Source organism: Anguilla rostrata, chromosome 7 (genome assembly GCF_018555375.3).
Source record: "Anguilla rostrata isolate EN2019 chromosome 7, ASM1855537v3, whole genome shotgun sequence".
Lineage (NCBI taxonomy): Eukaryota > Metazoa > Chordata > Actinopteri > Anguilliformes > Anguillidae > Anguilla > Anguilla rostrata.
The window spans coordinates 34,941,986-35,014,074 of NC_057939.1; positions in this window are offsets into that span (position 1 = coordinate 34,941,986).

The window sequence follows — 72,089 nt, forward strand, 5'->3', positions numbered from 1 at the left end:
CCTTTTTTATTTATTATTTCACTGTCATTTTTAAATGGTGCACTGTACAAGATCCATTGCAACAGTCATACTGCAGAGGGAAACTTACTGTGAAGAACACTTATGTCTAACTCGGCCAAGGTCTGATTAGGACAGATTATATATTGCGATACACTTTTTGTCATATATATATGTGTATCGCAACTCCACAAAAAGGATCATATACATCCCATATATGTGTCACACATTAAATAGTAAATACAGCATCACAGTGATTTGACTGCATGCAACCTACTCTTATGTATGCGCTATGGAAATTCTGCATATTACACAAACTCCTGCTTGCATACTCACATGTATGTGCCTGTGTATCTCTGATGTCTCTTAGTCTTTTCAGTGACCTATAACCAATGTAATAAGTTCGAAGGCTATTTCTCAGTACCATGCATTTGTTTATTTGACACTGTTTCATTGTTTGCTGTTATAGTTTCAGCTGTTATAGTTTCAACATGGAGACAAAACAAACAATTCAGTTGGAGGAGAAAATCCATAAGCTTCAATAATAAGCCACTATCTACAATTCAGAACCATCAAGCTAGGAGAAACATTACCATTTAACATGGCGTGTCTCAATAAACAAATTTTAGGGTCTTCATATTGCATTAAGTTTGAGTCTGGCCTAATGTAACCTAAGCGAAGATGGGACGGGGGCCAGGGGAGGGTAGCTAATGGTGGGGAGTCAGAGGAGCCCCAGTCAATTGACCCCAGGCCAAATCACTTGACCTAGCTCTCTCACGCTTTGTCTCATATGGGCTCTGTGTGCCAGTGACGCACACACACATTACACAAATGCACTCATGAACGCGTGGACAGACACAAACACATGCAGAAACATGCATGTAAGCACACACACAAGAACACACACACACTGTGGTTGAACATGGATCAAAATCTGTTAAATATTGTTGTAATGGTTTGTTTTTAGCACTGAAAGAATAAAATACACTTTTACAAAACAGTGGTCTAGTCATGCTGGTAGATGAGAGTGCAGCATCACAAATTAGAGTCCGAAATTAAAGCCGGAAAATAATGGATTAAAATGAAAGCACTGTGGACAAAAACAGGGAGGGAGGAGAGAAAGAATGTAAAAAAGTAACTAAAGGCAGTAACAGAAATGAGATTAACTGTATAACAATGCAACTGCATAATGCACTTACACTTTGTGTAGCTTGAGTGCCACAGGCCAGTGATCCTCAAATGCTTCAACCAAGAGACTGTACTGCTATTACAGAGAAGCACTGGAATAGATTAGTGTTTGAGAAAAATATTCTTTGTGTAAACAAGTAAAGTGTATACACACATACACACACACACACACAAGCAGAAGCTCTGGAATAAAATTTGAAAAGAAAAATCAGGGTTACTCAACTAAGTGTTAATTGTATTTTAGTATTTTGACCAGTTCTCATCTGCAAATAAATGTTCTGAATGACAATATTTTTATTTGGAATTTAAATCAAATGTGGCCAATAGTCCATGGAATAATATCAAACGTTAGATTTACATAGACTCATACACACACACACACACACACACACACATGTATATATATATATACATGCATACGTACATACATACATACAGACGGGTGACAAATTAAAGGAAAAACCAACAAAAAGTGGCTTAGTAAGGTGTTGGGCCACCACGAGCCACCCGAACCGCTTCAGTGTACAACCCCAATTCCAAAAAAGTTGGGACGGTAAATGAAATGCAAATAAAAACAGAAATCATTCATTTGTTAATTTACTTTGACTTGTATTCAAACAAAAACAGTATAAAGACAAGATATTTCATGTTTTACCTAATCAACTTCATTGTTTTTTGAAGATATACATTTATTATGAAATTTATGCCTGCAACACGTTCTAAAAAAGTTTGGACAGTCTAGTATTTACCACTATGTAACGTCACCATTTCTTTTAATAACACTTATTAAGCGTTTGGGCACTGAAGACACCAGTTGGTTAAGTTTAGCAAGCGGAATTTTCCCCCATTCTTCCATTATGCAGGTCTTCAGCTGCGCAATTGTACGGGGCCTTCGTTGCCATATTTTGTGCTTCATAATGCGCCACACATTCTCAATCGGAGACAGGTCAAAACTGCAGGCAGGTCAATCTTGCACCCAGACTCTCTGCATACGTAGAAATGCACTTGTAATCCGGGCAGAATGTGGTTTGGCGTTGTCCTGCTGGAAAATGCAGGGATGTCCCGGGAGAAGACGCCGTCTAGATGGCAGCAAATGTTGCTCCAAAATTTTTGTACATATCTTTCTGCATTAATGGACCTGATGCTGATAACAGCTTGGATGGTCCTTTTCCTCTTCTGCAGGAGAACACAACGGCTGTTTCGTCCAAAAACTATTTGAAATGATGACTCGTCAGACCACAAAACACACTTCCACTGTGCTAATGTCCATCTCAGATGAGACCGAGCCCAGAGAAGTCGGCGGCGCTTCTGGACAGTGTTGATGTATGGCTTCTGCTTTGCATAGAAAAGCCTTAACTTGCATCTGTGGATGTAGCGGCGAATGGTGTTGTCTGACAAAGGTTTACTGAAGTATTTCCGAGCCCATGTCATGATATCCATTACAGACATGACGACTTTTAAGACAGTGGCGTCTGAGGGATCAGAGATCACATGCATTCAGAAGTGGTTTTTGGCCTGCCCTTTACGGACTGAGATTTGACCGGATTCCTTGAATATTTTAATTATATTGTGCACTGTAGATGGTGAAATGCTCAAAATCCTACCAATTTGTTTTTAGGGAACGTTGTTCTCAAGGGTGCTGGATTATTCGCTGACGCATCTGTTGCCAAATTGGTGAGCCTCGACCCATTCTTGCTCTTAAAGGACTAGGCCTTTCTTGGATGCTCCGTATAGGCTATACTATAACACGATTGCCTCACCTGTTTAACATCACCTGTTTCATATTACCTTGTTCTTTCAACTTGTCACATCATTATTAGTCCTAAATTGCCTCTGTCCAAACGTTTTTGGAATGTGTTGCAGGCATAAATTTCATAATAAACGTATATCTTCAAAAAACAATTACGTTGATTAGGTAAAACATGAAATGCCTTGTCTTTATACTGTTTTTGTTTGAACACAAGTCAAAGTAAATTTACAAATTACTGCTTTCTGTTTTTATTTGCATTTTATTTACTGTTCCAACTTTTTTGGAATTATGGTTGTACTCATATCCCTCTCTGTGTAGTTGTCGAGGGACTGTTCTTGCTGACACAGTCTGATCATGTCCTGCATTGACATTCTCAGTCACCTGAGGACGAGTTGCTCTTCTGTTTTTTTATATATTACACTAATCACACTAATGCATAAGCATCAAGTCGTCGAATGTGCGACCATATTTACTGATGTCTTTCCCATAGCTCTAAATGCAGATGTCACTTGAGTCACTGTTCCTATTGAAACACTAGCCAGTTGAACAGTCTTTGTGACTAAAGCTACTGCCAGCCGTGCCCCAATAATGAACCCTCTTTCAAAGTCACTTAGATCTTTTCCTCTTGCCATCTTGATCCTAAATTGAAGTCAGCTGGGCCTGCTCAGCATTTTTTTTTACATGCCACAGAGCATGATATGATGCTTAATTGTATCTTGCAGTACACCTGTATGGAAGCATCTGCATTCATTATGTTCCTCCACGCATTTATTCTGGTTTTTCCTTTAATTTGTCACACATCTGTATATGAATTGCTAAAATATAATAAGGTCAGAGCAGTTCAAAATCTTATTTCTTTCGCCATACTTAGTTGCAGGCACCAATAGATTCTTAAATTATTAATGAATCTATTTGAAATTAAATGAAAACGTGCCAAGTTCTATTTGGACAATTCGTAATCAGTTTTATGTATACATTTCCGTAATATTTTACTGGGTCTTGATCTCTCGGTAAGGATTATGTACTAATTTTAGTGGTCCTTCAATCAATATTAGTGTGCATTTTGCACTGTCCATGCCCACTTGATGACACTAATGCGGCAAAAACCACTGACCAATTATAGTAACCTCTAGAATGTATGGTTGAAATAGGCGCACATACACCTGTCTTTGTAAACTCCACTTTCCTGGTGTTTCTGTTTCCTCTTCTGATCTGGGAGGGGGGGGGGGGGGTTCTGGAGGGTTGGGGGGTTTAATGAAATGAAATGACCAACTGTAAAAATGAATACCATGTTCCACATTCCCCATTGAAAGGATGAGTGCTGATATCAGGATGTGTTACACTGTATTTTTAATAGATGGTCCCTGGAGTCCGGCTAGATTAATGTGGCCCTGTTTCTCTGCTGAAGGGCTGTGGGGGGTTGAGGTGCTGTTGATTCACTGCATCTGTGAATCTCGGATTGTTTCTGGAAACACGTTGCTCCAACACTGCATTTGCATTGCCAGAATGAGTTTGAGTTTTGAAAAACCACACAGCTTCTGGTCAGGGCCAGTTGCATCCAGCGGTTCTCTGTCATGTGCCCCTGCCAAATGTTGCCATGGAGACCAATGAGGCTCAGGTATCTGGAAAAGCTAGCCTGAAGCATAGTACAAGCCTTTCTCTCTTCACGTAGCTGATGAGTGAATAAGGGTGTGTTCCATAGATGCCCCAGAACCTGCAAAACTATCGCTCCCAATTCTCACAGTGAAAGGGGCTTTCCTGCAAGTATCAACAGGTTAAAAATCAATTGCACAGGTGTTTCTTTTTAGAAAACGCTTTAATATATTCCCAGCTACAATTAATTATCACTGCAACTTTTTACAATGTTACAGCATGGATGCATATGGCTGAGCTGGATGACAATTTTGCTGCACATTTAGTTTTTTAGGCTGTAGAATGTTATGGAAGCACTGTGTTCTTGTAATTTTGTTCAGGTTTTTCCAGATGAAAAAAGTGCCATCTAGACTGTAGCTGGAAAGTAGTGGCTTTTGTGTAACAATGCTACACATTTCGTTTTATGTGGCAATTATGGGAGAAGGGTATGTTAACTAAGTAAATAAAATGGCTTGAAACTGTGGAAAATCTGTGGCATGTGCTTCTCATATTTCAGCCCTCTAGTGGTCAGCTGGTGTACTACTCCTATCATTCACTTATCAGTGAGTGATATTTGGGTTTGAAGATTGATTGTGGAACCTCCTTTAACTGAACTGTCTTAGAATGCTTCACTTGGTTCATTTATTCACATGGGCTTTTGAGTTTCCAAAAAAAATATTTCAGAACGTACAGCTACAGCAAAACCATACCAATAGTACTGACAGATGTATGGACAGGTGACAAATGAAAGGAAAAACCAACATAAAGATGGTGGGTCACCACAAGCCACCAGAATAGCTTCAATGCACCTTGGCATAGATTCTACAAGTCTCTGGAACTCTCTGGGGGACACCCATGACATCCTGGTGCAGGGTCTAGCACTTCAACATTGGTGGACTAGAACCACAGCATGCTGCATTAATGTGGTGTCATGCATTTTACATGCATTTACAAGTCTGACCAGTAAACTATGTTGGCTGGGAGATGATGACTGATGATGAGGGTTGGTTTGAACTGTCAATCAGTAGCTGAGCATGCAGGTGTGAGAGCGAGTGCTTACTAATTACATCGGGGGAGCACTGCCCAGACCCCAATAGTCAGGACAGTGTTCAGTGACATATGTAGACTAGTTACAGTACAACTTCCATTAGATTCAAGTCTCTTTCAATCATGCATATAAAAAAAAAAAAATGCAAATAAACTCCAGTGTCCAATAACAATACATCACCCTGGTAACAGGAAAGTATTTTGTTTTCAACAAACCAAATTTTGCACCCACTACAATTTGGATTTCACCATAAACAACTGAGAATGCAACTTGCTTCCTTTTGGAAAAACTAAAAGACTTTATAGACAAAGGTGATCTGGTGGGGGCAGTTTTTCTGGACCTTAAAAAAGCTTTTGATACCGTAAATCATAGAATTCTAATGTCTAAATTATCCAAATTAATTTTTTCTGGAAAAGCATTGTCTTGGTTTGAGTCTTATCTCCAGGACCGTCAACAGTGCGTCATGGTTAATAATAATAAATCTTAATTTTTGGATAATAAATTGGGTGTCCCACAGGGATCTGTACTCGGACCCCTTCTCTTTAGTTTATATATAGGCTAAATGATCTTCCGGACTCATGTAATGGAGCTGGTCTCCAGATGTACGCTGATGACACTGTCATAAAAGTGTCTGGTAAGACTACCAATGCACTTACTCTACAGTTGACAGAACATCTAAAATCAATAGCAACATGGCTGGATAATTCCTGTTTGACACTTAATGTTGAAAAAACTGTGTCCATATGCTTTTCATCCAGGAGACGGCCCACGCCAGATGAACTACATATTAACGTAAAATATTTAGGTCTTATACTGGATCGCCAACTGAAATTTGACAAGCATGTTAAAAAATTGAGTAGAACTGTAAAAGTCAATTTGTACTCATTTAGACTAATCAGAAACTGTTTGCCATTTGACACTGCAAAGTTGTACATGCACTCTATGATTTTTTCGCATTTTAGTTATTGTGTTGCCTCTTGGTCGCAAGCATGCCCCTCGGTTATCAAACGATTACAAAGGCTCTATAATCGTGCAATAAAAATATTAGACAAAAAGCCAATAAGATTTCACCATTGTCACGTTCTAAAAAAACTGCATGTTTTAAGTTTTGATAACTTTGTTAAGTTTGCCAATGCCAAACTTACTTTTAAATGCCTACATGATATGGCTCCAACATGTCTTAGTGACATGGTGAAATCTTTGCAGGATTCTGGTCTCACCACTAGGGGCGCAACTGTGGGGAATTGTAGAGTTCCATATCAAAAAACTTATTTTGGCCAGACAGCCTTTTCTATTAAGGGAGTAAGCATCTGGAATACTTTACATGTGCACTTTAAAACCGACCATAACTTTGACATTTTAAATATAAACTGAAGCAATTTTTTAAATACACCCAGTCGTGTAATCATATGTGATTATGAATTGCTAGGTTTTTATTAAATTTGATGATATCTTTATTGAATGTTAATGTATTTAATAATGCTTTAGTAGTTTATTGTAAGTGTTTTATGATTATATGATTTTGTGCTGTATGTGTATGTGTTTGAAAGGCCCAGCTAGGGACAAGCATCGGAAATTAGCATATGCTATAAATGCTGTGATACATTGCATTGGTTATTGTTTGTCAATACGCTATGTTAAATGTATCTGTTCCTATCAAATAAACCTTTAAATTTATTTCAAAACCATGTGTGCTACTGCCACACTGTTAAAGTCTGTCAGCTAGCTAGCTATACTGCATGTTAAGTATGCAGCTGTGGGATGATTTATTATTATTATTTATTTAATGAGACACTACTAGTAACTTCTTATTTGGAAAATTAGAGTTGAGCAGCACTTTGGAACAGACCCGAAGTGATATGGACGGATAAATATGGTACACATAGGATAGTAATGTAGCATACTTTAATAAATAGATTTACAGATCTCCTAATCTTTTATCATATTAATCTTCCAATTTAAAAAGCTGTCTTGCACAACTGTGAAAAACATAGGCATGTAGCCAAGTTTTTTAATGAGGTGTAGCATGCCTAAATAAGAGAAGAACACCAGTAGATGGGACTTAGACCTACTTGCCTTCATGTGTAAGAAATTAAATCATGGGATATTCATTGAAGTTTTACTATATTTATGTTAATGTAACAACATGTTACATTGCACTAAATAATTGATAGTGATGGTTCAGCAGTTTAACACTTTAATGAAATTAATTGTTATTGTTATTAGTAAGTGAAATTATGTAAAACATACTTTAATGAAGAAATAATTGAAATTATAAGAAATAATAAAATGTTTTGTGGTGATTTTTCATTTGCCATAGCTTCTTACAGTACAACCAAAAAAGAGTGATTTCTCATTTGCCATAGCTTATTACAACCAAAAAGACTGAGCGATTAAATTTTAATTTTAAAAAGTATTTAGTGTTAGAATAACATACATTTTGACCAATACAGTCGATTTGACTGTATTGGTCAAAAAAAAAAACTAAACATTTTAAGCATATAAATTAGATGGAAATTGGAGGACGTCCACTGGGAGGCTGCTTGTCCCAGGTGGGCGGCATCTTTCCCCAGCTGTTGGGCTACCCATGATTTTTATTTTATTTTTTTGTGTATAACTACTACAGTTTATTTCTCCAAAAATTATAATGGCTTAAGCATATACATAATGTAAATAGTAAACTGTTATCCAAAATACTGCATGTTCTAATATACCTGTAAATTGGCGTTGTTCTTAAGTCAATATCAGATCTTCAGCGATATAATTAGCTGGCATGGTTCTAACTCTACAGTAGAAAATTAGCAAAATGAGCTGGCTTGGTTCTAGCTCTAATGTATAATGTCAGCTGCTTTAATCAGCAGTCAAGCAATAATGTCCATGCTGGAATTTTCATAGCCAGCTATCCAAGAGACATCTCTAAACTTGCTTGTCCTTGGTATTATGCTAATATAGGACTAATCATCCAGTAATTATCACTATGAGTTGAGGGAATTCCTGCCTATTAGCCAAAGTCCCTTGAGACTGCAGTGGGGCAGCAGATCGATATGACTGCACCCACAGCACTGGACATGTGACCAGCGTGATGGGCAGGCCATGGACATCTTTTATCATCTTTTAATTTTAAATTCCTTGTACACTCATTTAAAAAGGTAGTGAGGTGAGAAAGTATTTGCCCCCTTCCTGATTTCCTCTATTATTGCATATTTGTCACGCTGAATGGTTTCAGATATTTAGACAAAATGTAATATTAGACAAAGGGAAACCGAGTAAACAAAAAACACATTTTAAGTCATTATTTTATTTATTTAATGAAAAAAGTTATCAAACACCCATATCTCCCATGTGAAAAAGTAGTCACCCCCCTAGTAACTCAACCAATTAACCAAATTTAATTGATACTTAGAATCAGCTGATTGGACACACCCAGGCTTGAATGCAGTCAGCCCTATTGAATCTAAACCTCACTCATATTGAACATGACCATCATAGTGAAGTAGGTCCACAAAGTCCCTACAAGCACACTATGCCACGATCAAAGAAATTCTAGAAGAGATTTGAATTAGTTAAAATATAGCTGCATGGCCATGCCATGGCAACTTGATCCGATCATTTTGAAAGTGTGGCTGTAAGCACTGATAGCAAGTTTTATGTCAATTGACCAAAGATTAGGTGTAACTGAGATATGAGCTCACGTCCTGTTTGGGTCGTTTTCCTTTGATTTGGCTGTATTACTTGCACCCTAACTACATCATTTCCACTGTCTCAATGGTAACACATATTAGTGGTAACACTTTGATAACATATAACACAAAAATGCTGTGTAAAGTTTCTGTTTCTATCATATATATCGTATATATCACCCAACAATGTAAAACCAGCAGTCAAACATGGTGGTGGTAGCGTAATGGTGTGGGATGTTTTACTGCCTCTGGACCTGGACAATTTGCCATTATTGAAGGAATCATGAATTCTGCTCTATACCAGGAAATTCTTAAGGAGAATGTCCAGTCATGTGTCAGTCAGTAAGCTGAAGCTTAATTGATCCAAAACCAGACCTGGGTCATACATATTTATAGTATTTTAATTACGTTTAAATACTTATTTAGAAATGATTTGAGGAATACATTAGAAATACATTTAAGGAGCATTTGCACGTATTTGCAATTACTTTCAAATATGTCTTTAAAAAGCATTAACAATACTGAATTTTCAAATACAAAGTGTTTGATTTAATGGAATTATTTGAAAATATTTTCACAACATAAGGCCAGTGGTGCAACATGCACAATTGTACCAAACTGTTGAAAGCACTGGATATTTGAGAACCTATCAGCTCTGAAAGTTGAGCATTTTGTCTAATTAAAGGACAAATTAGATTTTGATGAGAACACGTCAAGTGACTGCTGACGGCCCCAGTCCAATTGTACCAATTTGCATTGTTAATTGATAGTGAATATGCACAGCAAAATTCTATTTTATCAGTGTCTCACCTTACAATATGTAAAAGATAGAACTGTACATATGGCTGTTGAACACTGACAACAGAAAAAAAGAGGGAATACAGTACAAGGCCACTAACTTTAAAAAGATTGCATGGATACAAATAAACTGCCATCCCCCCCATGCAAAGACATGTATGGGCATTTAGGCTACTGTCTGTTAGAGGCAGTGCATGGGTTGTTTAAAATTGCCAGGGAAGGCTACCACTGCCCATAATTCAAATTCAACCCCTAGCCTCTATTAGTTCCCTTGGAATGCCCTAGTATTATAACTCGCTGACATCACACCAAGAGCCACTCACAAAGATTGTACCAAGAACTCTGGGATACCCCGTTCAGTATGAAGCCTACATTGTTGCATTTCTGTCATTTCTGTTCTCTATCATCAACACATTCTCATCCCGGCTCGTCAAATATTGCAGCTTGGGCAAGGGCTTTTCTCGTCACTATTCGACACGTTGGCTAGACTTGGGCATCTTCGTTTGACAAGTTTGGTAGCCCATTGAATTGAATTACCACTTCGGCGGATTTTGACGCTATGGACAGACAGTAGCCTGAACCTCAGTGCAAATTCGGAGCATGTATTTGTAGGTAATCAATACTATTGTGACCTATTCGAATGTAATGACTTAATTTCTGGTATATGTGTATGTGATTTTATGTCATTTTAATACTATAGGCTACACGGTTAATTTTATTAAAAAATCAACATAAACCTAGGCTAATGCATGCTGGGTGGCATAGTTTATTTCAGTAGCCTAGTAGTCAATGGGCTACTGAACTCATCAACCGAAGACGCCCAAGTCTAACCAACGCGTCGAAGAGTGACTAAAGCCCTTGCCCAAGCTGCAATATTTGATGAGTTGGGGTGAGAATGTGTTCCTATCATAGAAATATTTGTAAATATTTAAAAATTGTATTTGTATTTTAATTTATTTTTAAAAGGCTCTAAATACTATTTGAAAAAGTATTTGGTTTCCCAGGAAAGTATTTATATAAGGGAATTTACTTTTTTAAATACTATTTGGGAAAGTATATGGTTTTCCATGAAAATAATTTAAATAAATCAAATACAAACTATTAACTATTTCATGTGTAAATGTATTTGAAAATACTTCAAATATGTAATTAACTATATTCAAACAAATTCATATTTGTATTTGACTCAGGTCTGTCCAAAACAAAACAAAACTAAAGTAAGTCTACATCTGAATGGTTGAAAAAAAAGTTTTAGAGTGGCCTAGTCAAAGTCCTAACTTAAACCTAATAGAGACGCGGTAACAGACTGAAAAGAGCAGTTCAAAAACATACCAATTTGTCTAAATAAAAGCAGTTCTGCAAAAAAGAGTGGGCAAAAATTCCTTCACAGCAAGATGAAAGACGTGATATCAAATTATAGGAGGTACAGTAGTTATTGCTGCTAAAGGTGGTGCAACCAATTTATAAGTTTAAGGGGTATTTACTTTTTCACATGAGTGATATGGGTATTCAAATATATTTTTGTTTTGTGCTTACTCACGTTCCCTGTCTAATATTACATTTTTTCTAAAGATCTGAAACCATTCAGTGTGACAAATATGCAATTATAGAGGAATTCAGTAAGGGGGCAAATATTGTTTCATGGCACTGTAACTGAAACTCTGGTATTTGGTTGGCAATATCACACTGTTTATTGAGGGTGACGTTTTTCATTAAATCCAGGGAAATACTTTTCCACAGTTTTATTTCTATGTTTTTAATAGACTTTTGTATATATATATATTGCTTGATTATATTTATATTTTATATTGTGTAAAGGACAGATAACCTGTTTTCTACACCCATGTACAGTATATGTAATTTAAATGACGAATCATAAAGTTTTGATCCCTTTATTAATTTTTTTAGAAAACATCACTTGGATACTTTAACCAGAAATGAATCAGTTGGTTTGACCTACAGCAGGTGACTTCTGGCTGTGTTTAACTCAACTGAACTGTCCCATGTGGAAATCAGTCGTGGTTTCCATAAATCCAGAACATTCCAGTGAACTTCATTAACCCTTTCAAGTGAAGGCATTGCCCGCGTCGGCCTGCGGTCAGAGGTCCAAAAGGAGACCTGCTCCCCCAGAGGCCATTTGGTCCGCTAAAGTAAGCAGCACCTGGACCCCACAGCCCGCTGTTTTAATAAGCAGAAATATCGCTCTGTGAGAAAAACTCAAACACACATTGATGTTTCTGTGAATGTATATGGACATAAATACACACATTTTCACATTGAAACATGAAACATGCATTCACACACTTTTACAAGAACATAAACACGAATGCACACATATCCTCATTTCCTTGAATGTGCACACACTCATTTGCACGCATACACCATCGCTCTGTCATACACACTAAACACACAGACACACACATACAGCCAACAGCATGTGCAATCTTTCATTCATGGCGGCAGCTCTTTCTTGAATCACTGATTCCTGTGGCCTCTGTCTCTCAGTGGCCCAGGACACCCAGTCTCACGGGCAGTAGATACAGGCTATTTAAATGCTCCATTGGAGAGAGATTAAAGTTTATGCAAGGTCACTGGGGATGTGATAATTATAATCACAGGTTTTTGGCTCTGCAATGACAGCCATTTGTTATTTTCACTTGAGTAATTCCTGTGGCCCGAGGATGTTGACAAGCGTGCACTGATTTAGTGGCCTACCCCCCCCCCCCCAACCCCCGCCAGCCAGCCAGCCAGCCAGTCGACCAGCCCACAGCCCCCCTCTTCCCACCCACCCCCTCCACACTCTCTGCTTTCCTCTGACACCCCCTTTGGGGCTTCTCTGCTGCTCAGCCCAGGAGCTTTGAGGAGAGAGGGCGGAGGTCAGAGAAAACTGTGGGTGTATTCATCCTCTCCATCCCTTCATCTTTTACCTCTCGTCTGCTCCATCTCCATGCTCTACTCCTCCATTATCACCTTGTCTTGATCATCCCTTCCTCACCATTTCTCTGCTACAGGTAGCAAAGAAACTGGAAACACCCATGTAATAGCACTTAATAGGTATTGGACCACTAAGCTTGTCCAGTACTGCCTGTATGCACTCTGATATCATTTTCTTGAATTCTTCTGGAATGATAGGATACCACTTTCCAAAAAAAGGCAATCAATTCACTGTTAGTTAATGGGAGTAGAAAATACATTCTCAGCTGAGCAATTGCAGGTGTGAGATCAAAGGTGTCATTTTCCTAAATTTAGTTTTGGTTCAGATGTTTTGTTCTGTGGATTCTTCTTCCTCACCATCTCTCTACTCTTCTGACTCCATCCCCTTCATTGTTTCTGCTCTCTCTTCCCACCAAATTCTGGTCCAAAAAAGTAATTGTGCTGAGGAAACACTATGAAGAAGTGTTGGTGACCAAAATAAAGTTGCTTTGATTCTTTAGTTTATTCAAGCCTTTTCTTTTCCTATGTTTCTATGGGATGCTTTAATTTTGTGTATTTTTAGTCTTGAATTGTGTATTGTTTTTGACTCATACTGAGTGATATAAAAGAGAATTTATCATTGAAAATTTCCCCAATGAACCCCAATGATTATTAAATAACATATTAAAATATCATAATAATATTGACTCAGCTGAGAAAAGGGGAAATTACATTATAGCCAGAATGTAATTCTGACAGCCAGAAGATGGCTGTCCCACATAGACCAGATACAGCTTATTTGCTAGGATGTCTTATTTATCTCTGTCTGCTAGACAACATACTTATAGTATTACTGCAGCTGGTGGTGATACCATGACTGCAAGCCGTGAGGATATTAAATATCATTGCTCTACAAAATACTTGCATACTAAACAAATAAAGCACAGAATACATCACAGACACAACAAGGATACAGCACAGACACAGCAAGGATGCAGCACAGACACAACAGGTGTACAGCACAGACACAACATGGATACAGCGGAGACACAACAGGGGTACAGCACAGGCACAACAAGGATACAGCACAGACACAACAAGAACACAGCACAGACACAAGAATACAGCACAGACACAGCAAGGATACAGCACAGACACAACATTGATACAGCACAGACACTGCAGGGGTGCAGCGAGGACACAAGTAATGCCCAATATACAAATTTGAATGATTGAATGAATGAATCTGTTTAGCTGTGAGAGGGCATGCTGGGATGCTATCTAGAAAATACCTCAAAATAATCCACCATTATATCACATTGTAAATATACAACTGAAAAGGAAATTTGTTTTTTTCTATTTTATTCATTTTCATTTATAAAATAATACATATCATACTGTAAGTATACTTTACCACTTAGCAAAATCATAGCTACAAGGATAATTTTTCCTAAATTTGTATGTAGAATTTGTAATCTGCACATACCTACGTGGTGGCCATCAAGGTGTAGGGAACACACTGGAAAGTCATTGTAAATTGTCTGAAAAAAATTTAATTGAACACCTGGGATATGTTTAGCTAGACGTACTGTACCAAACGTAAAGCCAGTGGGCTGCATTTGCTCAGTTAAATTCTCAGTATTGGGTACAACCAAAACCTTAAATGGTGTTCAGATTCATGTCCTGTCGAAGTCTTGTAGACCTTTCAATAATAGATATTTCTAGTTGTTTATTTAATGTTCCAATACCTGTCTACACTTCCCAGCAAACTTATAGTACATTTTCATATACCCCTTGGACAAATTAAAATAATATCTAATGAAATTACTCTCTTCTTTTTTGTAGAAATTGTGTTATTCTTGCATTCCTAAAGTTGCTTTCATTACAGAAATTCCTCCACACAGTAACATGTCCACAGCTGTATATACACAAACACACACACACATTCTTGCAGAATACACCTATATATACATGCACACAGACAAACACACAGAGAGCAGTGTCAAGGTTAGAGTTTGTAGCTTATTTTTCCAGTTAATTTTTGAGCAGTTGTAGCATAACTCTGTCAGTCAGCACATGAAGGACAACCACTTCTCATGCAAGAAAGAGAGTAAAAACATTCATTAGGCATTCTGTGCCTGATGCCGTAAGCCCAATTGGATTTGTAAGAAATCTGAAGGCAATGCATTTGTGTAATTTGCACACAAAGTGGTCTGGATTGATCCAAAATAAACCCCTCAACTTTAAATGTGCAAAAAAAGAAAAGAAAAGAAAAAAAGACCAGCAGATAATTACATCATTTAGGAAATTGATCGCTTTGGAGTCGATGCAAAAGGTTTCGGAAACTGAAGATAAATGGCGCCAGGGCCTGGTCTGAGCAGCGGGCTCTGTGCTTGCCGATGATCAGGCAAAGATGAAATATTTCACTCTGCACAAAGAGGTGGGGACACAGTCAAAGCTCTTAGGGGGACAATGGAAGATAGCATTAGGGCCAACAAAAGATTTCATTAAGCCAAACAAGGCTTAACTACAAAATCAATATGTCATAATTAAAGCCAGCGTTATGCTTTCACACAAGTACAAAGAAAGGCAAAAAAGTGAGGGAGGAGAAAGGGACTTATTTGGGCTAAATGGTGCTCTGGGTTATTAAGATTTGAAGATAAATGCAATTCTTGTACAAAAGGACACTAGTCAATATATATATTTTCTATTCCTTTGTGGGAAAGGATCCATTCAGGGTCAGTATTAGAAAGTAGTCGTCCAGAATCTACCAGTGTGGCCTGTATCCTTTGAGCCTCAGCAGAGGACACAGGGAGAACTTGTGGTGGAACGCCAAGCATCCCAGACCTGTACATCAGACTAGCTGACATTTTCATCAGTCACACCAGGCCTGAATGTGTGGGCCTTCCAGTGGTCCCACATTACTGTGACCTGTGCATGTGTGCGTAGTGTTTTTTTTACCATATGTTTTCCTATGGTACATGACTTTCCTATGCAGATTAATGTTAGGTACAGTCTTCTACAATCTATGATTCTTTGAATACTATGAGCAATGCCGTACCCATCCACTGATCATCTACATGGTAACAATGTTTAGGGACCCAGGACACAAGGCTGCAACTTTTGAAATAGCTAAAAAGAATCAACAATGTTTTATTCACAGGCTATAGTCATTAGGCTGTATTTTTCTTGCTTGGAATTTCCATTTCCCCTATCAAAGACACACATTGTTCCTGGTGATTCTAATGTTGTGGTTTTACTGAGCCTATTCTGACTCTTAACCAAAAGGCCTGTTTCAAGTTTCACTCCATACATGGAGGTAAAGTTATGAACATTACATGCTGGAGTTTGTAGCTTGGTGTATGGTAGGTCAAACTTTGAGTGATTATTATTATGACAATGATGGTGATGAACATTTTTATTAATTTGACACAATGCATAAAGATAATGTTGTAATAACAGAGACAAATTAGAGAATGTGACATTACATTACAGGCATTTAGCAGACGCTCTTATCCGGGCAACTTACACAACATTTTATATAGCATTTACATTGTATCCATTTATACAGCTTGATATATAATGAAGCAATGCCGGTTAAGTAACTTGCTCAAGGGTACAACAGCAGTGTCCTACCTGGGAATTGAACCTGAAACCTTAAGGTTACAAGACCAGTTCCTTACCCATTATACTATACTGTAACAAGTAATGCAATGTGTACTGCCTAAAGTATACAGTTGCAATTACAGCAAACACTTATTACAGGAAAAACAATATACTGTATTTAAAACCGAAATGCCAACGGGAGCAACTGTGCCAAGACAAGCCCCCGGATCTACACCACACATGTTGGGAATGCAGTACGTACGAGCCATGTGGAAGCAGCACAGGATGTCATTTGTGGGACTACAACAATATTTACAAGCTTTCTCCACAATTTCCAGAATGCTACATTTGTTTGACAATTGTTTTCTGTTTCATCCTTGAGTGATAAATAACTTGTGTACATAAACTGGTAAATAATTGTGTACGCCCACTATGCATGTGGTATAGATGCGGCTTCAGAGCTACAGATACAAAAATACATTTACCATAATTTCTGACATCAATATGGTAAATGGTAAATGGACTGCATTTATATAGCGCTTTTATCCAAAGCGCTTTACAATTGATGCCTCTCATTCTCCAGAGCAGTTAGGGGTTAGGTGTCTTGCTCAAGGACACTTCGACACACCCAGGGCGGGGTTTGAACCGGCAACCCTCCGACTGCCAGACAATCGGTCTTACCTCCTGAGCTATGTCGCCCCTATGCTCGGGGCTCGCCTATGCTTACTGTGACACCACCACTGGAAGAGGTGGATTTTTAATGCATTACAGTTGGCTGGCAGCAGAGAATACCAGCTTTCAGCTCTAAGCGAATATGATGATTTCTTCTGCTTCATCTCAATTTCATGAATTCAGTTTTTTCATCAATCTGAAACCTATTGTAACTCTTTTCTGTGTGTACTTCCTTTGTAAAATGGTAATGCGTATCATTTGTTTTCAGGATGTCTGGGATGTGGAAATATTTTTTCCTTTGACTCCCTGATTAAACCCACTCCACTCCTTCCTTTCATTTTGATAGAAGATTGTAAAACGACACCAAACCCACCTCTCACCTGTGGGTTTGTCGTAAAGGAAGGCTGCAAATATGTGGGTAGAGTGTAACAGGGGGCTGCTTCAGATGTGCAGGTCGTGTTCGATGGTGACCTGAATTTCATTGGGGTCAGACAGAGGTCAAGCACAATACACCCGCAGGCTGTAACGCAGCTATGTGTCTTATCCTCATAATTGGAAGAGAGTTGTCAATATTCGAGCTGGCTTTGGGACACAATCTGCATTTTATCTTCCCCCAATTCAGATTAATTAGCTGTTATCAATTAATAGCCTGGTAAATGTGAACACCTTTTGAAATCAATTTCTTCAGAGGGTCAGGGACTCAGTCAGCATGCCCCCAGCTATGGGGGATTACCCACATAAAACTCAAGGGAACAATCTGGTCAATATTACACAAAATCTATTTTTTTCCTCAAATGACAGTCCTCTTATCCCATAAAATGCCATAACAGTTATTGCTACTACTGCTGCTGTGTTGCTGTTAAATGCTAATAACATAATGAATATGAAATATACAGTGCCCTCCACATTAGTTTTTTTTGTTTGGCTCAGTACACCACAATTTTAGATTCACATGTGTCTAATGTGCTGGTTCGCATTTTTTATTAAAAGGTATTTTTATATATTTTAATTTCACCTTGTACAAATTACAGCAGGTTTCATACATAACCCTCAGCCCACCCCACCCCCCCCCCCCCACCCCCCCACCCTCCATTTCAGGGCACCATAATGTTTAAGACCCTCTGCCCCAGCCTTATAATGACTTCCTTCATTGGCACAGCTAATGGCCCTCATGTTGACAAACACCAGTAGCAGACTCCTAGGCAATTGAAAGCCTAGAATCAAGACTAGATACTGAAAGCTGTCTTACACTTGCACTAAACAAGCAACTGAACACACTTGGCTAATCACAAACATCTGTGTAGCCATTTGTCCCAAATAGGGGCGTTCCGTAGCCTAAGGGGGCCTGTTTCGTGGGGGAGGGGGCTATGCATAGATTTTTTTTACATGACATATTTTTATTCAATAATGCATAATAAAAATCCACCATCAATATGTCCTGCCCCGACTGTTGTCGCAGGCTCCTGTGGACCAGCTTGGCTTTGCACACATGGCTATTTATTAAAGAACAAGACATCATGACAGAAATGTCCACGGTGAAAAGGGTAGCCTATTTTGCCTAGCATGCTTTGAATTTCACTGTTAAGATATTGACAGATTAATTATGATCTCGTAGACAGCCTGATTGATTGAATTAATATATCAGTGCTATCTTGAAATCTCCTCACAACCTACCTAGTTTTTACAGACGCATGTTTTTCTGGTGATCCACACATTGCTAACGTTTTTAAAATGAAATGATCTAAGTGTATTCCACACTGGTAACTGTTGTACACACCAGTGGGCACGTGTTACCACACCAGATGAACAAAAGCAGGCAACATTACAGGCTAGCTATCTATCTTGTTAACATTAGGCTACATGGGTTGTTTCTTTTGCAGTTCTAATACAGTTATGTGAGCAGTACCCATACTAAGCTAAATAGAAAAATATTGCGAGCTAGCCTGCTTAAAGACCGAGATCACCGACTCCAAAGGGGGACTTCTTGATTGCCTTTGCAAGTCCACAGCACTCAAGAGTTACACAAGCCTGTTGGAGTGTGCAAGGTTTGTTATGAAGTAGGCTACTGACTTACTGACTAATAGAACTTAAGCAGACTTTGAAACTCCGTCCACAGTTGTCATGGAAAAGTGAGAGTTCTGAAAAGTACCCGGATGTGCCACAAATGGTAAATGCATGGCTGTTTAATTTAGTTAAAAAATTAACATCTAAACATTTTTCAAAAATTCTTGTGGGTGCTCTGCTCCTCAGGGCCCGTTTCATTTGAAACTATTGAAACTGCCATGGCACACCCCTGATCCCAAACACTGCAGTACCATAAAATGGGGGGAGGGTGTATGAATTAAAAGTGCTGTAATGTCTGCATGATGAAACCAAAATGTGTAAAAAAATGCCCTTTAATAAAAGCTGAAATTCTGCACATTAACCATATGTGAATTGTCTAATTACAAATCTAAAATTGTTGAGCTCAAATCAAAAAATATTTTTTGTCCCAAATGTTATGGAGGGAACTGTATATGAGTATATAGTAAAACACAGTAGAAATTGCCGCTTGCTCATTTACAGAAAAAAAGCTAAGAAATTAAACTGGAAAATAATAAGTCAGTGACATGGCCACAGTCTATTTTGGAATTTGAGGATACCCAGTATGAAGTCTGCCCCTTTGGCAAGGGGCTGGCTAATGTTTATCCGTGTCCACCCACATGCAGGTTTTGATTTACTGCTGAAATTATCCTCGTTAATATCCTTCTCTTGATCACACAGTCCAAGGTCATGATTTTTAAAAAAATGTGCTAGAGAGCCTTAATGCATTTTTTCATAACGCTAAATGTATTTTTTTTTAATGCACACAATAAAGGGAGGATTTGCGCTCCCCCGGGATAATAATCCTATTCAATAATGCAACCGCCTTTTCTGGTTCAACATTTTGGAATTGGTGGACTCATTATGAATACGACTCAGCGGCATCAGAATCAATTATAAAATTACATATGTAGGAGAAAGGAGTGGAACTCCTAATCTATGGCTGGGTTGTGGCGGTCACCTTCCTGTAATGCTGCTTTCATTAGCTGCGGGACGGTGGCTACAGGGAGGCACTCTGGAGAGGGGCCGGGGGATATCTTTGCCAGGGAGGCACTCTGGAGAGGGGCCGGGGGATATCTTTGCCAGAAATAACAAACGAGGCCGCTTTCCTGATAAGGGGAGCTGGTTGCTGGCTGTTCAGTGATAGCAGGGCCCCATTGCATCTATCTAATTTTCAAGGGTCAGCCCAAAGCCTGCCTCCAGCGCTTCCCCTGAAATGCTGGAATGAATGCACCTCCCGTCATCATCAATGGGCCTAGTTTTCCTTTAAAATTTGCGTTGAGCTGACCCATTTAACCTGGATACATTTAGGAGGCCAACCTTAATGATATTGAAAAGTAAGTCAGTTAGTCATTGACTAAAGTATGCATGCGGAAAATTTATTGTTGCCATGGTCAACTTCATAACTGGGCAGCAGTGAGAATTAATAAAACAATGCCATTTATTTTGCTTTTAATCAATTTTCTTTTTTGATTTATATTTTTGTGTTTTGAATTATGTATTGTGTTAATTTTGGCCATTCTAAAAGGTAAACACCAGAGCCACATTTTTCAGCCAAGTGAAAATAACCAAAGTTTGTGTGAACAATAACTCATCTTTAAAAATATCTGTTGAAAGTTTTCTTTTATAGTGTGAAGTGATAATTTCTAAATGTCATTACTATCTGACATTTCTGGAGATTAAGTCAAAATCGCCAAATGTAATTTTATAACAGAGGAAGTGTCTTATTACAAAGGTACAGCAACATTACATGGTGACGCTTAAGTACAGAAACACCTTAAAAAGCACCAAGGACTACATTATATAATCAACACACCTGCAGTTCACATCTACATTCAGGAATAGACTCACGTAGTCCAGCTTGAAGAATACTTTGTGGTATACAGAACAATGCAACAATTCTTTTTTTCAGTGTTTGCTCCAGTTTGAAGTCATCAGGTGTTGTTGAGGTAAAAAAAGACCCTCCCCCCACCTTAAACAGCTGAGAACCATTTTTTGTTGTTGCTGGTCAATGTAACCACTGTTGTCTAACTTGCAAACATACAAATAACTTCCCTCCCTCATGAGATCAGGCAGAGGCACACAGGGTTATTCAATGTCTGTCCTTTTATTACACACCCTAAAACCAACACAGCTCTGCTGAGTAGTGTTAGCCCCTGCTTCTTTTCATCTCTGCATTTTCTGAAGCATTAATCTATGAAATTAATCTGGAGACTGGAGCTGACCAAACTCATTTTGCGGTAACCTTTCTACCCGAGCCATTTCACGTAATTCTGGACTATTCCTTTTTTTCCCCACCTATGGGAGTTCCATAAAGTTCCTTTAAAATGTATTTTTTACCATGCAACAGAAATGTGCCAGCACCCTGTATGAAACAGGCCACAGTTTTTGCTTGGATCAGGACAGTTCTGGCAGCATAACACACACACACACACACACAGTCAAGCACACACGCGTGCACACACACTAACAAATAGACACTGCAGCATTAAAACGTCTTAGAAAAATCTTTTACAGCGTTCTCAAATGTCTTTGATGGTCACACAAGAAAAACATTCAGTCACTGCATCATGGCACTTGTTAAATATTGCACATCATGCCCACAGCACAGTGGGTACTTGACCACAGTATGTATATACAGTATATCTCTGAATAAAACGTTTTTCAACGTACAAAAATGCCAAGTTACTCACACATACAAAGCACTATAAGTCATTAACACTTGCTAAATCTAGGCCTGCCATTAAAGTACTGATATAAAAATTACGCGAAGTTACAATAAACAATATTGACTATCTTACCAAACACAAATTATAAATTCTTTATTCCAAAGCAATGCTGCTTCCTACATTCTTTCAAGTAACTGATCAACGTGTACCAGTTAGCACGTTTGCTTTGCTATGTATGTAAAATGGCTATGACAAACGGCGTGGTGGTGCAAGTATAAGAGGCTGGCACCATCAGAAACGCAACAGAAACCCCCCCAGTGTATGTACTCACTGATTTTAAGGCCATCCAACAAGCCTTCATTTACAAAATTATGAGAAATCTCCTTCAATTTGAGCCCCCGAGGTTGCAACGTGTGTATCCTTCTGTCCTGCTCCATTTTCTGTTATTTCTTCTGATATGCACTTTTTGTGTTTGCGGGGTTTATAAGGCATTTGGATACACTTAGCTGTTGGTAGGACTCCTCTTTGCTCTCTTCCTTAGCTAGATCACGGTCCTTACCTGACAATTTGAGAAGGAAAACTAGGTAACAGTTGTGACAAATAGAAAGCTAGAAATTTGACAGTAGCATGCACAGACATATTTCCCAGCAATCTTTGCATATCTGGAAATAACAGTAGTACCAAAGAAAGTCCCCTAAATGATCAAACTGATGAGTTGAAACAATATGTTTTTGTAGAATGGCCATGTCAGTGAAGTTTGACATGATCACAGACTATAGTACAAATAAAATATACTGACCATGAGCGAGATGAGTTTCTTTATTGAACAGTATATAAAAGAGACAGTGACAACAAATGATCATATATAGTTATTCAAGGAATGTATGACATTGTGTAGAAAAACTGTTATAGGAATGTACTTTTTTCACATAGACTACTAGTAGTTATAAGTATGATTGAGTTATGTTTTTGAATGGAATGTTTTTAATGTGGTGTTGTAGGCAGTACAGATGTACTAATTTCGGTAGATAGAGAACAGGGCAAGGTAACATTAATGTAGAAACATGAAGAAGTAGTTAGTAGAAATGCCACAGTAGCCAGCTGTTGTAACTTAAGAAAATAAATAAATCTGCCATCATGAAATGCATATGGCTCCCCGTGCATGACTTTTGCTAAACATATGCATTGAATATTCTGATGTTCTGATAACGGCAAAAGCAATAGTTTAAAAGCAATAGACAATTATTAGTTATCAAATATCAAAGTGTGTATAAGAAATTAAAGACTCGCTTGAGGCGGAGGCTGGATTCAATCCTCTGACTTTGCAATTCCAAGGCAACAACATTAGCAGTACGCCACCAACAAAGTAACTGTCTTAGGCGTGAATTTTCTTGGTGAAATATGTTAATTTAGTGTGTGTATATGAAACGTATGCATTGAAAGTTCTGATATAATTTGAAAGTCATTATTGCATAAGGGAATGAAGTTATGAAGACCTAGTTAGTTAAATGGGCATGAACGGCTTTGCAATAAGAAGAGGTTGTTTAATGCTGTTATGTGCTGATGATTTTAAAGAAGGCAGTTAGCACAATTCAGCTCTGGTTTTATTCCATATGGCCTGGCTATATTGTAGCCGGGTAGAGAACTTTCACATTGAAAGGAAATGTAGCCTTTTAACTGAACGTGCAGATGCTATGTCAAAATACAGTGTATACGTTTGGTGAAAGACCAGCTAGATTTGGTGCACAAGGATTCAGAAGAATTATACAGTTGCAAAAGCAATAGACAATTATTAGTGAGTAAATAAACGTGCCTCAGAAATGAGAAAATTTGGCTGAGACTCAGGTGGGATTCGATCCCTAGGCTCAGCAGTCCCATGTCCGCGACGTTACCAGTGAGCCACAAACTTACTAGCTGTCCTGACTGGAAACTTTCTTGGGGAAAAAGATATAGGCCTACCATTATATTAGAAGATATACCATTATAGATATCCATTTTGCGTGTGTATGTGACATTTTGATTGGCTGGTGTAGCTAAATGATTGGCAGGTGTTGGTAAATGTCCAATGGTAGGGAGGACAATCGAAAAATTTATTTCCGGAAATTAACATAAGTATTGTGATTAAAATACCAGTTTAGCCTTAAATTAACGTATTGTGAACAGCGATCGTACATATATGGAATATTAATGTGATATATTGGCTGTTTTGTGTCCTTTTAGCTCGCACTTTCCCAAAATTCCATCAATGATAAGATCGGGACTCCGACGGCACCGAAAACCGATAGATTTCACTGAACATTCGACTGTTTACATTTATGGGGTTCTGAACCAGTGACATAATAATAACTCTTACTGGTTGATTTTACGCGGTCATTTATGGCAGTTGGTTCTCTCAGAATTCTGACTGATAGCCAGGTCAGTATTTTCACTGGACACTTGATACATCCAGACTTATAACTTCAAAGTCCTATTTAGACCATTTGTGAATGGTTTAAATGGATTTTGAAAGTAGACACTTCATGCTACAAGCATGCTAAGGGATTTGAGTGTGCTGTGAAGTTTAGGTAGCAAACAACAAGGCTGAATCCTTCTGACGTAATTTACATAGCGACTATATGCTCAGATCGCCTAGTTTCACTCACTACGGCCAAGCGGAATCGATAAGGTTTCAGAAAATATATAACTTTTAAAGATTTAATTCAATCTTCTACTGGGACTTTTGCCGTTTATCGAGGGTGTGACAGAAAATTTCGGTGCCGCTGACTATAATCGAATGTTTTTCACATTTACCGTTCGATTGACCAAGTACCATTCAAAGTACATTTTTATGGGTTAGTACTGTCAGATTGTGCTAGCTACTTCACATTAACCTTGTACAGCGATCAATAAAGGCTAACAGCACAGTACCACTTAATTCTAGTAACTTCTATCACCACTGTAATGAACTAAAAAAAGGTAACAAACGACCTTTTCTGTGAGAAATGTATTGTCAAGCTCACGCGCATACACTGCTGGCGACATTCTAAAGCTTCGTTTTGCCCTCCCTACCAATGGGGAGGCATATTGCTTGTGGGCTTGCAGCATTGTGATGATGTAATCAGGCAGGAAAAAGAAGAAGGAGAATATTCTAAATCCCCTTAGTTTGTGGCTTTATTGTGTGGACATGGGAAGTTCTTTTAAGGGCTGAGAGTCTGTGGTCAGTGTGGTTATTTCTGTAGGAAACCCTGAAAAGCACCAAACTCTCGGTGCTGTATAGGTATGGGGCATGCCGCCCCACCAAGGCGTAACTTGGCGGGATGGCATACCTGCCATCCCATTATATATACACTATATGACCAAAAGTATCTGGACACCCCTTGGTCTGAAGCTGTTTTTCATGGTTTGGACTTGGCCCTTTAGTTCCAATGAAGGTAAATGTTAATGCTACAGCATACAATCACATTCTAGACAATTCTGTGCTTACCCAACAGTTTGTGGAAGGCCCTTTCCTGTTTCAGCATGACAATGCCCCCGGCACACAGTGAGGTACACATGTAACTGGTTTTCTCAAGAACGGTGTGAAAGAACTTGACTGGCGTACACAGAGCCCTAACCACAACCTCATCCCACACCATTGGGATCCAATGTGATAGGCCTCATCGCCCGACCTCACCAATGCTCTTCTGGCTGAATGGAAGCAAAACTCTTCAGTAATGCTCCAAAATCTAGTGTAAAGTCTTCCCAGAAGAGTGGACGTTGCTATAGCTGCAAACAGTGGACCCACTCCATATTAACACTCATGTCTCCCAGTCCTTGACTTTTCCTAAAATTGAGTTATTAAGCACCTCCTAATGTAAGAAAGTTTTTATATTTATATAAAATATTTATATCCCATTCCATTGTTCTCGTGCCTTTGAATGGTATAACAAAGTCGTGTAGCCTAATTAGGAATTGCGCGTGTTCTTTGACAGGCCTCTATTGCTGCCTAGTTACCTCATTGTAAAATAAAATACATACTATACTTATACAATGTACAATACATACTCAACTATGGGCATAATGTACAGTACTTGCGCAAGGTAGGCATAACCTTGGCACATTCACTCTCATTGTACATACCTAGCTAGTTATCGATAAAGTAAATCTCAATAACTCAATTGCATTGATGTCTGTGTTACTGGCACCAGACCCAGGGGAAATCTGAACTGGCAGCCCGGGTTACACAGGCTAGGAAGCAGGCTAGGTTACACAGGCTAGGAAGCACTGTGTAGCCTATAAACAGTTTATAAAACTACTGTGTGAAACTGAAGTTCATGGAAAGAACTACTCAGCATGACGACGCTCGTCTGAACAATTAGCTACAATATGAAGCTTGCTACACATAACACACATTTCAAAATCATGTTAAAACATTACAAAGCAATTAATACTGCATTCACATTAGATCCTGAACCAAGCTAAAGGTAGAAAAACAAGTTTTGCAGTACCTGTGGATCAATAGAGAGAGGACCAAAGCTAGCGTCCTACTCTTTTATACAGTCTATGGTTGTACTTTATAGATCCCTGAAAGGAAAACCTGTTGTCATCACGACCGTACAATTATGATGTGAAATAAACAATATAACTTAATAGTAATAAATCTGTTATTTCCAGTAATTTTAGATTGAAATACAATATCAACGTGACACTAGAAGTAGAAGGGCGCAAGCGTGTTCCAGCTCAGCCGTGACGATATAAGCGTGCGTCGTGAGCACAGTACCGGTATGTGTAGTTCCTAAACGTACTAAACGTACACAACGTTGTACCTTGTACTTGTCATGGGTCAATCGTGCTGCTGATATTATATTTCATGAGTCATATATGTCATGAGTACCGCATACCAATAGCTAACTGGTTCCCGACTTGTAACGAAAAATATCGCTAATTGAAAATTTCCCCATTCATTTTCCCATTGACAAATTTGCGAGGAGAGTGGTTTGGTGACGTTTTCACTTACAAGCTCTATATCAATGCATCATGTTGCAAGGTGAAATCATTCTTTAACGCGGTTGTTTATGTGGTCATTTAAATATACAAATAGGCTAGTTTCTTCATGGGCTATTTCAGTATATGATGAATTTAGTTTTATTATAATATCATACCACACAAATACACACATTTTTCTTCTATATTCTACATTTTTTGTGACAACTTGTAGGCTTTACTGACTTACGCAATCCGGCCATCGCTGCACTTAAATATAGCCTAAAACAATAGGACTAAAACACAACGGATGTTTAGGCATAGTTGTTTCCTGATTTTAGACATCCCCTTGTGAAACAAATGTCACTAAAACCTTTCCTTGAGCTATGACTTCGCGGCAATAGTCATAGCTCAAGGAAAGGTTTTACAAAAAAGGTGTTTTGTGTCTGTGTGTGCGCGCGCGTCTGCATGTGTGTACTGTATGCCCGGTCCAAAATGAACACACCGCAAAGCACCAAATGTGGGTAAATTTTCTCTGTGGTGAGTAAATCATGCAAGCTAACTTGCCACTCTGGTGTATAAGAAAATGGAACCCACATTTTTATTTTTAGATTAAATCACCCTACTTTTGGGTTGAGGAAAACAAAATCACCAAGAAATGCAATCATTTGGTTCTCTCCAGACACCATAACTTGTTAATCTACTGCACACAAACAGCCATCTTTCTGACCTACAGTTGAGGCCAAATGTTTACATACACCAGCTAAAGACATTCAAACTCAATTTTTCACAACTCCACACATTTCATGTTACCATACATTAACTGTGTTAAGTCAATTAGAGTATCTCATTTCAAAATAATAGCTTAGAGACAAATTTATTTAAGCTTTTATGTACTATATCAGATTTTCAGTGGGTCAAAAGTTTACATACACTTTGTTAGTATTAGTATTTTAATTGCTTAACTTGAATCAAACGCTTGGGGTAGCCTTCCACAAGCTTCTCACAATACTTTGCCAAAATGTTTGCCCATTCCTCCTGACAGAACTGGTGTAACTAAGTCAGGTTTGTGGGCCTCCTTGCTTGGACACACTTTTTCAGTTCAGTCCACAAATTTACTATGGGGTTCAAGTCAGGGCTTTGTGATGGCCACTCCAATACTTTCACTTTGTTGTCTTTAAGACATTTTGTTACAACTTTGGAGGTATTCTTAGGATCATTGTCCTGCTGGAAGACCCAGTTGCGACCAAGTTTTAACTTTCTAGCCGATGTCTTGGTGTTGCTTCTGTATTTCTAGATAATCCTCCTTCATCATGATGCCATCTATTTTCTGGGCCCAGGAGTTTTTATCTCAATCAGATCCGATCAGATTTTGAAATCCCGTATTTTGTGATCCAGGATCAGACAACTCAGCCAGATTTTGTCCCGGTATTTCAAAGCAATTCAAGATAGGATCATCCTGATCCAGATTCAGACTTTTCAAGATTACCAGATCCTGATTATCAGTGCTTTAAAGCACTGGAACATTACTGAGAAAGATTACAATTTTCTAACCTTCAAATTAGATATAATATTCTGGGGGCTTTAAAGGTGCAATATGTAACTTTTTGAGTGTCAATTTTTATGGCCCTACAAATGTGAACAACCTTTTTTTTTTTTTTTTTTTTTTTTACATCTACTATCTTTTAGCTCTGACAGCTCTTGATACAAGGAATAGCAGTTTGCAAGTGCTAACATTTTTGTATTTGATTTAAAAGCCATAAAAGGTTTGTTTGTAAACATTAAAGCAAAACAGGCTTGTATTTTGATTAACTTTTTATTTGGTTGAATGCACAGTTCTGAGAGGTAGGCTAGAGGCCACTGTAAATGTGACAGAAAAAAGTAAATAAAAATTTTACAACCGTTGAGCCTACAAACAATGTATTATTTTAATTTACAAACTCTACCATCTTTTTTATATTGAAATGTATTTTGAAATGAATTGTATACTATATTTTGTTCTGGTAATCCACTCTAAATCCACCCTTCTACTGGGATCAAGGTAATTCTGATTTTTTGGATCAAAATGATCCCAATCCTATGTTAAAGTTTTAAACTACGCATTTTGAAGATGTGATCCAGATTAAAGCTAGCATTCGATTACCTGATCTGATCGGATTGCAGTGATCCCAATCCTGTTTTTTTGGTTTTGAACTACCCATTTGCAGGATTTAATCCAATCAGATCAAAATCTGATCAGATCACTTTTGAACTTCTGGGCCCTGAAGTGCACCACTATCTTTTCCAGCAAAACATTCCCACAATATTATGCTACCACCCCCATGCTTCACAGTTAGGATGGTGTTCTTCGGATTAAAAGCCTCCATACATAGCGCTGATCATTATGGCCAAACAGTTCAATTTTTGTTTCATTTGACCAGAGAACACTCCTCCAAAAGGCTTGGTCTTCATTCTGGTGATCACCTGCAAACTTCATTCTGGCTTTTTTATGCTAGTTTTGGAGTAGGGGCTTCTTCCTTGCGCGAAAGCCTTTCAGGCCACAGCGATGTAGGATTCTCTTAATGGTAGATGTAGATACTTTGGTACCTGATGCCTCCAACTCCTTCACCAACCGTTGTTGTTGTCTTGGGGTTCAGTTGAAACTTTCGGATCAAAGTTTGTTCAGCTCTGGGAGTTAATGTGTGCCTCCTTCCTGAACAATGCAGTGTCTGTGTGGTCCCAAGATTTTTATATTAGCATACAATTGTTTGTACAGATGCTTGTGGTACCTTCAGATGTTTGGAAATTGCCCCTAAGGAGGAACCAGACTTGTGGAAGTCCACTATTTTTTTTCTGAGGTCTTGGCTGAGTTGCTTGAATTTTCAAGCGCAAAAAGGCAGTAGCGTTAAAGGTAGGCCTTTAAATACAGTCACAGGTGCCAATTAACTCCCAATCAACTCCTAATTATGACAACTGGCCAATCAGAAGCTTCTAAAAAGTCATTACATCAATTTCTGAAATCTTCCAGACCATTTAAAGAGACAGTCAACTTGGTGTATGTAAACTTTCGACCCACGGGAATTCTAGTAAAGTTTTTTAATTTCATGTAATTTAATTTTTTAACCCCAACTCCCACCATGACCACTGTGGCTTGGCTTCCGAATACAAACTCGAGACTGAATATGATGTGGTCGGCTCAGGCCTACTCTGAATGATCTCCGCTATTCCTTAAACATTCTTTGGTTCACCCCTACATTCTTTATCTTTCTTCCCTCTTTCTGTGTCTGTCTCTCTTCCTCTCTTCCTTTGTCTCTGACTCTCTCCTCCTGTTTCTCTCTCTATTTCTATCCCTCTCTCTCTTACACAGAGCTTTATATTTCTTACATGTAGCAGTTGAATCAGTGTCTTGCTATATATGGGCTGATACAGCCTATTCAAGTACCTTTTCTAATGCAGGAACTGTCTGAAGAACAGAAGAAATGCAAGAAGTGCAATTTAATCCCGATGTCATTACCTAAACGCTGAGATAGGGCAGAGGATTACCACCAATGTAAATGAGATATGAGCTGCTGCTGTATTAGAGCACTGCCTTTGAATCCACAGGATGACTTCAGCAAATAGTCTAAGATAAGGAAATCTCTGTAATTACAGGGGAGCCAGGCCGGTCAATTCAGCCCTGTAAGTACCTGAGCACGCTTACTGTGGGGGGCGGGGGAGAGAGAGAGAGAGAGAGAGAGAGCATGCTATTCGCTGCAATATTAAGTGATTTTGTGCGATCAATAGAAGTACATGGTGCCAAATGAAAAGATGAGGGCCACAGCGCACATCCCTTTGTGGTTGCTATCGCTCTATCATATTTGGCAATATAATTTCTAAATTAAATGCTACGGTTCATTACATCCCAGTAGAGACTGTCTCTAATAGAATCAGAAGTACAGCAGACGTGCTTTGTGCCTGGTTCCTGCTCAGTTAAGACATTATTCTGTTCTAATTATCAGATAATAAAGGCTGAAATTATCATTTCTGATATTTACATGTGAGGAGTCAATCACCATTTGCAGAAGAGAGCTTTCAGTGAACAATTAAGTTCTAATAGGATACTTGTTTCATTCAGACCAATGTCTCACAATGAATCAAACAAGCTCTAACAAGCAACATCTGGAGGCAAAATATTGATGAGGTTATTGGTTATTGCCGGGCAGAGGTGGGTGGAAATGTGTTACATGTACCTTTCTACTGCACTCCAGACGTTGTACTTATATTACCTCATTATTCATAAATGAGATTTAATATTATTTTAATTGGAATGATTTCCTATGGCACATGAAAACAAGGAGAGAAGTGTAATATACAAACTGATATTTACACTTAAGATTTTGAATAAATCCTATAAAATGGATGTGCTCGTATGTACAGCCTTTGGATGTGTCACATTGCTATAGAAGCTGGGTTGGATTTATGCAAAGTGTATTTTCTTTCTTTATACCACAAACCACCAAATGCCATATATTTGTTACAGTAAAGTCGGCAGGTCATCAGGAACTTCTCTAAATATCTACAATATTTTTCAATGCACACAGACACTGCCTGTGAAAATCAGAAACATATATTAAAATGGGAAGAAGGTCAAGAAACCCAAGAAAATGAAATATTCCTCTTACTCATTTGTGATAAAAACAGGCTTGTTTATACAGCCTACAGTTGTATTCCACCCATGTATAGAAAGCGTACTGTGGAGATGTTTAGGGTTCAGTGTTTGCTGATTTGGTGGAGAGAAATGTAGGCCCATGTTGAGGCATTGGTGCAGTCTATGTAGATCTGATGAAAAACACGTTTTCAATGCACAAAAATGCCAAGTTACTCACAAAGCACAGTCTATAAGTCATAATTCCAATCTAGGCCTGCCATTTATACTACCAAAAGTATTGATATCAAAATTACACCAAATTACAAGGAACAATATTAGCTATCTTAGCTCACACAAATTAAACAAGCTGTATTCTAAAGCTATGCTACCCAATATTTCTTAAATTGTTTCAATTAACTTGGTCCAGTGTTTGTTTCAATCATTTTTCCTTTACCATGAATGACAAATAAATGAATGTGTATGTCATATTGAATAGAAGTGTTTTTAGTGGCCAATTGTACATGACAGACCTACTAATTGTTTGTATGTCGGTAGAGGATATAGTGTGTAGGGCAAGCTAACATTAATGTGGTATTGCAGGGTAGCTACAGTAGCCTAATTAAGAAGTAGTTACTTGTACAGACACAGCGGTGAATGTGGCTGCTTTGACTTTGATTTTTAAAGAAAATAAATATACCTGCCATGAAGAAGTCATTATTTTGCGCCAACTTATGTACCACCCATAACGTTACCTACTGGACCGAAGCGCAACGATATTGGAGCTTAATTTTGGAGGTGTCTGTACTAACGTTATGCAAGGTATTAGCAAGGTAGCTTGTTAAACTTGATCAAAATGCTGAACTTTCTAAAGTGTGGGTGCATTTTATTTGGATTTCAGAAATAGAAATAAGTTTCCCACAAAGATCATACCAATTTAAAAGCTCTATTTGTGTTTTGCTCTATTAAATGTTTCATTTTTAGTTACCCAGCAAGCCAGTGTAATGAGTGAGAGGTTTTTTTGAATCTGTGGGGGCATTTGAACCCGTGCTTGTCACTCGTCTAAAAGTCCCATAGGCAAACACTCTACCCAGGGAGCTACTAGTGATGTGGACGCTGGAGCTGCAAAGTGTTTTCTTTTAATGGAGAGAACTTCCATAAACGTCCATTTTGGATGTATATCCAAAGTTTTTATTGGCTGGTGTGCCTAAATGTTCAATGAGGAGTCATATTCTTTATGAGCCTTGAGCATTTGAGATGATGCAATTGGCAGGAACAAGAAGAAGGAGGAAACATTATAAGGAGGGAGCATTATTGTGTGTGAAGTTGTTTGTGAATTCTGTCTGTTGAAATGGGATCAGAAGGTACATAAATTAATGTTTTTAAGGGCTGAGACTCTGTGGTCATTATGGTTATTTTTGTAGGGAACTCTAAAAACTGGCAACCTTTCGGTGCTGTGTAGGTATGGAGCATGCCACCCAGCCAAGGCGTAACAGTTTAGCCATGAAGCATGAAGAATATGTGAAATATTTATGGAATGCATACACCACCACCTTTCATTGTTTCTCAAACTCGATCCTGGGGTACCACTGTGTATGCTGGTTTTTATACCAACTAAAATTAAAATTTCAGAATTTTTACAAGCCATTCATTTTTCTTAATTTAACATTTAGACCAGTTATTTACCCTCTTAAGCCACAGAAATAGCTATGCATGCCATGAAGACTAAAGTGAAGGCCCATATTCACATTGTCATCATTGGCATCCCAGTCTCGGAAGACCATAGATTTTTTGCACCTGGGAGTTGCGTCTGCTGTGGCTGTGGAGTCCAATCCGTGAGTGGCAGATTCGACTGCAGATGTTACATGTGTAGGCCGGCCCCGATGATGTTGATGGTGTGGTGGTGTCCTGTTGTTGTTACCGGTAACTGCTACCTCCCGTGTTATGCCTCCACTGCACAGTGGACTTGGAGATTCCTCTCCAGGACACATGAGGCCTGGGCAAGGTGTATGGAGGCCCTGTGTTGCCCAGGCAACAGGGCTCCCCTCTCAGCTTCCCTGGCGTGATCCAAAGGAATGGTGAACCGATACATTTGGCGTCAGTTTGGCTGCAGGAGTTTCCAGAACAATGCTTCAAAATATTGAACTGCCTGATGGAGTGCAAGCCGTGTTTTTCTGTCAGGGTTTGCGCTCCCTTAGCCTTTTCCGTTCCAGAGGATACCCACAAGGCAGTGGGGGGTGCTATTTGACCCATAGGTGGGGCAGTGGTTGGCGGAAGCCACGGCGTATCCACTCACCGGTGGGCCCGTATGTCACGCCTCTGGGGCCCACTGCTGCTCCGAGATCCTCATGCAGTTCAGCATGGGATCGCGAGATATCCAGTTACCATGTGTTGCCGCGGGGAAGCACTGCAGGAGTCTTGGTGGTGGAGAGGCTATGTACTGGCAGGGGGAGGCTTACACACTCAGCTCCCCTCTTTGCTTCTCAAGGTTGAAGAGCTAGCCAGTGGCAGGCACACAAAACAGGTCGCTGAAAGCAGAAGTGCAAGCTACTGCAAAGCTACTGTTCTGCAGCATCATTCCAATGAAAAAAATCATTCCAATTAAAAAAGGCAACTGCACTCTTCACATCGAACATGCCCTGTGTTTTTCAACACCAACACAATTCACATTGTAGTACATTGCAAATGATTACATAACGTCAAAAATCAGTAGGCACCTAATTTGTGTGAACACATGGCCACTAAAACTAACCATTTGGTGGATAATGAAGAATTTAAAAAAATTATGATAACAAGCCAAACCTGCTTTGTGTTAAGAAATGTAAAGAAAAAGTTATGAATGTACTTGTGTTCAGCAACCTAATTATAAACCTATTGATTCACCTCAGTCTTTTAATTCATTCAATTAAAATAAAAAAAATAAAAATTTCAAAAATCTTTTAATGTAATTGTTTCCAAAACAACACAACAAACACAGTGTGAACATCGGACTTCATAATGGCTTAAAGACCCCCTCCACTAAAAAATGTGTTCTGCTAATGGTTAACTCTTCCTGGAAGCATGACTTTCACTATACAGATATATTTTTGTGCAGAACTTGTCACCATTCTTCCATTGTAGACTGAAAGCTTCTCTGTACTTTCTTGAAATTTTGGTTGGAAATGTGTACGTACAAGAAAAATTTGTGATGTCACAAATATGTTGAACCTATCATGGTCCACTATACAGAGATAATGTCAGTAGAGTAGAGCTTTATTGTAGCAGCAAACACAAATTTGACAGGTCTACTATCAATAGCTTAACAAAAGTCATCTGAGGGCTTAGAACCAGAGGGGTGTAAGTGACATTTGACAAACTTTACAGGAGAGTCAAAACAATAAATGACCATACTTTGTCCTGACTGTGTTTATTAAGATTAATCTTCCACATTAAAACTGCATACACATTTGGATGAAAATATACTTAATGAACAATAGTATGAAATTTATAGAAGACTTTTTAAATATATTTCTTAAAAATGTGGAAAAAAGTCACATACGCCGTTTTGGAACCAACAAGGCCATGCGTTAATGAGTTTAAAAAAACAGTAATTTATTGTGATAATACAAAATTATGTATAATACCTACCACAACTATAATGTGTATGTAATAAAGGTATGTTTATCTCTGTATCCATAAATGTTTTTAATGCATTTTGGAAAACAGCAACACAGTTTCCTTGATCAATTCATGGGACACTTTCTAATAAATTGCCAAGCAGTCCTCAGGATCTGGCTTCCTCCTACGTACTTCTCATTAGAGCTGCAGCAAGAGAGCGAAACACAGCAACTACACAAACACACACACACACACACACACACACACACATCTGCACATGTACAGTACACACATACTCACTATATTATATTAATGAATTAACAGTAATTCATTTCGCTGAAACATTAATCCTGGCCAAATAACCGATTAACAATTGAAAATACAGAACATTGGGAATGTGAAATATAACAATAAAACAATAACAATATATTTCATACAGATCATGTAAGTCTCACATGGATTTTTTTTCATGAGATACTAGCCTACTCTGACTGACTGACTTGCAAAGACTTGTAGAAGTCCACATAGGAGTGAGGGATACTCCCATTTCTGCAAAGCGTGAGTATGTCTTTCTTTTTCTCGACACTGATCCCAGGAGGACTTGTGTGCATGTTCTTTGGCTCAATTGCATGGGACCCTCTGGTCTCCTGCTTTGAAACTTCAAGCATTCTAAATGCTGGGTCGGAAAGTTCATATTTGAACCAAATCACTTTGGGATCCTCTTTGACATAGCGAAGCCATTTGATTTTCTGCCAACGCACAGCTTGTCCCTCTGTATCTCTGGTCCTGTTTCTGACTGATTCAAAATGCCGCTTCCCGACTCATCTACAACCTTCCCAAATTCTCCCACGTCACTCCTCTGCTGCGATCACTCCACTGACTACTGGTCGCTGCCAGGATCCGGTTCAAAGCCCTGACCCTCGCCTACACTGCAGTCAACAGGACAGCCCCTATCTACTTGCAGGACATGATTCGATCCTATACGCCTGCTCGACCACTCTGCTCTGCAGCAGCAGGGCGCCTTGTACCCCCTCCCACCCGAGTAAAGGGATCACAGAGCTTCTCCACCCTAGATCCCCAGTGGTGGAACAAACTCCCTGTCCCTTTTTGAACGTCTCCCTCACTACCCATCTTCCACCGTGGTGTGAAGACTCATCTCTTCAGACTATACCTGGACTAATTACCACCACTCTGTATATTTCATTCTAAATCCCCCTTTCATGACACTCATTACATGTTCCCCCATCCCAGCACTTTTTGTAATTTGTATTTGTCCTAATATTGTAGCTTGTTCTTCTGCCTAGTTGGCTTGGCAGAGGTTAGGTCAGAATAGTGTTCACTGTGTGAACTAAACTGTGTTTTGTATCTTATTGAACCTGTGTTTTGTAGTTGTCCATGACCATGGAATGCACTTTTGTACGTCGCTTTGGATAAAAGCTTCTACCAAATAAATGTAATGTAATGTAATGACAATGTGTTGAGAAAATGACTTGAAGTCAAGGAAGTCGCTGTGCCCAAGTTCAACCACCTTGTATGGCTTGTTCCTCCTTGCCACTCTCACAGGAGTATAATAACCCACTGGGCTGTATACAGGCACGTTTCTCCTGGCTGTCTCAATTGCAGCATGGACACTGTCGCATTCCATCTGGCTACCTTTCACACATGCAGCTGTCTAGCTAGTTGCTAGCTAGAATGCTAGCTTTAACCTTGCTAAGACCAATTTAGTTTAACTTACCTTTTAACTTACTTTGAATCCTGGATTGATACATTGTCTCCACCATCTTGAAATAAGCTCAATAAAACATCTTCAACAGTAAAACGCTGTCTTCTCCTCACGGTTGAGCTGGCTGACTTACATGTCTTATCAGCCATTTTGGCTCATGTGCTGTCCACAAGCTTCACCCACGATACATTTCTCAAGGCCGAAAGGGCGTAAGCGCACATACGCCTTTTTTGCTCCAAATATTTCAGTGTGTTCAGTGTTAGGTCTTTCAGTTTTTGATTAATTACTCTGGATTGATTTAGAATTCACGTGTCCTTCTGGCACTAGAAAGATCTCACCGAGAGTTTTCATTTGATATAGCTATATAACTCATTTTCGCTAAAAATGTCACTTATGCCCTTCTGGTTCTAAGCCCTCGCATTATTCTTTATACGTCACTTCAGATACTGAAATCCATCTACCTATGACCAGTTCTACCTAATTACCTAGTTAGCTACAGTTATTTTCAGTTGCAAGCTGATTGGAAATGCAAATTGAGAACTAAACTTACCATTTAGATACATCCACGAGTCTCTTATTTTGGAGAAGAGTAGGGTCTTCTTTGGACTCTGAGTCTGACTGCGGCTCAAACATGTATGACTGTATTTCCCAATGCTGCCTCTTGTTGCCATCATGGAGTGAAGTACTCAGTGTTATTTAGCTGGCTTACCTGGGGGAAGGGGTGGGGGGTTGGAGGGCATGGGTGCCTTGCCAATTTGCATACTTATAGATTCTAGCATCCTCAATAAGGGTGAAAGTGTAGAGATGCTACTAAGCCATTTTAAGTTGAACATTGTTGATGTAAAAATCATATTAAAAAAATTATTAGAAATTATTATATAAAATTTTAAGAAATATGAAAAACTCATCTGGAGGGGTTTTCTAAGAGGGTACATAATCCCTACAAACATGAAAAACACTTTTTAACAGCTTGTTAAAATACTGGGACTGCAATTGGTGGTTGCAATTGGTGGTTGCAACAAAAACCACCAACCACTCCAGAAGCGAGTTTGAGAACCACTGATTTAAAGCATTACAGATAAATATGCCTATTAACCCATAAGTAAGCTCAGCAGAGAGTCAGTCCCATGGTCATGGAGCCAGAGGCTCCAAAGTATACAGTTAAACATTGTTACAATAACAATATGTGAAATTTAACTTACAATATCTATCAGCCGCTTTTTTCGCTTACCAGCTTAGCTATAAAATGTTATTATGCTCAGAAATAAATGCTGCAGATGAAATAACGAGGCACCTAGGGTTGGGTAACGAAAACCGGTACCTTAATGGCACCGGTTCCTATATGGTCAGCACCAACTGGACCGAATCACTGCGCAAATTTTGGTGCCTTGTTTCGGTGCTACTTTTTAGCCCCTCTTGCAATCTTGCAATCGCAATAATTAATGCAAATTCAACCAAACTCCACAGTATTTGCAATTTTGCCAAATTCCCGCGATTTCTCTGTATAATTGTCCAAACCCAGAGTCGTATAAAGAGCCGTATATATGGGTTAGTGCATATAAAACAAGCACGGAACCGTCCAGACCCACGGCGTAACTCACTCCCGCAGACACATTTTAGCTGGCACCACCTGCGCATGCATCCTACTAAACGAAGCACCACCTGCGCATGCGTCCCACAAAACGTCCCTCAAAGGTCGTCCATGAGTGAGTGACCACAATTTGGCATGCATAGCCCACGTCGCCAAAAAATACGTAGCAAAATGCATCTGTAGGGGCTGCGGTCATAAAGAAATGCATGACAAAATGGTTAGGGCAAGTAATCATAAGTACTTATCTGTCACAGGAGTCTTCAATAATGTTGAATGGTGATCCATTTTGTGAATAAATTTGTTCTCTGATGAAACAATATCTTTGTTGGCAGATGGCTCCTTCAGACAATCTCTGTTATCAACACTGCTATCTAGCATAATTAGCAAGCATAGCGTAGCTCGACCTGTGTAACGTTACTTGTTGCTCCGCTGGGAAAGACCGTTCATCACTGCATACAACTTGGTTTAATCCAAAAGTCCGTTTGGAAACTTTGTATTAAAATAACTCCTCATTTACAGCTAGCAAGGCTCTTCAACCTCTCCTCTCATCAAAACGAACGGCAAAACAGGAAATGACGGGGTTTATGGAAATGTGGTCTTATGGGAATTAGGCTACCAATTAGTAAAAAAAAATCGCTCTTGAATCACTCGCAGAGGTGGGTGGGTGTATGTGTCTTTGATGTAGGAGTAGATAAGAAAAAAGTTTCCACTTGGTCTTTCTTTTACTGTTAATTTAACTGTTATTGAGTTATGTTATGAAAAAGTATGTTTTTTGTTTATAATTAGAGTAAATTTAAACTGTTCACAGAGTTCATATTGTTCATATCGTTGTCATACCTTTGTAATAAAAAAGAATCAAATCATTAAAGTTGTTGTTTGCTTTTTATTTTAAAGAAGGTATCGGTTCAGGCACCGTTTAGGAATTGGTACCGTTTTAAAGTATTGGTTTTGGCACCGGTATCGGAAAAATCCAAACGATACCCAACCCTAGAGACCTGACAGTGATATTATATTTACATTTCAATTCTAATACAACCTAACGTTGATTCACGGTTTCTCTCTATTCACTAATTTAATTTACTCCTTAACAAAAAATAAAGCAGCATTTCCTGTGGTAATCCAAGTAAAACAGCATGAGCGCAGTGAGGTCAGAAGCCGGAAATTTCCCACTTGAAATATCCGAGTTTCGAGTTGTCTTGAACACAGCATGAACTTGAACTTGTTGTCTTGAACTTGAATCCAGATGCCAAGACTGAGACAAAGTGCAAAAGAACTCAGCTGAAAAGCTTTCATGTTATTTGGCTTGTCTTGTCTTTGTTTTTTTAAATTTAATATATAGCCTACCAGAACCTATGAGGGTCCGGTGAAAGGGAGAAGATTTTGTTTGCTTGTTTGTTTAAAGAACTCATTCTCATTTGACTAATAAAATAGTGGTAAAACCCGGAATTTTTGTATGTCCTTGTATCTAATTCTTCTCTCCCTCCCAGGAGAATTTGTGTACGACATGGGTTTATTCAAGGGTTTGTGAGAATTGTGCTCTAAGTAGCATTATGGTTGCTTGTATCGAAATGTTAATTCTTTTTGAAAAGTCAGTGCTGGCCTCTCATTACAAAAGTAGTAGCCTACAACATTCAGGGTTGAAATGTACTAATTTGGAGGTACAGAGCCCTTGAATTTTTTTAGCAATACATGTCCTTGATATTAAAGGTCATACATCACATTTGTTCTCTGAATTCTTACAAGAAAGTATCAGCCCATTAAATAAATCAATGGCCCAGTTTGTTATTTATTGCTTATTGTGGAGCCTGTTGCAGATACTAAGTTCCAGATCAAGTGTTGAAAGCAAGGCCATAACTATAATACAGATATAATCAAATATATATATATATATATATATATATATATATATTTTTTTTTTTTTTTTTTTTTTTTTTTGATAATAAATAATAAATGTATTTTGATAGTTATGTTTTGCTATTCTGTGGCAGCCAGCTATGGATTACCATCCAAAATAATCCTCATCATTCACACCAGTAAGTAATGATAATTGTTACCATCAAAATGGCCATGCATAAAAATTGTTTGCCGGTCATTCTGAGACTTAATTCAAATAGCGGTTATATTTCCCAGAAGTGATAATTGTTTTTTTTTTATATTTATTGGACCCAATTATAACCATTAAATTGTAAGAAACACCATTATATTATTGAGACCTGTTTAGCAGATAAGGACAGGTTGGACACAAAAGAAAGCAACATAAGCTAGGTTTTACCGTCAAATAGTTAAACCTGCAGATCATTCAGTATCACTCGCACCAACATTTGGGAAGCTGGTGAAGGGAGGGAAAGCACTGCGGCATACACCAGTGCTAGCTTTTTAGCAAAATATTTTAGCAAATATTGTGGTTCCCTCCATTTTTTGGAAAAGAAAAGAGTGTATTGGTTTTTCTGCAACCAGGGGCACGATGTGAAGTCACTTCCAACTTAGCTTGCCCGCACAAAAGTGGCAAGAACACCAATTACATATTACAAGTAGAAAGGATTTCACTGGTTGTAACGTTTTAGTGATGTACATGTACCCTGCTAATCCCACCCACTGTAAGCCCGGCATTCAGCTGGGAAAGCAAGCCAATCTTGGCCCAAGAATCATTTAAAACTATTTCTGGGTCATTTGTGAATGCAAAAAAGTATTAAAACAACACATTTGTAAAGAATTCACAGATTTCAGCTTCCTGGGCCTTTAACCATAATAAAGATAGCTAGATAGATAGGTCACTAGCTGGCTAGGGAGAGAGATACACTATATGCCCAGAAGTATGTGGACACCCCTTAATCTGGGGCTTTCATGGTTTGGGCTAGTTCCCTTAGTTCCAGCAAAGGCTAATCTTAATGCAATGACATTCTAGGCTATTCTGTGCTTTTGTGTTTAGAAAGTGTTGTGTTGTGTCACAAACCTTTGTAAATTCGGTAAAATAGTTTATTTCAGTTTGTAATTTTAAGTAGTTATTAATTATTCATCCAATCACATTATTTTTAAATAAGCTATTTTATCATTGTTTCAATCCTTGTCATGTCCACTTAATTTCATTAAGTCAGGCTTTACTGACTGTTTGAACTGTAGTAGAGATTCAATTTATCTTTGTAACAACTTCGACCTAACCTCTCTACATAAAGATGAACGATTAAAATTACAGATAGGCCTACAGTTTTTCATTGACTTCTGGGTGGCTCATTTGGTTAAGGCACCACACTGTGGTGCGTGGATGAGCTCCTTGGTCTCGGACTGAATCTGGACCTTGTTAGTGCAAAATCAGGTTGGTAGTCCCATTGGCCAATTTCATCACCCAGGTTATGGGAGGGTTCAGTCAGTTAGGGGTCTGCATTTCATTGCTCTTTAGCAACCCCACTGGTTGGACAAGCACCCATGAACTGCATGCCAAGGCTGCATATGAGATGTATTCCTCCAACTCAACTCTATGTGGCTGGCTGTGGGCTGCGTTGTGGAAAAAGTAGCGCTGGTGATGCCACGTTTCAGAGAAAAACCATGACTGCCTTCACTCTTTCGAATCGACAGTGAGGGCTTGCGCATGAACACGTCTACAAATAGTAACTGGATATTTCAAAATTGTGGTGGAAATTGGACATAGTCCCACGTTGGGCGCCAGAAAATGTTTTCAGCCTGCACATTGCACCTCATGCTTCAACGTCCACATACCATGTGGAAGGATTCTTTGAGGGTAAGTGAGGATGTTTTACCGCATACACAGTATACGACCTTTAGGAATGTTAAGAAATAGAAGTTTAGAATTTTGTGTTTCATTCTGTTTAGTTGATCAAATGAGTCAAAGCACCAACATTTATTCCTGAATACATATTTTGAGCAAATGTTTCAAAACAAGATTACTGCAACAAGATTGATATCAGCTGCAGTGGTTTTGAAAGCCCAGAAAACAAGACTGTTGAAGGTTGGGTTTGACTTTTTTTGTAAATATGAGATAGAAACCCAAAAAATGATTTGAACGGTTGAGACAGCCCTATTTTTTCAGGAGTGATAGGCTTCTCATTATCTGCTTGCATATCAGAGGACAGAAAAGGAAAACTGATTTTTGAAAGAAATTTAATATTGTGATCCCACTTGAATTTGACGTGTAGCAAAAATATTCATGTGCTCTCTGTACACATTCAAAAAGGGATAGCTGGTATGTATGATGTTTATCAACGTGGAGAATCTGGTCTGTCTACCCTAGTTTCCACTTTTTGGAAAACTTATTGTTATGCACAGTGTAAGAAGTACAGTAATTTGACCCTACAGCTATGCCTTCAGTGCTTCCCAGACAGTAGTGTTGATGACATTAGAGAACAAGTTGGTATCTAGGGAATCAATAATCATCTTAGAGATCAATTTCACAAACTCCTTATCACACAAAAGCAAAGTATTAATCTGCGGTTGTTTTCTCTGAATTCTTTGAGAGGAGTAAGTAATTTCCGAAATGACTGGGACATGAGATCATAATACTTTGGTCATTGCAAGGTGGACCAATGTAAAACTGTCTGTCATTGGGGGTTAAGACAAAAATCACAGAATGGAAGGACTGTCCACACTCCATTTGGAACAAAAAAAAAAAAAGAAAAAAGAAAAGAAAATATACAGCTTTGAAAGGAACAGTGAGAACTTTATTGCAATATTTAATATTTTGTTAAATATGTTATGGTTTGTGGTAGCTTGCTATTCACAGCTGAGCTACCAATAATAAAAACAGTCAATGCTAGCATTACAAATTGCTACATGTAACTTTCAAACTGTATTTTGTGACTGTTTATCAAATGTAAATCTGTCATTAACAGCCTACATCCAGCAAATGAAATTGCACACACACACACACACACACACACATATATGTATATATATATATACAGTACTGTGCAAAAGTTTTAGGCACCTGTAAAAAAATGCTGTACAGCTAAGATGCTATCAAAAATAATGAAATGAAAGGTTATAAATATCGAAAAAATAATATAAAGAGCAGTAAATAGTTAAAAACTAAATAAAATCAATGTTTGGTGTGACCACCCTTCGCCTTTAAAACTACATCAATTCTCTTAGGTACACTGTCCTGCAGTTTTATAAGAAAATCAGCTGGTAGGTTGTTCCAAGCATTTTGGAGAACTTACCACAGTTCTTCTGCAGACTTTTGGCTGTTTTGCTTGCTTCTGGCTCTCCAGGTAATCCCAGAGACCCTTGATAAAGTTTTTATCTGAAAAGTAGTCTATTACTTAAAATATTACTTTATTTAACAAAATACAAAAATGTATCTGTAAAATTTCATTTTTTGGAAAATTCAAGTTTGGAAATCTCAAATTTGCTCTTTTCTACTAACACACTAATGCAGAAAACAAAAAATAAACAAAATAAATAAATAAATAAGACCAAATATATAGCATATATTATATTTACAAATCTAGGGTGCCTAAGACCCTTGCACACAGTACATATAACCAACAACCTGAGGTTTCAGTTGTTGAACTATGAGGTTTATGTTTTCATTACATATCAAAAAAATTAAAAAAAGATGGGGCCGGATGTGTGAACTACAAGCTGAAAAATGTGTGTCATAATTCTGTAAGGATTTTTGCAGTGACACAATTTTAGTAGTTTTGGCTCTGTACTCCACCACGTTGGATTTGAAATGACACAATGAATGTAAAGTTAAACTGCAAACTGTCAACTTTAATTTGACCGTATTTACAGTACATCCATATTGGGTGACTCATGTACGAATTACAACTCTTTTTATACATAGTCCCCCCATTTTATGGGACCACAAACTATTGGCATTTGACTGCTCAGCTGTTTTGTGGCCAATATCCCCCCATTTTAGGGGACCAAAAGTAATTGGGCTACTGACTGCTCAGCTGGTTCTTGGACAGCTGTGTGTCATTACAGTGTTAATTCATAAACAAGAAGGCTCACAAAAGTTAAAGAGTTGATTCTAGGTGTGGAATTTGCATATGGAGTCTGGCTGTTGTCAACACGAGAACGAAAGAAGTATCAATGCAAGTTAAGCAAGCCATCATGAGGCAGAAAAATCTGAATAAATCGATCAGAGGTATACCCAAAACATTGGGTCAAAATCAGAAAGCCCCACTCCCAAAAAAAGAAAAAACAGGGCTGTAGTCCAGGCCTGGCAGTGCATCACCCAGGATGATACCCAGCATAGATCTGCTGATGTCCATGGGTCGCAGCTTCAACCAGTCCTGGAATTTACGAATTACTTTTGGTCCCCTAAAATAGGGAGGCGGACTATGTATAAAAAGGACTGTAGTTCCTACACAGATCACTCTGACGATCTGTACTTTAACCTCATACTCATTTAAATCCCAATGTGTTGGAATACACAGCCAAAACTGTCCATATACTTACAGTACAACTGGCACTATATGTGAACACACACACACACACACACAGTCGCAGGCACAAAAACGGGAACACATTAATGAACACAGGCTTACACACACACACACACACACACACAAACACGCACACACACTCAGAAACACACACACACACACGTGCATGCACGCACATACAGTACACATAAATTGTTATGCCACAGAAATATCCAGCCCATGGCTGTAGATCTTTCTAAATCCTTCCTTTACTTCTCAGTTCCTTGTAGTCTTTGAGGTCCTTCACTGGCACAAGGTCACAGTGTAGGCTTTAATTGCAGGGAGCTGTTATGTGCTTTCATGGGCTTTGCCATGATAAATTACTCATTGGTTGAAAAGCTAGTCTATATAAACAAGCTTATCTCTGCCCAAAGACTTTAATGAAAAATGACTTGCGAGTATCATTGTTAATCACGGTAATTGTTAATGTTAAGAGGGCTGGTTTCTGGAGTCTCCCTATTATTGATTTAATTTTATACATAAAGAACAATCTGCCACCCCTCCCGTGCATTCTAATTTCTAATAATCTTCCTCTTTACTTATTTATAGCCTTTGTGCGTCTCATTCTGGCTATCTGAAGATAAGAGAAACCCCTCTTTTACCTTTCACATAATACTGTACCCTCACAAAAAAAGGAAAACCTGAAATCTCAGAAGATATTTTAAATGTAAAAATAGAATCTTAAAACATTTCAGTTATTTTCTTTTCCATAACTGCAGTTTTATAGATACCTTTCATTATTATAGCATTCAGTTACATTTTTCCAAATCCTGTATGTGAGTGTTTAATTGACACATTTCACAGTGTATGCAATATAAATGAATTGCCATGTACATATTAAAAAAGTGTGTTCATTAAAATTGTTGATCTCATAATTTTGCATGGATTACAACTTCTTTCATTAAGATGGACATATATTCCAATTCTGCTATACAATTATCACCAAATATTTTGTATAATTAAATATTATTGTTATTTTTGTCAAAGGTGATGTACAAAGCTGTGATATAACAGACAATTTAGTTGTGATTTTTAATCCGAATGTAGCAATAACATCAATCTATTTCACAGAGCAGTACAGTGACCTTGAACCTTAATTTTGCCCTTTGTAACGTATCACACTGCTAAACTGATGCCCACACAATGTCTTCTGTGTGCCCTCACAGTCTGCTAGATTTTATTGGACTATTTAAATCATCATGTGGACCTACAGTAACTGGGGTTAAACGGGGGAATCGGACATAATTGGTTCAATTAAGGACACCATTTGCTCATTTGGGTAATTAAAATGGAAAATGGATAAGAGAGGAATACCCAGGTCCTGTAGACTGTAATGAACAGCAAATACTGTGTCTGGTGTCCACTGTGTGCAATTCTCTGGACCAACTGCACAGCGTGAGGTCTGAGTACTTTTGTGCCATTCACATTGAGGAGTCATGTGGCCTTTTCTTTGATGTCATCATGCAGGTTCCCTTTAATAAGCATGCTATAATATACTAATTATGATCACAGATCACAAGCTACTTATGTATGTTTCAGTCTGTGACTGATAATGCATGGTGTGATGCCAATCAAACTAGGATGTATGACATCTCAGCATAAACCTATACTGTCACATATGAGAAATTGTTTTGCTGTATCCTCTAATGTTCAACCCAAAATGTGTATTGAAACACGGAAAATCTCTCAGACACTCCGAAAATGATATCATGGATTTCCATGATAAATGAGGCTGCATATGTAAATCAATGGAAATGTGTGTCTTTGGGCTTATACATAACAAAATTCCTGGGATGGTTACGCCTTGGCGGGGTGGCATGCCCCATACCTATACAGCACCGAGAGTTTGGCACTTTTCAGGGTTCTGCACAGAAATAACTACAACAGCCACAGACTCTCAGACCTTAATAACATTAATTTCGGTACATTCTGACCCCATTTCAACAGACATAATTCGCAAACAACTTCACACATCCACACAATAAAGCCCCAAATTTAGGGGATTTTGTATTTTTTCCTTCTTCTTCTTCTTCCTGCCCACATGCACATATTCAATATTGCTTCCCATTGGACATTTATTCAACATTTCTGAACATTTATAGCTACATCTGCCAATAACAACATCTCATCACAGTAGCCAATTACAGATGTTGCAAAAATGGTATAAAAACTCTGGTCACCATATTCGTATTGTGTGGAAGCTAGCTTGCTTGCTTAACTAACTATGAAACAGTGTTCGAATTACGGGCGGAATTGGGGGGGTCTGACCCCCATAATTAAGACTTGAACCCCCCCAGAAAAGGTAAAAACCCCCAGGTTGGGGGGGTCGAAACATTTATATATCCTTCTTACCTGTAATCGTAAATATTACAATATATTTCCCATCAGTGGCATCACTAGGATTGTCAGATACCCCAATTCCGCCCGTAATTCGAACACTGCCTAAAAACATTTAAATGGTTGCTTTTACAACTGTATAATCTTTTTGGGAAGCTCATTTATATTTTATTTACACACATTCTCTATCATTTCACAGGCAAACCGCACATAATATTGTTTAATGACTCCAACACCTAAACATGATTATACGGCATGCCATAAAACCTTGGACTCAATTTTTAAAAATAACCTAACCACACTACCGTGAACCAAAGCACGGTGCGGCCTGCTATACAGCCAGAATTGTTTCATTTAGCCTATATTGTACAGCTGGCCAGCTACTTAGCTCAGCTTCATTCAACCAGATGACAACAGTCCCTAAAAACAAAATGTGGTTGTGGCAACGTACTGTTAACATCCTCTATTGGTCTCATAACGTCTTCTTTACATATCAAATTACGTAGTATAAATGTAAAAACGTAAGACCAGGGCCCCGTCGCTGCGACGTCGCAAATCAACGTTGTTGATACGTAACGATTACGTCCTTAAAACTTTTGACAATGTAATATAATAACCTTACCCCAACGTTGTGATTACGTCGGCAGGCAGTCATCACACAACGTTGTGAATCCATCAGTCATAACATTATAGATTTACATTGCTGACACATTGTTTAAACTTCTTTAATACGTTATTGACCTTTCCACAACATTGCTGATTGGTCACTTACTTACTAAACCCTGACCATACATTTAGATTTTGTGTATTAAAAAAATGTATATCATGGTGTTGTAATTTTGATCTCCATTCTATCCTACCAATGAAATGCCATTGCTTCTGTAATTCATGTTTTCAAAGTTTATTTTCAAAGATACTCAGTGCAGCAGTAAAAAATGTACATATCAAGCCCAAATAGAATAGAAAGCCTTTATTGTAATTGTATAGAATACCATTGAGGTCAGGTTCAAGTTACATTTCTGGGTAGGCAATATGTACTGCAGCAAGCCTAATTATGGTACAGAAGATGAGACAAACATACAAAACTAGATACAAAAACAACATAAAAAGGGTGACTTGCACTAGTGCAATGTCCATAGCAGGTCCCCCAAAGCATACGTGCTAGTATAATATACAGTACCTCCTCATCACCATAATCACTTCCATCACCATCATAAGCATCAACTGCAGCATACTGACAGAATATCATGACTACCTCCTCCCTAGTATTTTTCTGATAAAATGATGGCATTACCATCATTACAATTTCTTGCTTTGTCAACAGATTAAAGTGCACACGAACTAAATTAAAACACCCAAAACTGCTGGTCAATAAAATATACATTGTCTTGCATTGTTGTAGTTGCAGGACAGTGATAACCATAAACCAATGATTTCAACATAATATCAGTAGCTGGGTTTACATGGAGCCTAATATTCCGATTAAAATCGGTTTAAAAGCCCAAGCAGAATGAAAATGCTCCATATAAACACTTCAATCAGAATAAACAGGCCCAAACCGATTATAATTTCAATCGGTTGCAGAGGGGTAGTTTAAACCTTTTCATAAACCGATCAAAAGAAAAATTGTACCATGTAAACGATGAAACTGATTATTTTCTGGTTGCGTTCTTTCTGCGCATGCCCACTGTCTTGACACGTCGTGATGTATTCATCACTTTTGCGCATGTGACACAGCTGTTCCGATTAAATGCGTCGGCCCCAAGGGGCAACAACCAGAGGGCAACAACTTGCCTCTATGAGTGAAGCCTTTTACCCCAGTGGCTACTGCGAGAACTGCAATGCCTGGTTGCAAAAAGAACTTGAAACCCCGCCCACCCAATGTTAAGTCAATGGGGAAAGCCTGAAAAGTTTTTTCTCTGCGGAAATATGAAGTCAATACATTTTTTACACAAGAAATGATGGTTTAACTAGTTAATCCCATCCCTTGTAATGTCTCCCCTGGGTCTGATTTTTAAAAATAATTCTGCCAAAATTCCCAAATCTGGGTTAATTTCAGTGCGTGCAATGTGGCTTGTCCTACTAACGTATGACCATATAAGGATTTCCCCATCCTCGCAGCCAGGCAATTTTGCTTCAGCGGCAGGTGTGATGCTGTGTCGTTTTATTCCGATTAGCTAGCTACATACGATCTCACCATTTGAAAGACAACTTGGGTAAATCCGAGGACTGTCTTGTAAAAATCTAAATGTCCAAAATATAAAATTGTAAATGCTTGTCCAATAGAAATAAACAAAATATAAAATAGCCATGTGCAAATTCAAATATGGCCTAAATCATATCCCTTTAAATAAAACAATACACAGGCGGTTCGTCAGAAGAGGAGGATTTTCGCTTTCTGTTGGACTCTATTAAGTCTGTATACCCCTCAGTTTGTTGGGGTGAACCCTCCGTTGACAGAAAAAATAACAATCAGGCTACAGGGATTTATCCATTAAAATAGACTCATCATCACAACAAAGAGGAGCCTGCTCAAATTCAAACAGAAACTTTATATGTGGGAAACATAATGCTTTGTAGCACCATTATTTATTTATTACCGTAAATCAACAATACAGTTCAATCCGCTTCTGTTTTGCTCCAGAAAACGATGTCATCTAGGTCTATCAGCAAACATACGGCTTAGCTATGCCCAGAAGTCCTCAATAATAAGTATAATAATAAGTATAATAATAGTATTTCCCAAGAAATTACGAATAATCGTTGACCACGTTCCGTGCTGCGTCTTTTACTGCTACCACAGAGTAAATGCATAAGTGAATGCGATGATAAGAAAAATTTCGGTTACTCTGACCTAAAAAACGCTATTCCAAAAGCAAAATTAGACATGTTATATATCGTTATGAAGCTTATACTCTCACCTGCTGAATAAATGAATTGTCAATCAAGCCAGACTGTACTAAAAAGGGCGACAACACTAAAAACAACGCGTGTGCCCGTATATTTCACAAACGGATTGTCCAAGACAATAAATGACCACTTAGTCAAATAGTTAGCTATCCACAGCCAAAACTAACCTACAACTTACTGCCACATATTTTCTCAAGTTCGAAGTTGAGTTCTTGTAGGCTGAAATGTCCACATTTCTAAGCAGACAAAGAAGGCAGCGCATAATGTAACTACTGTTTTTGGTAGTCTGTAAGTAAAACGTAGTTTGAACGTGAGGCCAGGAGTGTTCTGCCTCCTACGAATCACCCGCCGTTGTTTCAGCCATTGTTGTCGCCCACTCATCCTTCTGTGTGCTGTGACTGGCTATGTTTGATTGGTGAAACGGAGTCATGTGGGGCTATGACAGAGCCAAAGCAAAGACCAGTCAGCCTCTTTGGCTGAAGTCTGTCTGAGAGAATGAAACGAACAGAACGTGCATTGAATAAAAAATGGGTAAAAAATAAAAGTAACGAGCGGAATGTAGCCGAATATAACGGAGTAAAAGTAACATTTTTTCTTCACAAATATACTCGAGTACAAGTGAAAAGTATGTTGCATTAAAACTACTCTTACAAGTACAATTTATTCAAAAAGTTACTTAAGTAAATGTAACGGAGTAAATATAACGCGTTACTACCCACCTCTGATCATAACCCAGGTGAAACTATAGGTTCAGCTTTATGTTACATACCCTTATTTTTAGACTTGATTGCCAAATTATGAGTATCTGTTACCCTTAAAGGTACAGTGTGTAGGATTTAGTGGCAAAAAATTGCACCCAACTGAATACCTCCCACACCTCCCCTCACCCCTCCCTTTCCAACGATGTAGGAGAAGCAGTTCCAAAAATGACATCATCGTCTACGACAGCATCGAGTAGCCAAGTCTCATGATGAGGTTCCTTGATAGATTTATAAAATGTATTCAGTTATTTAGTCTGTAAAACTATAGGTCATAGCTTACAAGTAAGATAGCGATTATGATTGTTAATTGTTCCACATTGTGGTAGCATTTCATTGCTAACGTTAGCTGCTATGCATGGTAAATCATAGAAAGACATGATGCATCACAGAAACACTACACTACACATTACACTGCTAATTAATGCTTACATTACACTCTGAAATATCCTCATTATAAAATACCACTAACCTATTTAAAGACACTCAATTTAAAAAATAATGTATATAACCAAAATATTTTGAGCAGCAATACTTACATAGCAATGATGAAATCTTATCTGTTTTCAATAGATAGAGACAGAGACAGTAAATCAATTATATATTTCTATCCGCTTCTGTCTTACACTAGAAAACGATGTCAGCTAGGTCTATCAGTAAACATATGGCTTAGCTATGCCCAGAAGTCCTCAATAATAATAGTATTTTCCAAGAAATTACGAAAAACCGCTGACAACGTTTTGTTAGGTGCAGCGTCTTTTACTGCTACCACAGGGTTAATGCGTAAGCCAATGTGATGATAACAAAACTTTTGATTACACTGACTAATACAACGCTATTCCAAAAGCAAAATTAGACATGCTATACATCATTAGAAAGCTTATACTCTCACCTACTAAATAAATGAATTAACAATCAAGCCAGACTGTACTAAAAGGGCGACAACGCCCTAAACAACACGTGGTATTACGCACAGCTATTTTGGAAGGTACCCATCACAAATGCGCGTATATTTCACAAACGGATTGTCCAAGACAATATATGACCACTCAGTCTCTTCTTTCTTCTTCTTCATCTTCAAACCGGTGCATTCGCGCCACCCACCAAAATTAAAAACGCAAAAAAAGAAACACGAAATGCCCTCTCTTGAGCCGTTTATCCGTTCTGGGCTACTGTAGAAACATGGCGGTGCAACAAGGCAGCCTTTGTGGAAGAGGACCCGCTCCCTATGTAGATAATGTACATATAAAGGGCTCATTCTAAGGTAACGAAAACACTGCACCTTTAAGTAGAATAAATTAATTATTCAACCTCGCGTTAAAATTGGTGGGGTGCAAAACTATCCTTTAAACTAAGCATTGATCTCAAACTGTTTTAATTAATTTTCAGTGATTAACAAGCATGCAAACGATCTGACTAATCAATTGGAAAGTGACACACAGCTTCTTCGCATTGTGTTAGGGAGATTAAATGATAAATGCGATTTAGAAAAATCTGTTTTAATCGCTAAGCAGTGGCAGAAACTTCCCCTGATTTTCCTTGAGTATCAATACAATTAATCCACAAAATAGGCTACTCAATACTATCCTATATAGCCAGCTCTCCCCAAATAGGCAGTTTTAGCGAGTAGCCTAGGCCTTCTAGGCTACATTTATTTTCATTTGCGGTACGAAATTGTGCACATTTTTATTCAGATTGCGTGGATTGTAAACAATCTTGAAGTGCAGGTTTTGTTTTTGCTAGTTATTCTGAAAGCTAACACGGTAGATAACAGACTGGTGTATCTTGTTTGTTAAGTGTAGACTACTTGGTGATTAAAACTGATTTTTAATGGATAAATTTAATTTATGATTTAATCCCCCTAACACGGTATGAAGAGGCTGTGTGTTAGGCTACTTGCCATTTGATTAGTCCAATCGTTGGCACGCTTGATAATAAAGGAAAATGTATGAAAACAGGTTGAGATCAATGATTAGTTTAAAGGAAAGTTTTGCGCCCCACCAATTTTTAGCTCATTCTCTTGCCCGCAGTTACTGGCTCATGTTACAAAATTTTAAACTCGGTGACTGGATGTTTCATGTCGAAGTGCACCATGGGAGTCGTAGTTAACCTAGAAATCTCCACACAGCACACAGATTTGCAAATCGCCACATGCATTTGCAGATCTCTGCCACGGCAGAAATGTAGCAAAAACATGTAAAAAGACAGCCGATTGAGTAACTGATGATATAGACATTTACAGATCTCTGTAGGCATTTGCAGATCTGTGTACGCATTTACAGATTTATGTACGCATTTACAGATCTGTGTACGCATTTACAGATTTATGTACGCATTTACAGATCTGTGTACAAATCTGATTACGCATTTGCAAATAATTTTGCTACAATAATAGCCCCATAGAATGAGTACAGAACCACACAGCCTGCAATGAACATGAAGAATGAATTTGCAACCATATTATTGTGTGACAGCTAACCATGGAAATAAGATAAAATGTCGTCATTGGCATGTAATTATATACAATAGAGAAAAGTTGAATGCTTTTTCTGACCTATATTGTGTTATTTGTATGTTGTTTTTCCTTGGGTGCAGACCTTTGTGCATGCACATTCTGTACGGTTCTGCTAGATCAATGTCCAGATTGGTCTAGACTAATGCTCATTATAAAAAGAGGCAAGCCTTCTTGCCTGTTTATTGTGAGCAGTTATACTTATTCTGATGAACTGGGTTCACTTGCTATATATTGTCAATGAATAGGTTTGCAACTAAGACTTGACTATAATAACTGTATAGTATTTCTGCAGTGTCAGTTATTCACAGTGCCTTCAAACAGAATTCAGCTTATATTACACTGAGAGCGTTAGCAGTGTATGTTTGGGTTGATCAGCTCTCCCATGTAAAGCAGCAATTTTTTACCCTTCGTTATTTCCACCATTTCATAACTAATCTCTATGCCATTTTGCAGGTGGACTACAATTACCATGCACTCACCAAATACCTATTTTGGTATAGCTGCATTACACCATTGCTGTGTTGTGGATATGCTTAAAAAATTAGCATCACAAAATGAAGACTTTTTTTATGCAAACATAACTCATTCTATCCCTTCATTCTATCGGTCATTTTGAGACATGTATGTCTTTTATATTTTCAGGGCTGTAGACTTCATTAAATTTAATTGATACCTCAAAATTTGAAATTTGGACACCAAATTGCCCGTAGATTTAACACAGTGCCACCTGACAAAATTGAGCTTACTTCTCCATGTTTGAATAATTCCATTGTTCTGAAATTCAAAATGAACATGACAACTATTGTGTGTATAAATTATGAAATGAGATGAAACGTATTACACGCCATACAAATATAATTGGTTAACAAAGCAGGAGGCATGCCTGTTGCATGCCTCCTGATTGGGAGTTGGTAACAGTATAAGAATGACTATGAATACACACCAATGAGTTTAGCAAATAAATGAAGATTATTGTTATTATGCCGTTGTGTTCTTTAACCTAGAAACATGACAATTCTGGCGACAAGGATGAGATCTTCGTTTTATATGCAATTTGTAGCTCCCGCCATGAGCCATTGGTAAAACAAAAACGTGAAGGTAACATTTGCTAGCATGGTGCTTTACAGCAGCAAAACAGGTCTCGTATTTGACGATAACAGAGAGACATTTGATAACTACCAACAACAAAGCCAGTTTATACTATAGTTAACAACATCACTGGAGGAGAGGGTAAAAGAGCCGTGTTTCTGTTAAGCCGTGTTTCCACCAAAAGTACCCGGAACTTTTAGTCCCAGGAACTACTTTTCAAGGAACTAAAAGGTTCCTTCAGCCCATTGTTGTCTGCGTTTTCACCGCGGTCTAAAGTCCCGCGAAGATTAGGCAAATTAGCCCACTGACGTATGAAAAAGCGACGTTGTCGTCGGTCCATCTGTCCTATGATTTCTTCTGTTACCCCATACTACCACCGAAGTAGCCTACTTTATTTTCTAATAACCGGGACAGCCCGGAGGGGTTTATTCCACTTATATACAACGGGTTACAAACAATGACTATATATGGTTACTTTTGTATTTATTGATTTTTATCGATTTAATCACCTGGAATTGAAATATTCTTCTGCAGCCGTCTGGGCATATTTTACCGTTGTCAAGCAAAACTGTCGTTGGTAGTTGAACTTGGACCGTTGTTATGCAACAAATAGGATATAACAGGGCAATAGTCAGATTGTAACTGTTTTATATATCCTCTCAAACACATTCATTATGTTTTTATGCGAACATTCACTTTCATGTCTTGACATCCGAGGCGACAGAATGCATTCACATTTCCAATATAACTGGCAACAACAGCAGAAAACATGCACATGTTGTAAACAATTTGCTGTTTGATTACTTTCTCATCGTCAATTCCATATAGGCTAATCGCAAAATGACAAGAATAGAACGAAAACTCGGACTTGCGTGAAAATTTTAATTAGCAGTGGTACAGCCACCGTTTGCTTTCCTTCAAAGTTACTGCTAGCCGAGCAGCGAAGTGTGCCCTCCAGATGCGAACCATGCACCATAAATTAGTCCATAGTCTTCCTGGTCTTTTTGTGGAATTGAAGAATGGCAGAGTAAAATTACGGCAGTCTGAAAAAGCTAAAGGGACGATTACTAGAATTAACCTGTTATTTTACCCTGGCAAAAAGTGCGGAAGGTGATTTCCAGTTTGCTTTTACTGTATCACCAATGTGAATTACGCAGAACTACCGCATACCTCACATAACTGTATCAAACGTTTTGAGTCAATTACAACGGGCTAACAAAAAAATCCGGAAGAAAATATTCAGCAACCAAATTAATCCGTTTGAATGTTTTGGTACGCTGTCCCAGCACGAATGCTTATCATTTTATAAAACGAATACTAAAGCAAGAAAAGAACAGAAGAGCACACGTTATAATTCCAAGACGTTGGCAGGCTATAACCAAAACTAGGCTACTGCGCCGCATAACATACAAGTTTGATTTGAAGTTATTATGAAAATAAATCGGTTTGCGGCTGCAGATTTTTAAACATGGCGCTTGAAATAAAACAAATAACACTGCAAGTAGTCGACCAATCAGAAATTTTCAGCGCTTGCGCCCCACCCCAAAGGTTCCGGTACTTTTGGAAAGTACTACCCCCTGAGCAGGAACTTTTTTGGGGGTAAAATAAAGCGCCGGAACTAAATTTAGACCCTAGTTCCTGCGGTGGAAACGCACTGAGTTCCTCAAAAGGTTCCTAGTTCCGGGGTAAAGTTCCTGCGGTGGAAACGCGGCTTTAGTGATTGGAGCAAAGTCGTTTGCACCATTAAAGGACTTGGAACACTATACGTTCAGAAACTGCAAGCAGCACGCGGGTGAGTCACAATCCTTTCAAAACAGCAGTGCACTTGGATAGCAAGTGCTTGTAAGGATACAAGCACTTACAATTTTGGCACAGCAGCATAATTAGCAAGGAATTGCACAGTCAACTGTTAGACAAGGTCAATGATGGAAATTTAGCATGGGCAGACTTGGTAGAGGTGACAAACAATTTTGAGTGCACCTCCAGAAGCATGCAATAGTCCCAGCTGCCAGCACATCTGTATGAACAGATCATGTGGGCCTATGGGGTAGTGGAGCATCGAGAGGATCCAGAGGAGCGCGACCGGAGCGAGCACAGGGGAGGACCGCCAGGCTCTAATTGGTGGTAACTAGATCCAGCTAATCAACCTAGATTGGTCTAAAGTGAATCGCATAGACGATCCAGTGCAGAAATTGTGTGCAGAGGTCAAGGTTCTGTTCAGTCCAGGGCTAGGACGTGCCACAGGAACCAAAGCAAGGTTGCGGGTACCGCCAGAAGCTAAAACAAAATTCTACAAAGCAAGACCGGTTCTGTATGTATTACGAGAAGCCGTAGCTGCGAAATTACTGGAGCTAGAACAGCAGAGGGTAATCTCTCCGGTGCAACGTAGCGATTCGGCTGCGCCTTTAGTTTGTATACCTAAAAAGGATAACTTGGTGCATTTATGCGGTAACTATAAGGTTACGATTAATCCCTGGTTAGATATTGATCAATATCCGCTACCCAGCACAAGACACAGGATCTGTTTTTAATGTTAGCCGGGGGAAATCATTTCACAAACTGGATTTGACCCAAGTTTATCAACAGCTATATTTAGATGAGCAAAGAAAACAATTTCTCACTATTAACACGAAACAAGGGTTGTATGTCTACAACAGGCTACCCTCTAGGGTCACCAGCACACCTTCCTTATTCCAGCGCACCATAAATCAAGCCCTACAAGGGTTAAACGGAGTTCTGTGTTACTTGATATTTTAATTACAGGCAAAGACACAAACGAGCATTTGCTAAATTTGGAGCTAGTGCTGAAAAGGTTGAGTGAACATGGGTTAAAGGTGAACAAAGAGAAAAGTGCATTCTTTCAGAAAAGTGTTATTTACTTAGGTCACATGATTGATGCAGCCAGGTTACATCCTATTAAGGAGAAAACTGAAGCAATTGAAAAGGCACCAGTGCCTAAAAATGTCTCGTAACTAAAATCATGCTTAGCTATGGTAAATTACTATAGGAAATTCATTTCTAACCTATCGATTGTAATTAAGCCAATGACTACCTTGCTACAAAAAGACAAAGAATGGATTTGGACGGACAAGCGTCAGACTGTCTTTGAGCACAGCAAAGCACAGCTGTCTTCAGTGGCACTGTTAATACACTGTGATCCTACACTGCCAGTTATTTTAGCTTGTGACACCTCTCCGTGTGAAGTATGTGCAGTAATTTCAGATACATTTCCGGATGGAAGTGAAAAGCCGGTAGCTTATGCATCACACACATTACTGTATGTCGCATGTTAAATACTTACCAATGAGTTCAGCAAATAAATGAAGATTATTGTAATTATACCATTGTGTTCTTTAACATAGAAACATGACAACAACAACAGGACACCATTATAGCCGCGTTTCCACCGCAGGAACTATACCCCGGAACTAGGAACCTTTTGAGGAACTCAGTGCGTTTCCACCGCAGGAACTAGGGTCTAAATTTAGTTCTGGGGGCTTTGTTTTACCCCCCAAAACGTTCCTGCTCGGGGGGTAGTACTTTCCGAAAGTACAGGAACCTTTTGGGTTTAGCTTGCAGCGCTGAACATTTCTGATTGGTCGAGTACTCGTAGCATTTGTGTTGTATTTATTTTCCGCCATTACCCGCCATGTTTGAAAATATGCAGCGGCAAACCAATTTATTTTCATAATAACTTCAAATCAAACTTGTATGTTATGCGGTTCAGTAGCCTACTTTTGGTTATAGCCTGTCAACGTCTTGGAATTATAACGTGTGCTCTTCTGTTCTTTTCTTGCTTTAGTATTCGTTTTATAAAATGCTAAGCATTCGTGCTGGGACAGCATATTACGTAGGCTACCAAAACATTCAAACGGATTAATTCGGTTGCTGAATATTTTCTTCCGGATTTTCTTTGTTAGCCCATTGTAATTGACTCAAAACGTTTGATACAGTTATGTGAGGTATGTGGTAGTTCTGCATAATTAACATTGATGATACAGTACAAGCAAACTGGAAATCACCTTCCGCACTTTTTATCCGGGTAAAATAACAGGTTAATTCTAGTAATCTTCCCTTTAGCTTTTTCAGACTGCCGATTTACAATTTTACTGCCATTTTTCAATTCCACGAAAAGACCAGGAAGACTATGGACTCATTTATGGTGCATGGTTCGCATCTGGAGGGCACACTTCGCTGCTCGGCTAGCAGTAACTTCGAAGGAAAGCAAACGGTGGCTGTACCACTACTAATTTACATTTTCACGCAAGTCCGAGTTTTCGTTCTATTCTTGTCATTTTGCGATTAGCCTATATGGAATTGACGACGAGAAAGTAATAAAACAGCAAATTGTTTACAACATGTGCATGTTTTCTGCTGTTAATGAATGTGTTTGAGAGGATATATGAAAATCAATAAATACAAAAGTAACCATATATAGTCATTGTTGGTAACCCGTTGTATATAAGTGGAATAAACCCCTCCGGGCTGTCCCGGTTATTAGAAAATAATGTAGGCTACTTCGGTGGTAGTATGGGGTTACAGAAGAAATCATATGACAGATGGACCGACGACAACGTCAGTGGGCTAATTTGCCTAATCTTCGCGGTACTTTAGACCCCGGTGGAAACGCAGACAACCATTGGCTGAAGGAACCTTTTAGTTCCTGGTAAAGTAGTTCCTGGGACTGAAAGTTCCGGGTAATTTTGGTGGAAACGCTTATGTCTAGCACTGCAGTAACCTGCATGCAGGCAGCAATGAGGCACACAGTCACCGAACAGCCAGTCAGCCATACGCTGGGTCTGTCTGAAGTAGTAAGCAGTCAATTAACTATAATGTGTTGGATCCAGTAAAACAAGGGCAAAACCATGTGGCTGGCCAGTTCTATTAACATTAGGTACCAAATGTAGGCTATATAATGTTACATATATGTAATTCATGTACATTTTTGATGTTGTAGCCCTGGCTACTTAATGTTGTTAGGTAGACTAATTGTATGCTCATCATGAGAAGAGCTAAGTTATGTCCTGAAATACCACTGCTTCTGTTGCTACCATAATATTAGCTACCCTGTATCTTTGTTTTTACCAAGTTGGACAGATGGCAAGTATTTGTTTCTGGAAAGCACAGCTATACCATAGCTATACCAAACTATTGTGGTTTAAGTTACTATATTTTCCATTATGTTTTGCGCAATGTCTTCATGAAGAACAAGCATAACAAATGTGAATTCACTTTTTCTTATGAATGTGAAATTCCATTACATTTATTTAATCCCTGAAAGCACTTATAAATGAGCAATTTGGTTTCTTACATGTGGTTGATTTCTTGTGGAAAGTTACGTGGTAATGTGGTGGGCTGGGGGGTGTTAAATGGTGACTTTTTGTCACAGTGGTATTGAATGTAGGCCTATAGGCACAGTATTATTTATTTTATTGTATGGTTCTACACTCAGTGTGACTCTGCCCAGTGGTGAGTAGCCTACATGTTGTTTGAAGTACAGGATACATATACAGGGCTGTAGCCGTTGTCAAAGATCTGTGCTGATACACCTTGATGGAGAGCAGGCTGATGTTAGTGTTATGGCTAATCAATTTAATTTCCTGTCTTTTGAAGCTTTGCCATTTCACTTGTAATGTCGATTTTTGTGATTAATATCAATTTTATGTGAATCAAAACGTGTTGCAAATAATAAAACAGGGTTGATCAACTGATTTACCGACTTGCTGCAGTTACAGGCCACATGGATCTCTTCAGGTGGCATGCAGTTCCCACAGTATGCCCCAGCATTTTAGGTACTAGATACAAAATGCTGTGCTGCAGATGCAATATAATAAGACTGGGTGCAATATTTCTGCATTTCACAATTATGATGTTAATTAATTATCCCTCTGGCATTTAAACCCAGCTCTGGGCTCTCATGTTCTGTGGTGTCATGTGATTAACCTCCCACAGTCTGGGGATTCTCTACAAGATCATTGCTATGTTGATGATATAATTATTATTAATTCTGTCCCGGTGTTTCGTTGACATTGTTAATTACTTGTCGGTAATCAGCTAATGTTGAATCGGCCTCCTTGCTTGGCTTCCTAACAGACGGCTGGGGATGGGTGTAAGCCTGCTTCGATGCCCACCCCCCACTCCCCAACCTCTTTTCCCTCCCAGTGCACTCCGATGTGACTGCACTGCCACCACTCATAATTAATTATTATCTTTTCACCACAAAGATCTGCTCCAGATCAGAGCCTTTCTCCATCTAATTAGATGGCTGCTTCAATTATCTGGAGCAGGGAAGCGATACTCACTTGTCAATAAATCAGGGAAAGCAATGGAAGCTCATTAGAGCTAAATTTCAGAAATTATCCTATTTACAGGCATGCCAATAAGCCAGCTGAAAGAGCTGAATACTCTTTTAGCACTTTTCTCTATGTGTGTTTTTCTCCTCTCCTCAGAGGCCTGTAATGTCCTTCAGCTTTGAAGGCTGTTTACACCAACGGAAGGAGTGAAGGCAAACAAGATGCACTGCAGCTTCTGCTTCCTCAGAAAGAATATATAACAGCACGGAGACATACTGACCTCACATGTATATACTATATATGCACACATACATGTTGACGCACACACTCGCACACATATACCTACACACACATGCATGCACACACGCACGCACACACATATAGAACTTCTGAGATATGAACATATTGGGAATGGAAGCTGTTTGAAATTCTGATAACTTAGAATTAAAAATGCACATGTTTGACTGTGTTTATGGCTTTAATTTGATAATTTATTGCTTGAAATCTTAACTTACATTATTGTAGCCGTTTTAAATATGTTACTTTTTGTATAAATATTTGTAGCTCATTGGACTATACTTGTTTCAAGCAAAACTGGCATACTTCAGCCAATCACAATGCTTGTTCTTTTTTTTTTGTAGTGTTCTGAATACGCAGGTCATGTTACTCATATTACTGTACTTATAATGTTATGCTATTTCTGACAATAGGATTTTTTTAATCAATGAGGTTTCTTCCCCATGTTTGGTTGGTATTGCTCACTTACTGGCTACATGTAAGTCAAAAATTAGTACAATTGCTTAGAGAGAGAGATCATTTCTGCACCAAAAAAATCGACATTAATATATTATTGCACATGTACACCTTGCATTATATTGTTCTTGAGGGCCATTCATACTCTTGAACCAAAATGATAAATTATATTTGTGTGGTGAACTGGAAAGACACCATTGAGCTGGATCTCTTGTAGTTCACTCTGAGACTGCTAGCAACTAGCTCTACAGTTACACAGGACCAAGTTAAAGAAACGGATAGGAACACAGCAGCAGCTTTGGGATGTGGCTTATTTAGTTCCTGTGAAACACACTGGAGAAAGTTTAGTTGTTACTGTTTCAAGGCAAATTAATTACGAGTAATTAATGTGTATTACAAGTCTTTGGTTTACATACACCAGCTACCTGCATAATCTTGACCTTAACATTGTGGGGCTAATCTTCTCCTCAGCTATTTCAAAGATAGCCGTAATTTTTTTATGTAATTGCACAAGCGATAAAACTGTACTTATAATAAGTACACACATAATACACTGCTTATTTAGAATAAAACAACATTAAAATATAAAATAACAATAAAGGACCACTCAACCATTCTTATCTCGTTAGCATACCATTAACATAAGTAGTTAATGACAGCATAATTGCACAGGTAAATTGCCTTCTTTCTCTATACAGTGTCACCGGAAAATTGAAATGATTTAATTTATCTTGTTCTTCTTTGTCCAGGTAGAGTCACTACTTTACTATTGCTCTGGCTTATGCAACTGAAAACAGGACAAAAAACCTCAAGCCATATACGACTCCACCCGCCTGGCTGGGGGTTTGGTCCTCTGCCGTTACAACTCCTGAGTTTTGATCCCTTTTCTATTATGCCCTCTACTTTCTTCCTACTTGAATAAAGCAAGAACTAGGAAATGAGGACAGACTGTCCACTGTCCTTTAAAAATATAAACTATAAAATATAAAACACTCATTCCATCAAACAGACTTTACCACATTGTATAATTTTGAGGCAAGAAATCCCCCCATTGTAAAATTTAGATAATATTTGTCAATGAAATAGTGACCTTTGTCAATGAAATAATGTGGTTGATAAGGCATAATTTTTGCTTCCATTTCCATACCCCTTTCAGATGACATTAGTCATCTTTGAGTTTTGTGTCTGAGGTCCCACTGTACTGTACACAGCTGGTGCTGACTTAATCCACAGATCTGATATATCAAAGAGGCTACATGCGCAGGGATGTGATTTTTATAGATTAAACTGAAATCGGTAAGCAAAACATGGAAAATTAAAGGAAAAATAATGATAATGCACTGTGCCTTTAGGAATTCTGTATTATAGAAAATAATATACATGGATGGAGCAATGATTATATTCCTTGAAATGTAGTTGAATGCCCCACCTGGAGAGAAAGAACAGAAGTATCATCGGACTTAAGGACATGTCCATCGGACATGGATTTAAGAAACTAGTTAAATTCCGACTTGTAGCGCTAGCACTTTCAGAGTTTCATCACAGCATAAGCATAATTACCACAGAGCTAAACTAAATACATTAAAAAGCATTTAGCCCAATGAAATTAGAATTGCCTTGCAGATTACTATTGCAATCAAATAACAAAGCAATTAACCTAGCTAACTAGTTCAGCTAACCTGTGTCATTCATGACAAATGTATTGTTTAAATGATAAATAAAAATTATATTTTAATATTATGCATGGGTATTTTTTTAAAATGTTTTAATAAATATAAAGCTATCAGCCCTTTAACCTGTATTAGGATATACCCTAAACTGTGATGTACTGAGGGCTCAGTTATGTTAACCTTATGAAGGAAGGGTTAAATAGGGCTGCCAATAATTTTGACACCTATCTTATTGGGAAATTAACTAATTGCCTGCTTGAAAAGACCTTTTATCTGAGCAACGGTTTGAGTATAAAAAATATTTGAAACCATTTGGATTTTATTGGATCTGTTTTAAATTCAGACTAAATTCATATACTGATGATATGCAATCTTTTCTTTGCGCAGGCAAGTTCATTTGCCACACAGTGTATTTTTGTTTTTATTTTTTTGGAATTTCTTCTTCAAATAAATGTTATCTTTGTGTGAGAGCTGTGATGAAATTTCATGTTGAATCTTTTTTCATAAGGCCAGGCTTATGAAACAACCTGGGACCTTGTGCTGCGTGTCCATAGGATTGGGATCTAAAGGCTCTAGCAAGGACATTATTTTGATACGATTTTATTTTAACTGGTGCTAGATCTTTTCATCTAGATCTTTTCATCCACAAATCAAAAATCTCAAGATCGTATTCATAAATGTGATGTCCAACAATTCAAGCATGAAACTGTAACTCAGCAATTCTAGCGTGAAATAATAAGCTAGTCATGCTATGTATTTAAATTCAAAAATAACCCCTTGTTGTGTGCATTTTGGCACTTATAAACGCGGACAGTGTGGCACCATTTTAAATCTATAATTAGCATTATTAGCTGCGTTATTAGCTTATGTATGTTTTCAATTTTCACAAACCGTTTTTATGTGCAATTAATGATATTTTCGATGTTTACAGGGGTTCCTGATGACCAGCCAGCTTTACAATGACTGGTATAGGGGCATTCAGGAATGTGTGTTCTAAAGCAGGAAAATACACTTAGCAGCTTGCAGATATCATCCACAGTGCAGGAACAAGAAGAAAAAACTCCTCAAATTCAAAACTAGGCAAATTCAAGCACTTGAATCATAAACCAAAATACTAATAATACTGGTGAACAGTGTTAGAAATAAACAAGCATATCAATGGCCACATGCTATCTGAAACCCACCCAGTGTTGAACACAGTCAACACAGCTTTTCATGGGCCTACAGGTCATCTGACAGTAATAACAGGTTAAGTGAAACTACATTTCAAAGTAAGGCAAAAAACATAAAAAAATGTACCATGTATTTGTAATCTCATAAAAAAACATATTTTCAACATACAAAAATGGCAAGTTACTCACACATACAACGCACTGTCTATAACTCATTCATTCAAACTGCCTAAATCTAGGCCTGCCATTAAAAGTATTGATATCAAAATGATGCCAATTTACCCTAACTACAAACAATATAGACTTGCCTCACCAAAATTAAAGAAGCTGTATTCCAAAGCAATGCTACCCAATGTTTTCTAAATTGTTTCAAGTCACTTGGCCCTGTGTGTATAAGCATATAGTACATGAACAGGCCAAATATATGTATGGATGGGTTTGTACAAGTCAAGATTGATTGAATAGGCCTGAATATGTGAAATTTGTATCAGTATTTATGTATTTAGCTGCCCAGCCTTTCTGTTGTGTGAATGATTGTATGTTTCTTGGTATAAATGTCTGTTTGTACATGTGAATGTTACATGCTGCGAGGGAAATGTCCCCATGGGGATAATGAAGTATTGTATGAATGTATGTACAATATTTATTTTACATGCAATATTTATTGTAAGTAGCAAATATACAAGAACTTGTAAATATAGTAAAATGAACTTGACAACCAAGTATAAAGATGTTTTCTGGAGGAATATGCATTTTGTAGGCATTCACCAGCAGTTTGTACATTCATTTAAATGCCTTGCATGAGGCAATTTGAGGTATTTGACACTTTGATGTGACAAAAAGTTTAAATTACATTTTAAGATGGTAAGATGAAAAAACACAGGGCCAAGTGGCTTGAAACAATTTAGAAAACATTGGGTACCATTGCTTTGGAATACAGCTTCTTTAATTTTGGTGAGGCAAAATAGCCTTTATAAACTGAACAAAAATATAAATGCAACACTTATCAATTTCGAAGATTTTATTGAGTTCAATGGTAATAAACGTAAATCACTCAACTGAAATAGATTCATTATGCACTTATATATTGATTTCATGTGATTGGGGATACAGATATGCATTTGTTAGTCACAGATTCCCCAAAAAAGCAGATACCATGAAATGAACACAATACCGATCAGTAACTTGTGTGACCACCATTTGCCTCATGCAACGCAACACATCTCCTTTGCATTGAATTGATCAAATTGTTGATTGTAGCCTGTGGAATATTGTCCCACTCGTCTTCAATAGCTGTACAAAGTTGTTGGATATTGGTGGGAACTGGAACACGCAGTCATGTGCCGGTCCAGAGCATCCCAGACATGCTCAATGGGTGACATGTCTAGTGAGTATGCAGAACATGGAAGAACTGGGACATTTTCAGCCTGATCAGATCCTTGCAACATGGGGCCGTGCATTGTCATGCCGAAACATGAGGTGATGGTGGTGGATGAATTCCGCAGCAATGGGCCTCAGGATCTCATCACAATATCTCTGTGCATTCAAAGTTCTATGGATAAAATGCACTTGAGTTCTCTGCCCATAGGATATGCCTGCCCATACCAACACCCCACCACCACCATGGGCGACTCTGTTCACAACGTTGACATCAGCAAACCGCTCACCCATCCAACGCCACACAAGCTGCCAGCCATCTGCCCTGTACAGCTGAAACCGTGATTCATCAGTGAAGAGGACCGTTCTCCAGCATGCCAGTGGTCATCGAAGGTGAGCTTTTGCCCACTCACATCGATTGTGACGCTGAACTGCAGACAAATCAAGACCCCGGTGAGGACGTCGAGCACGCAGATGAGCTTCCCTGAGGCTATTTTTGACAGTTTGTGCATAAATTCTACGGTCGTGTAAACCAACTGTTTCATCAGCTGTCTGTGTGGCTGGCCTCAGACGATCCCGCAGGTGAAGAAGTCAGATGTGGCGGTCCTGGGCTGGCATGGTTACACATGGTCTGCGGTTGTGAGGCCTGTTGGACAAACTTACAAAACCTCTGAAACGACGCTGGAGGTGGCTTATGGTGGAGAAATGAGCACCCATTACTCTAGCTACAGCTCTAGTGGACATTCCTCCAGTCAGCACGCCAATTGCATGATCTCTTAACTCTTGAGGCATCTGTGACATGGTGTTGAACAATAAAAAACTCAACGTTTTAGGGTGGCCTTTTATTGACCCCATCATAAGGAACACCTGTGTAGTGATCATGGCTTTTAATCAGCATCTTGATATGCCACACCTGTGCAGGAGATGGATTATCTTGACCAAGGAGAAATGCTAGCTAACAGTGATATAAACAAATTTGTGGGCAAAATTTGAGAGAAATAGGATTTTTGTGCACATATCTTTGAGGTATTATTTAAACACATTAAAATGTGTTTAAAATGTGCAAAAAGAAAAATGATGCATTTATATTTTTGTTCAGTATAGTTTGTAGTACAGTAACTTGGCGTCTTTTTGATATCAATACTTTTAATGGCAGGCCTAGATTTAGGCAGTTTGAATGAATGATTTATAGACAGTGCTTTGAATGTGTAACTTGGCATTTTTGTATGTTGAAAACATGTTTTTTAATGAGATATCAATTTATTTTTGCAAAGTGTTTGTTGTAAGAAAGTGAGAACAGTAATGCATATAAATGTAGAAGATGAGAGAGAAGTATACATACACAGAGATACATGCAAACACGCATACATTGTAGGCAGTGCCGGATGTACACTAGTTTGATTGGGACGCAGAGCAAGCTTTTGGGGGGGCCAAGTTGATGACATGATTTGTGATGAACAGTGGAGCGGAGCTGGGTGTAAAAAAGTAACCTTTTAAGAAAAGGTTGTGGATTATGGCTGTCCTTGTGTGAATTTGTACAGTCTGATGAACGTGTAGTATTTAGTACTTTTGCTTTGCTATATATGTAAAACAATGGCTGTGACAAAGGTGGCGTAAGTATAAAAATAAAGATTGCACCATTAGAAAATGAACAGAAATATACCCAGTGTATGTAGGCTACTCACTCATCTGACGGCCATGCAACGAGCCTTCATTGACAAAATAATCAGCAAGCTCATGGAATTTGAGCTCCGTAGGTCACCATTTGTGTACCCTTCTGTCCTGCTCCGTTTTCTCTTATTTCGTAAAGATCAAGGGTTAACAACTCACCTTGAAGCCTTTCCCCCCAATGGCTAAAGAGTGAACTGCAATCCCTGATTGCAAAAAGAACCTGGTCCCAAAAGAACTGCCCACCCAATGTTAAGTCCATGGGGAAAGCCTGAAAAGAGGCGAATTTTCTCTGAGGAAATATAAAGTCAATGCATTTTTTACACAAGAAATGATGTTTTAACTAGTTGTAATGTCTTGTAATGTCTCTCTGGGTCTGATTTTTTAAAATAATTCCTCCAAAATTCCCAAATCTGGGTTAATTTCAGTGCATGGAATGTGGCTTGTCCTACTACCATAAGAGCATATAAGGAAATTCCCCATCCTTGCAGCCAGGCAGAGTGCTTCAACGGCAGGTGTGATAGGGTGACCAGACGTCCCCATGTCCCTGTTTTTAACTGTGCGTTAAAAACAGAGCACAAAGTGAAATAATATTTTACATGGCAAGAAAGACCAGGCAGCAGAGCCTTTGGGCAACAGAGGGGGCTGCTCGCTATAGCAGCTTCATATCACTCACTTTTTCTACTAATTGCTCACACTAGTTTTAGAGAAAACTGCTGTGGAAAACTCGGCCAGAAGCTAGCAAGTGTCAAGTGAATCCACAACATCACCACAAAGTGATACTGTGTCATTTTATTCTGATTAGCTAGCTACTTACGATCTCACCATTTTAAGTCCAAGGTCCAAAAATGTTGTGTGCTGTGTTCAACTGTACTAACTGCTATTCTAACGGTGAAGCCACACTATACGCGGCCCCGCCGCCGCCTCCATTCATTTTGAATGAGAGGTGGTGGCCAGACCCCGCAAGGCATGTTGGGATTGCCGGCGGCGCGGCGAGAGGCGGTGAGGCCGCGGGGGAGATGGCAAAAATTCAACTTTGACCCCCTCGCTGCGTCGCGGTAACCAATCTGATTTGATCTAATGATCCGTCAAGTAAATTGTCCCTATTTTTTTCTAATTTTAGTTCCACATTCTATCGTTCCACAATGGAGGACCTAACTCGTAATTTCCGTATCGGGTTTCCCGACTTAATAAAATCTCCTACAGAGACATTGATAAGAGGAACGCAGCGTGGAGAAAAGTCTCTGGAATTGTCGGTGGCTCTGCAATGTAGTTATCGCCGTTAGCTACTATCACTGTCCAGTCTGAATAAAAATCATTTTGCAGTAACCTAGCTCTGAAAAATGTTAATAAGCTGCCTAGCTAGGCTGTCTAATGTCTAGCTATAGTTAGTAACAACAAACAATAACAAACAAAAAAAAATCTTCCTAATGTATTAGTTGCTAGTTGTTCGTTTCTACCAGCCACCTAGCTAGCTAACCAGATATAACTTTGAAGGCATTATCTGGCTAATTAGCCAGACAATGTTTTTGTTGTTGGTTGTTACTCACTAGCTAGACATTAAACAGCCTAGCTAGGCAGCTGACTAACATCTTTCAGATCTAGGTTACTGCAAAATGATTTTTATTCAGACAGGACAATGAATATGAAACACGATATTAAACCCGGTCAACATTTAACGAACACAACTGTCTGTCAAATATAGGTGACACGCCCACAAACAGCCGACTGTGGGGACGCGGCGCGGCGACAGGCGGCAGTCGCCGCGTATAGTGTGGCTTCAGCCTAAGAATTCTTATCTCTAGTTCTTTTGGTTAATACATTTGAGACATTTTCAGATAAACAAGGTTCTATGTCAAAACGTGAATTTTGACCATTTTGGGGTTTCAATTGATTCTCATAAAGTCTTGTCTTTTATAATGTGTATATGTTGTTGGTGAAATCAGATTTGTAAGCATTTTTGAAGCTTCTTTAAGACAAGCTAGGGGGATTTTAAAGCTTACTGTCTTGCTATCGACTATCTGTCTATCTATCTAGCTAGCTAGTTATCTTGTGATATATCTGTCTAGCTATCTAGAGATCTAAGTTGTCTATCTGTTTATATAAGTAGCTAGCTAGTAATCTATTTTATCTATGTAAATATCTAAATGCTAAACATATCTTGCACAATTAACCTTTTTAAATGTTATGACAGTTGGTAGGCTAATTCATTGTTGATGTTGCAAATATGTTCATTGTTGTAGTATGTGGACTTTTGTAGTTCAATATAATCGTGTATTTTTATATTTCCAGTACATAAGTCTTTGTCCCAAAAACATCTAGGGCTGTGGATACCCACAAGTCAGCGAGATCTGGCTAAATAACAGCGTTTCAGCACGGTAGTACAGAGAGGGGCCTCTCGCTACGAGCTCTTGTCTACAGTTCTGTGGTTGCACGGACACGCTTGTATTCCAGACGTGGGCATGTCTAATTACCATGTAAGGTAGTCGGGGTGGATTTTCCTGTAGTCGTGGACTCCACTCTTTTGCTCCACTGCGCTTGTGTTGGTTTCAGCAGGCAATGGTGGCGCCCTAGTTTGGGCTTCATGTGCCAGTGAGCACTAACCACAGCAGCTCAGTGGGTGACATCATAATCACTTCATCCATATTTTTTGGCTTTTTTGGCCAGCCCTATAAACGCGAATGTCTGTGACTGAGTGACTGAGTGAGTTATGAAGTTACACCATTGGTCGGCCGGTCCAGCCATATACTAGGTTTTGACCTGGTCTTGTTATATGGTCTATGGTCGAGATGCACTTTCATTGTTTCTATGGTTTATAAGGCATTTTGATAGGCTTAGCTGTTTGCTGTTTTGCGTAGCGCACACTCATATGTCCCAGCAATCTTTGCATATTAGAAAATAACAGTAGTACGAGAGAAATGAGGAGAAATTATGAAATGGAGTAGTTGATAGAATATGTTGTAAGTAGAATGGGCATGTAGGTGAAGTCTGACATGATCACAGACTACAGTGCAAAGAAAATGAATTGACCATGAGTGAGATGGGTTTGCTTATTGAATGGTATATAAAACAGACGGTATAAGCAGGTATTTGTTGAAGCAAGATGTGACATTGTACTGCGAGACTGTAGTATAAATGTACTTTCCTGATGCTCAGCACTAGTAGTTATAATTATGAATAAGTCATGTTTTAAAATGTAATGTTTTAATGGGGTGTTACGGACAGTTCATACGTAGTAATTGTATGTGGGTACATAGAGAACAGGGTGAGGTAACATGAATGTAGAAACATGGCATTTGCTGATAAGTTGCCAAGTGAAGAAATGTAGTTCGTAGAAACGCCACAGTGGTCAGCTGGTGTAACTTTTTAAGAAAAGCAATACATTTATCATCATGAAATGCATATGGCTGCCCGTGAGTGACTTTTGGTAAACATTTGCATTGAAGATTCTGATATTTTGAAAAGTGCAAAAGCAATGGACAATTATTAGTGTAAGAAAATGGTAGTTTAAGATAAGAAATTTATGTTTTACTATAGAAACAATAGCAACAAACTGGTTATTGAAATAAAATGTGGATATTACAAAGGGGTGTAATTATAGGTTAATTGTGTAGCCCAAAGCGTTTACAGTGCTGTGTCATTGTAAGCACAATATCTAACTGTGGTAAGATAAGGTACTTTATACCATAGTGCTCAGCAACTGATCATTAAATGATTAATTATTTAATATCAATAGAATGGTATACTTCTATACCATTCCTGTGTGAAAATCTGTATGATGGTATGGAAATGTAATAATCACCAAAAATTTAACTAAAGAATGAATTGTGGTGATGAACTTAATAAGAATCTATGAGTGCACTGTAATTAAAAGTATTACCAAACAGACTGATACAGCTTTCCAAAGTTTAACTCCACTGCCTGCCCAGAGGGAAGCCACAAGCCTTTAATGCATGATTTTAATTAAAGATAAGTTCCTCTTAGTCTGCACCCATGCTTAGGTTACTAAGCTGAATTCAATACACCCTTATGTCGCAGGTAGCAGGCTAATGTGTAAACAGGGAAAAATATCGGAACTCATTGCATTTCATTTGTTCCTGATCAATTCAGATTGACTGCACTTAACATGCAAATGTGTCTTGGGTCAAACTTGCCTTCCTCTTCACTTGGCAATGGTCCCAGTACCCAGGCTGTTTGCTGTGGCCTGTTCTGTCACTGACCTACATGGCGCCAACAGCAGTGTGCGTGCTGCTCAATACATGTAGAATCTGTATGCCTCTCTGTACTGACCCATATTCAGCAAAGTGTGTATGTATGTCATTTTAAATACATACTGCATGTTGGGTTCAATGTTGCCCTCTATGTGTATCTTTTCCTATTTGTCCCAGGGCCACTTTGTTGAGCTTACTGTTTTGAGGTCATGTTGACATTAGTCTAACTGGAGAATGAATGCTGTAGAGGATACCACATTACAGTCCAAAGGCTATAAAAGTGATAGGATGATGATAGAGTTTGAGCTTACATTGGTTGGGAAGTGTACTGTCTGTGTAAAGAAGCCCAGCCTGGTCCTCAGGCTTACACAGTCCAAAGGATATGGTGTTTTGTCATTTT